This window comes from Salvia splendens, chromosome 1, assembly GCF_004379255.2.
Source record: "Salvia splendens isolate huo1 chromosome 1, SspV2, whole genome shotgun sequence".
In the NCBI taxonomy this organism is placed as follows: domain Eukaryota; kingdom Viridiplantae; phylum Streptophyta; class Magnoliopsida; order Lamiales; family Lamiaceae; genus Salvia; species Salvia splendens.
The window spans coordinates 20,726,326-20,796,066 of record NC_056032.1 but is presented as its reverse complement, the minus strand read 5'-3'; the positions used below and the strand labels follow the sequence as shown (position 1 = coordinate 20,796,066).

Below are 69,741 nucleotides of genomic sequence, written 5' to 3'. Positions count from 1 at the left end.
AAGAAATAGCAAAAGTTCCATGGTCCACCGGTAAACATTCTACTCTCGATCTCCTTGTCTCGTATCTAGATAATCTAGGAATTTCGCCCCACTTTCCCTTTCTCGTTCGTTTCCATCGCTCGGGAAAGCGATGAATAAATTGTCAACTTACAACTATGGTTCGCGCACGTTCCGTCTAGCTTAGTCATAGGCACTCTAAGTTCACAACACATTTCACCACCTCATAGACCAAAAAATATCACATTCATTCATACTTCAAATGAACAAGTACTATAACTCACAACATTTTCGCTTACCAAAACACAACGCTTTCACATTTCACATATACTTTCAAAACAAACATTTTCTTCAAAACTCACACTTTTCTCAAAAAAATCAACATCTCACTTTCAACTTTGACGTACAAGTTTTAACTCAAAACTCAAAACATACTTAAACATCAACTTTCATCTTTCATGTAAAAACAAACAATCCATCGTCCCTCATCAAAACTCGTTCTTTTCTCAAACATCAGCAAATACTCTTGCCAACTCGAAATCAATCCCTCACAGAAAGATTCTACTTCCTCCTTCTTATAAAAATTTTCTCCTCTTTCTTTGTCAAAAATTTTCTCGTCTTCCATTCTCCAAAACTTTCTCATGAAAATTTTCACATAAAAATATTTTACCTCTTTCTTGGTTGAGCGTGGCGAAGCGGGATGTTGAGCCTTCCAAATTTAACATTATTTTAGTCTAGGGAATCGAATCTAGACTAAGACTGAAAAAGACTCTCGGGCCCAGAGCGGAAAGAAAAATTACTCTGATACCACTTTGTCACGCCCGCATTTACAAAGGATAGAAAACACGGTGGATCACGATTAGGGGATGATTAAAGAAATGGGGAAGAAAGGGGAAAACAACACAACTCGACCATAGCTCGAAATGAGATAGAATAGCTTAATTAAAATCAGAGTATCATTTCAACAATCAGCAACTCGAAACAAATATTATCTTAACAATACTTGGCAAAAGAAATAATATTCAGCGGAAGCATTCGAGAGTAGAATACTATTATGTATGAAGACATAATATATTTAGAAAATTTTATTAACTATCTTCTTCGCTTTCATGCTCAACACCCACCGCGCTCGTCACCGCTCAACCTGCACATAGGGAGAACACATGCAGGGCTGAGTACTTGATGCACTCAGTGGACTCATGCCGAAAACATTTTCAATAAAAATATTTATCATGCCATTAACGAGTGACCTCGGGGTTTCAACTTTGAAAGAGCCCGAGTCACAAAAACATTTCACCAACATCATCATCGCCATCAACCTCAACATCATCAACATCAACATCACCATACCATATCTGAACATACATGACAAGGAATGTGGCCACATTCCAAGCCACTAGACCGGCCAACTCAAAGAGATAGTGCACAATCTACGGGGTGTACACTAGCCTGAGTAAGGATTCACTCCCTAGTCAGATCCGAATTCGATTAACCATACATGGCAAAAGCCACTTCAGATAGGTCCCATAGGAACACAAAAATATGGCATGACAAACATATTTCGCAAAAATAAATATACTTAGGACATAGTCCTTGTTTAAAAAGAAAGCCCACCTCGTTCGTTTAAAGTCTTAACTCGTCCTTCCATTCCGTGCGTGAAGAAATCCTTGATTTAAAATTCTCCAGCCCAATATTTCCTCTTCTTCACAACTGGCTCAACTAAATAAAAAAAACTCAACCCAACACTTCCATTTATGCTATTACTTGAACCAATAGTATAAAAAGTAGCAGCCCCCAAGATATACTTCCATTTCCATCGGCCACACTAGTCCCTGGTGGAATAAAATTTTAAATCTGCAATTAATTGGTCCAAAACCAAATAAATCAGCTCAAGACCCTTATTTTTTTCTTTACTGTCCTAGCCCAATCAAATAAAGAAAGAGGCCCAAGCATGACAAAAAGAACTCCTAACCTTAATTCCCATCAACTCTTTCTGTCTGTTATCTCTCGTCTCCCTCTCTATTCATTCTTTCTCTCTCTCTATTTATTTCTCAAAAATTTCCAATCAACACATTCCTCACTCTTTTCTCCTTCGCTGATTGTCGCTGGCAAAACACAGCACCACCGCCGCTGATGTCGCGACGCAGCTGGAGCTGCTGCAGTCACGGTGCAGTTGAAACCTCCGGCCTCCTTTGTCTTCCCTTCTCTTTTCTCGGAAACACCGAGCCGCCGCCAAATTCACGGTTTGCTGCTGCTGCTCGCTTCTCCACTGCGCCACCACCGGCTTGGTCTCTCCGTCGTTACTCCCTCTACACTCGTCTCTTTCTCTCTCTCGGTTTAAGGTAAGGCTGCACTTCCCTCGATCAAAACACAGCGCCACTGCTGTCACGGTGCAGTAGACGTCGCATCGCCGCTGATGCTCGGTGCAGCGCTGCAGTTCGCACCAGATGCTTGCACCGTCGTTCCCCTCATCTCCTCCTTCTGTCTCCGTCGAATTCACGGTGGCTTCAGTACCTGTCACGACCGCCCTTTAGGGTTAATAAATACGGGCGATCATGATTAAAAAGGATTTAATAAACAGACGAGAGAACTAGGGTTTGGGTAACGAGTTTGACCAACAATTGATATTCAAAGAAAATGACCAAGAGTTGACATTATCCAACAAAATCCCAAATATTCAATATCCAAACAATTTGAGTTGTAGGCCCAATAAATGGTAAGTAAAAGAAATGTCACAGCGGAAACGACCAAGAGAGAGTGACGTCATGTGTGAAGATACAACGACACTCATAATTCAAGGATAAACAATTCATTCTCCGATTTACTTGCTCAACACCACCATATAATCGTCGCTGCTCAATCTGCACATAGGGAAAACACATGCAGGGCTGAGTACTTAATATACTCAGTGGACACATGCCGAAAATAGTTGATAATAGTTATATCATCCATACCATATTGAACTCGAGTTTTACATTTAGAAAAGAATATCATCGAGTATCACAAAACAATTTCATAGACTGGCCAGTCAAAACAATCTCCCCACTTTCTCGATAATCGATCAATCACATCCTCTTACCATAGTGCGACGAAAGTGTGGCCATACTATTCGCCCACGAGACCGGCCGACTAGCAAGGACGGCTCATGATCCCACCTGTGTACACTAGCCTGATAGGGTTTGCGGCCATACTCAGACCCGAATTCGTTTAACATAGCCCTATAGCCTAATGGAGCGAACTCACAAACTAGGCATCAGGTAACAATCTCAACATAGCCTTATAGCCTAATGGAGCGATCTCACAAACTAGGCATCAAGCAACAATCTCAACATAGCCCTATAGCCTAATAGAGCGAACTCACAAACTAGGCATCAGGTGACAATCTCATCATCAAAATAAACATGGCACGACATAACAATTTAAACCACCCTTATTCCACCATAATCATACTTTTGAAAGCGTAAAAGAGTTTAGTAAAAGAAAGCCCACCTCGATTGCTTAATTCTCAAGTACTCTCTTACCTTTGGTATCACAATTCACTTGCAATGATTCACCTTTAACATTTAGATTATATATATATCAACACACTTTTCAAATAAATAAATAAAAATGCATGCATCCTAAGTAAAGTCTTTTATCTCGTTTCTCAATTTTCGCATATTTTCGATTATTCAGCGGCCGCTTGTGCCCATAATCCCTCCGTTGGCTCCTCGTACTTCCCTCCAAAATGTAGAAATTAATCCCAATATTTATTTAAGCGCGTAGTTGAATTCCCGCAATTATTTCTCTTCAAATTAATTATTTCCGACATAAGATAAAATTATTCACTCTTTAAATTATTCCGGAGATTAATTAAATATTTGTCACGATTAATTATCGGTCCAAAACTTAATTATTTCCCCACCTTATATCACCAATTTAATTAAGAGGTCCCAAATAAAAATAACAGAGGGCCCAAACTTTAAATAAATCCTCCCATTTAATTATAAGGCCCAAAGATTTTTTTTTAAAATACAAGGGCACAAATCTACCAAAAAAAAAAAAGCCCAAAATCAACTCCCACATCCCCCACGTCTCTCTCTCTCCCTTCTCTATCTCTTCGGCCAACTGATATCTCTCTCAATTTCCGTCATCTTCTCCAGTTCACCCCTAGTCGCCGGCCTCCACTCGACGGGAAGACAAAAGGCGGCCACCGCGGTGCTGTCGGTGCAGTCGCCGGTCAGCTTCGACAGCCTCCGTCGCACGACACCGCTGCTGCTGTCGAGATCACGATGCCTCTGCCGCCACTGTCGTCGTACGCCGTCGCTGCTGGTCGCCGTCCGTCGCACGCTGTCGCTGCCGCGTGAGTTGGAAGACTCCAGCGGCGCACGTCCCTCGACTTTCGTGTGGCGGTCTTTCGTCGACGATCTCTTCGCCGGCGGCTGCAAAACCACCAGCGGCTTCTCCTCCGCCGTATCCGGCACCTCCTCCTTCATGAGCGCCATGCGGAGCGGCTGCACCACCGTGAAAAAACCCGAAAGGGTGAGGACAGGATTGGGTTCAAGTCGCCATGTGCTAGACGTTCGGCAGCCACCGTTTCTCATCGTTTCGACCCCGAAACAACTCCGAACAGCCCCGCACAACCCCGAAGATAAGTTCCAGTTCAATTTCGTTTGTGTGTTCCATTAAAATTCAACTTTTCTTGCGTTTAAAGTTTGTAAGGTTAGAGGAGGGTTCGATTGGTATTAAATCCTTATGTTTTATTCACAACGTGGGGATTCGTCAAGAGTTGACAGATGGGAGTAACTAAGTCCATGAATTATATGAAAAGCTCACGAATTGAAGAATTGAAATTGTATACCATGCTCTTGTATGAAGTACAACATAAGGTTTTGAATTGGGAGGAAATATACCTTGAACAGGTTTCAGAAGAACAACTGATAGCTTCGTCTTTCAAGTCTTGTTTCACGGTTTCTGCCGGAAGAACATTGAACGAGTTGATTGAAAAAAAAAAACGTGTAAAATCGAGGGAAATTTCTACAGAATTACCTTGAATTAAGGTTGAGAGGAAAAGCCTTGTCTTCTTGATTGCAGAGATAGGAGAGAACGGTTTTTGGGAAGAAAATAATATAAAGGGAGGGGTGGTTTGGATGTGAGAGAGATTTAGGGAGTGATGGGGGAAGGGGCGGTTTTCTTTTAATCGCGGGATTAGGAAGATTTCCAATTTTTCCTTTTTTTTTTATTTTGAACTAAATTGAATTTATTTGATATTTATTTGCAGATCACGGAGGAGGAAAATCTCTACAGAATATTTAATTAAAATTTGAATTAATGCAGCCCATAATTTATTTATCACAGATTGAATTTCTATATTATTTATCCAATTTATTCGATCCAGCTCGCAAATCGAGTCTAATATATTTATTCCTTACGGAAAGGAATTATTTTAAATTCACGTTGTAATTTAATTCACAAAACCCTAGTCCAGCGACAAATTCCACTTAACAATTACTTCACGGACCTCGCAATATTAATAGCATTAAATACAAGTACTTTAGTGTTCAAAACTTAGGTTTAGAAAAACGGGGCGTTACATCCTACCAACCTTAACAGAAATTTCGTCCCGAAATTTGTTACCCTCAAGTAAAGAGTTCTGAGTACAATTCCATCATCTTGTCCTCATTCTCCCACGTGGCTTTTTCATGCCCATGATTTTCCCATAGTACTTTCACACAAGAAACATGTTTATTTCTCACATTGTGGATCTTTCGGTCCAAAATAGATTGGGGTCTCTCCTCGTAGCTCAAGTCTGGAATCAATGCGACTTCTTCGAAACGGATCACGTGCTTCGGGTCGAACACGTATTTTCGTAACTGTGACACATGAAAAACATTGTGCACATTTCCAAAGATTGATGGTAGCGCCAATCGATATGCAACGGGTCCCACTCCTTCAAGAATTTCATAAGGCCCAATAAATCGCGGCTTCAATTTGCCCTTGACGCCAAATCGTGCTATCCCTTTTGACGGGGATACCTTCAGGAAAACTTTGTCGCCAGCTTGGAATTGTAAGTCAGTTTGTCGGACATCCGCGTATGACTTCTGTCTGTCTTGAGCTTCTTTCACAAATTTGCCGAACGATTCCCACCATTTCTTCAACTTCATCGGGTCCAAGTATTCTTCTCTCGCCAACTTCATCCCAGTAGAGCGGCGATCTACACTTTCTTCCGTATAATGCCTCATAAGGCGCCATGTTTATTGTTGCATGAAAACTGTTGTTGTAAGCGAATCCAGTCAGTGGTAGTGCTGCCTCTCAGCTTCCTCCTCGTCGAGTACCACAGCTCTCAACATATCCTCGAAATTTTGGATTGTTCTCTCGGACTGTCCATCGGTTTGCGGGTGGAACGCTGTGCTGAAGTTCAATTTGGTTTCAAGCTCCTTCTGTACACTTATCCAAAATCTTGAGGTAAATTTTGGGTCACAATCGGACGTGATAGTCGCTGGGACTCCATGCAATCGAACTATCTCCTTTATGTAAATTTGAGCCAGTTTGTTGGATGTGCTGAATGTGCTTTCCATTGTTGTACCGCCTCAACCTTGGCGGGATCCACTCGAATTCCTTCTGCCGACACTATGTGACCAAGGAAGTTTACTTACTTAAGCCAGAACTCGCACTTGCTAAATTTGGCATACAATTTCTCACTTTTCAACGTCTCCAAAGTGATTCGCAGGTGTTCCTCGTGTTCCTTCTCATCCTTCGAGTAGACGAGTACATCATCTATGAAGACCAAGACGAATTTATCAAAGTATGGATGAAACACTCGATTCATCAAATCCATGAATACTGCAGGTGCATTCGTCAATCCAAACGGCATTACCACAAACTCATAGTGACCATATCATGTGCGAAAAGCAGTCTTCGGTATGTCCTCTCTTCGGACTGATGGTATCCGGACCTTAAGTCCATCTTTGAAAACACACCGGCTCCTCGAAGTCGATCGAATAGGCCATCTATCCTCGGCAGTGGATATTTGTTCTTGAGAGTCATCTTGTTCAACTCTCTATAATCGATACACATTCTCAGCGTTCCGTCATTCTTCTTCAAAAATAGTATTGGTGCACCCCAAGGTGGCACACTGAATTTGATGAAACCCAGGTTTTACAGTTCTTGAAGTTGCATCTTGAGTTCTTCCAACTCCTTAGTCATCATTTTGTATGTTGTCCTAGATATTTAGGGTTGATCATGGCTCCAAGTCAATTGTAAACTACGACTGTCTATTTGTCAGGAAAGGTAATCCAACATGACTTTTCTTAACGATCCTAATCTCAAGTCTATAATAAAGATAAACTTATTTCTCCATTTTCACTTTTGGTCTGCTTCATCAGAATGTGAACATATCACTGAAAACTTCTTCCAACATTCCCTCCATTTTCTTCCTATGCGAAAATTCTTATAATAATGTTCCTAATTCTCTACTTTGGTTAAGGAGGTGGTGGGGATACCACGCGTTCTTTCTTTCAATTCCTTTCCTACTCGACATATCTTGACTCGAACGTTTCTCTTTTTGTTGATGGTGTCACCTTGTTAACATACTCTTATTTTCTCGGCAATTGTCGTATTGTAGCAGTGATCTTTAAATACTCCATTCCTTGTTGCTCACTTAGTTTTATTCATCATCCTCGTATCGATCGATCAACTATTTTCACCTAGATCTCTACATCGTACAAGACAATCAGGCCCATGGGCCTAAAATTTTCTTAACACATTTTTTTTCTCCAATTTCATTATCTATGTACATAACACAACATTCAATTTCTAGCTCACTACAAGTGGTTCGTAAATGCGAAACATTCCTCGTCTTGTTCTATTGGTCATGTCTACACTTCTGGTTGGTATATCATTTCAGTGCGTGCCTATCTATAAAACTTATTTCCCATGTGTATCTCAAAAGATCAAGCTTTTGCCTTTTCCTACAATGTTACCTCAAGAACTCCAAATATGTATCAAGAACTCAAAATTTAATCAAACAGTCTTAACTTGGATATAGACCGATTTCAAATTATAACAACACTGCTAAAATGTCTTTAAATTGGAAGAGTTTAGAAATCACTCAAGGAAACAAGAATTACAATTTCAGTTCTTTTGCTTTGAATCTCCACACTAACTCGCAACAATAGGTTTGGATTATCCCTACAAAGCTTGATAGAACATAAGGTAGGTCATGAAAATAGGATGAGATTGAAATAGATCTCAATTCCCATAGTAGGCTACCAAAAAGATAATTCAGTTGTCCGATCAATTTTGAAAGGTACATACAGCAATGGATAATGTCCCAAACATGTCATGGCCAGAAATAATCAGTTGCATGAGGATTAAGAAATGTAGGCAGTTTCCACGAAGCAACACTAATCATGGTTCAATGAAGATCAAAATATGGAATAATGATATCACATCAATGGATTCACAGGTTTGCAACCAACGTGAAGTGGACTTTTAGGAAAATCAGCTAGATCAAACACGTTAAGGAAAATGAGAACACGATAGCCTTAACTTGGTATTGCAGAAAGAAAATCATTGAGCATGAAGCAATATATGTAGTGAAACTGAGCTAAAAAGAATTTCACTTCTGCAAGAAAGAACTTGTCGCATGCATAGTTACGAAATAAAAAGGTTTACAAAAGTTCCAAGAAGAATATTCCACCCTTTGAACATACATATATGGGAGATGTGATCATACTGAAGGTCATATCTGCAAACAACTTTAGGAATGAAGTTCAAAGACGGAAGCTCATAAGGTCAAAATATTCTCCTTACGAAAGATGAATCAAAGAAGACTACTAATCAAGATGTCCAAAGTTACAAAGGCAAGCACCAATTTTCAAGAACTGAAAGTGAGTCATGACTCGATATAGGGGAAAAAAATATAATGGGCATTACTTGCAAAGCATGAGTCAACCAAGGCATTCAAATGGATAAGGGCTCGGGTTATTCAATATATATCGAAAAGAATTTAGAATCTAAGTAAGTACTGTTGATTTAAAATCATTCATTCTAGCTACGAAGGACGCACTCCCTAGTCCATTTTTCGCGAGCCTGAACATGGTAATAACATTCTAAGAAACCTTGGACTCCAAGTTGAGATTCATCGTGTCATTACAACTAATAACAGTAGTCGAAAGCCATATCTTCATAATATTCTTTGCACGTAATAACAGTTATTCTCTTGAAACGTTGTAGTTATACTCGCGCTCCTCAACCTGCTATAACGGTCGTTTCATCGCATCGCCACTTTTGACATATGATTGGATTTATCTTATTAGATCGCAGGTATGATCTCTACCTCCGTTGTAGGATTACATCATTTGGCATCTCTTCTTGCCTCGATCATTTTCTCGTTTGGAACATCTCTTCAATTTGCACTTCTTCTTTTCTTACTCTTTATCATATACTACGTCTCTGAATTTGTAATCATTCAATAAAGTTTGAGTTCACACCACATATTTCCATTTGTCCTATCACTAGGAAAAGTGATATTGCAGTTGTCAATAACTAAATTTGATATCGTTCAATCTAACATACTTCTTAGGCGCTCTATTTTCGCATACAAAGTTCATATCATCATATTTCACTCTCACCAACAATTTCATAATATACTTCATACTTCAACTCCAATAGACCATCAATTAATACGTGTTTCAAACATCAGCAAATACTCAAAACTCAAAACTCAAAACATCATTGAACATCCACTTTCATCTTTCATGTAAAAATCCATCGTTCCTCTTCACAACTTGCTCTTTTTTCAAACATCAGCAAATACTCTTCTCAACTTGAAATCGATCCCTCATGGAAAGATTCTACTTCCACGTTCTTATTAAAATTTTCTCCTCTCTTTCTCAAATTTTTTTTTCTCATTTTCATTTCTCCAAAACTTTCTCATAAAAGTTTTCTCACAAAAATATATATTACCTCTTTCTTCGCGGGTGGGCGTGACGAGTTGTGGTGTTGAGCCTTCGATGTTTAACGCTTTAGCCAATTAATACAAGTATAGTTTTTTTTTACTCGAAAAGACTCTTGGGTCCAGAGCGAAAAGAAACTGAGGCTCTGATACCAAACTGTCACGACCGCCCTTTAGGGTTAATAAATACGGGCGATCGTGATTAAAAAGGATTTAGTAAACAGACGAAGAGAACAGAGGTTTCGATAACGAGTTTGACCAACAATTGATATTCAAAGAAAATGACCAAGCCAATAGATAGGTAATCATAAACAAAACATGGCATGACAACTCATTCAAAAATATTCACGTTTTTACATAAAATCACAGTTCGAAAGAAAGAAGAGCCCACCTCAATTGCTTAAACTCTTGCAAACGTGCTTCTTGTCCTGAGATTACTCGTCGTGCGACGGCGTCCTTTACAAAAATAATATACTAAAATTAGGCTTTAAGTAATTATTTATCTTGCATGAAAGCATGCCTAAGCGTGTGCTCTTTATTTTATTTCCTTCTTTCTAAAATCTATAGGTCTTAGATCTTTAATTAAATCGGCGATTTAATTTATTCGGGTTCTTGCCGAACTGCTTGGGTACAATAAATTCCCGGTTTATTTTCTTTAAGTATTTTGAAATACTTACTTGGCTAATAAAGTTCCCATCTGAGTATTTATTGAATACTATTTCAACATGGCTTAATAAATTTCTTTTCTTCCATGGCTTAGGGAAATTTCTCTTCTAAATTCCTGTATTCATTTAGGGTGATGGTCCATTAAATTAATTATAATGGCCCAGCATTTTAGCAACAGGCCAAGAACTTTTTTTTTGCGGTGGCCCAAAATTTAAATGGAGACAAATTTCTTTATTTTTCCTGGCCCAAATATACTCCCCAAACTGTCAGGGCCCTTTTGAAAAATGATCTCCCCAGGCCCAACTCAAAATTAAAGAGGGATGCCCAAGTCACATTATACTCCTTGTCTGTCACTCTCTTTCTCTCCATTTCCACATTTTTGAAGAAAAATCCCCAATTGAGAAGTCAAAACCCTAGCCTCTTCCCTCGGTGACCCCCACCGCCGCCCATTGTTCGCCGTCGTCCCGGCGCTTTCAGAACGGGAAAAGGGCATCGCCTCTCGGGAAACCACCGTCGCTTGACACAAGGCTGCTGTCTGGCGTAAATAGCGGTGCACGCTCCGGCAGCAGCTTCGCCACCATGCTCCTTTCCTCATGACGGAGAGTCATCGCCGGTTCAGCCCCCGGAGTTCAGCAGCGCCGCGCGACCGTCGCAGTTTAGCCCGCCACCATGGGGTTCTCAGTCTCTCGGCGAGCCCTCCGTCGACGTCGCCGGCTGGCCACCACCACCAACTGCCCCTGTGCCACTGCAATATCCGGCGCCTGCCTACGTCACGCCGTGACTAACAACGGTTGATCCCTACTTCGAAAACCAGCCACAACCCTACTTCCGCTACCAGTTGCCTTCGTTATATCAACCCGATCCGGAACCGGCATCAACATACAGCCATCCGCCGTTCATCAACACGGGATTTGTGAATTTGCAAGAGATTTCCATATGTGTGATTCATGAGCGTGACGACTACTGTAGTTCTCCTTTCGGCAAGAGGATAAAGACCGACGAATTTCACAAATTTGTTGATAAAATTATTAATGATTCAGATGATCGTGATGATGCGTCTTTCAATTTATTTTGTGATTTAGCGCTCGACGCCGATGCTAGGCTAATTCCTCCGCGCACCGACACACCGTCACCCCAGCTCTGTGCGTCATCTTTCTGGTTCGATATATCTATGGATTACCCCAAGGAATATTGGGACGCCGTTGATTCCCGATGCCTCTCGCACCCTTATCCATCTCGCAGCTCTCAACCTGCTACCCCTGTTGTTTCGCCGCCACCACCGCAATGCTCACCCTCTTGCTGGAGCTCGACGAGCCATTGCCGCTCAGCCGCACCGCTGCCCGCTACAGCTGCTACTCCGTCCTTGAATCTGCCTCCCCTAGCTCCTCCGTGCAGCTCCGATATCATTGGAGATGAGGGTGATTTGTTAGACGATGACCGACCTCCACCAACCATGATGACTCTGTCGTACAACCCCAATATTAGGTATGATTCAATGGAGTTAATTGTCGATGATAGTGATGAATTAGTAAAATCTTGTTCGAGTACTGCAATTGATCAATTGACTAACCGAGATCAAGTTGGAGTTGAAGAGGTTTTGTTAGACGATGAAGAGAGTGATGGATTTCTAAAAGCTTCATCACTGTATCCAATGTCTATGTGTATTCAGAACCTTTGTTTTCGAGCTCATCGTTAGATACTAGGGTGCATTCAAATTGGGCTAGATGTCTATGAAAAGATCTACTCTTTTGATGTAAGAACGGTTGTGATTTATTGTCGACGACTAATAAAGCTCGGGATCTCAAGCATACAGGAGGTAGATGCAGGTGCTATCAATGTTGTTTCGCTTTCGACTAGTTGGTTGTGTGCAAAACAACTATCTTGTACGTTCGATCCCGGAGGGTGTACCTCACCTAGCTTTCATCGTAATGGGATGAGGATCGAAGCTTTGATTAGATCGAATACATCGACAGTTCAGACACATAGTCATGAACAACAATGTAACGATTTTGCAGGTGCACATGAAACAGACGATCCAAATGCTAGGAGTGGTATTGTAATCATCATGAGTGCAAATGGAAAAATATATCAGCCAAGGGCTCATGGTGTTTCGATGGTTTCCTTCACATTTATCAGTGGTATAAGCAAGGATCTCAATACTAATCTTCGAAACACTCAATCAGTTACTTTTTGGGTATAAAGTGCATTGATGGATATATCATGGTTTACATATGTTACTTGCATTGGAGAAGACATTGATGAATGCTTTGTAATCCATGGTAATTTCCTAGTTGTGATGGTACATTTTGCCATAACTAATGCAGTTGAAGAGGTGGCTGATTCAGAAAGTCAGATTGTAGTAGCTTAAAAAATTTTGATTTCCGGTGGAAAAGTGGAGGCTCCTCTTGTTGACCCAGTGGAAAAATCAGAGTTTGGTGTCTTAGCCGAGGGACTTATGACCCATCGATCTAAGAATTGTCCAAGGATTTCCAAAGTTGATCTATTCCTCCAATGAAACTCGAGATCTAACTACAACATCTTAAAAGCGGTAAAGAAAGCAAGGATCCAACGCCGGAGTTGTCAATTCCCCAGCTGAAACTACGGAACTAAGCTGAAAAAAACAGTAACTATCTAATCTAAACTAAACTAAGCTACGAGAGCTGTGGCGTTAAGCGCCTATGAGAGCTTTCTACTTAAACTAAAATAGCGTTAAGCGCTGCTTCTTAATTGTAGAAAGCTTCTATTTATAGAGCAACTTCAACTTCATCCATAAGGTAACTTCTCGTCCGATTTGGCCATTTTACCCTTGCAGTAATTGAGGATTTTCATGTCAACATGCCATTCTGTCTCGTTGACCAGTTAGGCGACTTTTTCTAGACTTTTTCTCCATTCCGCCATTCTGTCTCCTTGACGAGTTAGGCAACTTTGTCTGCACTTTTGCTCCATTTCTGCTCAATCTGAATCTGCTCGGTCAGTTTGCACCATCTACTTGATCTAGTAGATATTTGCACACTTAATCTTAAATTTACACAGTATCTTCCCAAAAAGCATGTAATATCACCCAAAACCAATGCATGAAACGAGCCTTATCAGTATGTAATAATGTATATTGTATTATGCGCCTTTTATTTGATCTCTTACTGATCTCACTATTTTTTCAACATTTTTGTTTTTTACCTAAATGCTCCGAAGAATTAAAGCTCATTGGTCAAAGTTTTAAATCAAAGCATAAATTGATTATTATAAATATGAATTTAATGTATTTTCACGAAGCATTAAATGTAGCACATATTTAAATATCTTTAAAGCCAGTCGTTGTGATAATGTAATGGGCAACTCATCGGCAAAGTCGTCCTCGTAATCAATTGTTGCACCTATTCAGAAACACATACACGGTTTATTATTAAAGTGAAATTACTGTACTTTGATGAAGCATATAATGTATCTTAACAAGTGAACTCATCTCAAATATCATACAACCACACACAATAATGTTACATCAATAGTAAATAATGTAACAATTAACCCGAATAGGGTTACCTAATATATGTAAGAATAAAAACAGACTACTACACCAAGTAATAAATAATTGAACCCTACGGAAATGGCTATAACTTCTTAACCTTAGTGAACATTGCGCTACTAGGTTGGTACTACATCCTAGCCCCATTGACTGCAAAACCCTTGGGGAATGGATATAACTTCTGCCGCTTGGGGAATGGATTTAACATCATAGTGAATTAACGTACAAATAAATCGCTATAATGTAGCATTTTTTTATCAAAATAATGTACATAAAAAAATGTTCCATGAAAACACGGTCGATCGCGACTAGGGGAGTATTAAAGAAGCGGGGAAGAAAGGGGAAAACAACACAAATCGACCATAGCTCGAAACAAATGGGAATAGCTCGAATAAAATCAGAGTATTATTTCAACAATCAACAACTCCAAATGGAAATATCTCAACAATACCCGAACTCAAAAGAAACAATATTTAGCGGAAGCATTTCGAGAGTAGAATAATGCTATGTGTGAAGACACAACATATTCTAGACATTTGATAGATATTCTTCACTTTTATGCTCAACACCCACCGTGCTCGTCACCGCTCAACCTGCACATAGGGAAAACACATGCAGGGCTGAGTACTTGATGCACTCAGTGGACTCATGCCGAAAACATTTTTAATAAAAATATTTACCATGCCATTAACCAGTGACCTCGGGGTTTTAACTTTGAAAGGGCCCGAGTCACTAAAACATTTCATCAACATCATCATCACCATCAACCTCAACATCATCAACATCACCATACCATATCTGAACATACAAGACAAGGAATGTGGCCACATTCCAAGCCACTAGACCGGCCAACTCAAAAAGATAGCGCACGATCTGCGGGGTGTACACTAGCCTGAGTAGGGACTCACTCCCTAGTCAGACCCGAATTCGATTAATCATACATGGCAAAAGCCACTTCAGATAGGTCCCATAGCAACACAAAAATATGGCATGGCAAACATATTTCGCAAAAAAATAAATATACTTAGGACATAGTCCTTATTTAAAAAGAAAGCCCACCTCGTTCTCTTAAAATCCTCAACTTGTCTTTCCGTTCCATTCTCAAATAGCGTGCAAAAATTACACCTTTTTTTAAGGAACATAACATGCTAAAATTAGACATCAAAGATAAATAAATCAACTTAAATAATAAAAAAAAATATGATGCATGATCATGATATTCAATCTTACCGTCCTATCTTTCTTGCTCGCGGAGATATCACTTCTTTTGAGTCCATACATGAATAGTCCGTAGCATAATCTTCGACTCGGAAAATTAACATCCAGTCTGGAAAACTAATTATTTCTTCCAAAGTTTTTATTAACATGCCCAACACTCCGCTGACTTTGCTAAGATAATTAAATTAATCCTACTTCACATGATCTGGCCCCAAGAATAACTAGGCAGCCGGCCTAATCAAAACAAAATACTCTCTGGCCCAACAACTCTTTTCTCCATTTTCATCAAAAGCCCAAATCAATTGGGCGACCAATCGAGATCCTCTCATCACTCTCTACCTCTATCAAAATTTCGACATCCTCTTCTCTCTTCCTCTTCTATTCTCAATGTAAAATAACCAAGATCAGAACCTACTTCCCCATCTTCTTCTCGTCGCCTCGTCTCTCAGTGACTCATCTCCGTCTCCTGTCTGCCTCCGTCAAATTCATAGGCGATGAGCTCGACTAGCTCAGCTCCACCTCCACCAATCTTCTTTCTCGCTCTCAGTGATATGATCGTCGCAATGCACTCTCCAAAGTCGCCGCTGCTGCTCCTGACGTTGGCCGGGACAGCCACTCGTTGCTGTTCAAGCCTGCTCGATATCACGCCGCCATCACCAACTCTCCTCTGTTCTTGGCCAGCTCTTCCTGTCCCCACCTCTGCTCCGGCCGCTTCACGAGCAACCGCGACTGCTGCTGCTGTTGCTGTTCTCTTTCTCCGTGACAGTTCGCGCCGCCAAATCGATCTAATTCTCGGCCGGTCACTGCATAGTCGTCGCGTCGCCTCTGTCACAACTTCACTGTCGGCATCAGTCCGGAGTCATCCAGTTACGTTGTTGTTTCTGCCTTCAGTGTCGTCGCTGCCGAGCAGCCGCTGCTCTCCCCGCCGGCTCGTCGTCATTCGCAATCTTCCTCCTACCTCAGCGACAGTCGGCGCCGCCGCTATTCACCGTCTCTTTCTCAATTGATACTTGAAAACTTCTCGGATCTCTCTCTTTTAGATTTGGAATTCATTGAATTGAGTGTGTGTAGCTTGTGTTGAAACCGCGCTCCCTCTCTGTTCTCTCGCATCGCAGCGCCGCCGTGAGTCGCGGCAGCTGTTGCCGAACCGGACAGCCGTCGACTCCATATTCACCGGCTATTATCCGCCGTTGCCGAGCCCGTGGACCACTCCGTCGTCATCTCTTCTCCCTCCATCCAATCTCTCTCAAAACACAGCGCCTGTCATCTCTCTTTCTCTAATTTCTAACTCTCTGATTTTTATTTTCTAGAATTGATTGAATCTCATGTAACTTGAAGAAGACCGAAGGTATATAGATGGTCTCACGTTGCAAGTAAAACTGATTTGCTTCCTTTCTTCCGGTGGTTATAGATCATGGCCAAAAATTCCTCAACAGAAAGGGAGTGGCTGATTTTGTGCGATTGCGTAACAACGAAGCTCACTTGGGCTCTTAATAATTGGGCTCCCTCAAGAAAAGAATTGGCTTGATAAAAAGAATGGAAATGATCATGGCCTGATTTCTATTAACGGCTTTAGCCCATTCTATTAATCATCGAAAAGAATTGAAGGCAAAATTTTCAGCTACACAAACGACGTCCCTTCAAGATCAACTAAAAAGAAAAAAAAACGGGGTATTACAATCTACCCATCTTAAAAAAAATTTCGTCCCGAAATTTGCTTACATCATTCGAATAAATATTTCTCCCTTAACTTGTAATCCAATTCCAAGCAGCTTCCTCTTATCGCTTTAAAAAATTAATAACAATAGCTAAAAAATTTAACACCTCGTGTTCTTGGTTATATCGATGCCTCTAGTTGGTGTATCACTTTTACACATGTCTGATTATAGAAACTTATTCCCCGTGTGCATTCGAAAAGCTCAACCTCACCATTTCCTCCAAGTCTAGTATCAAGAACTCGAAAATTGATCAAGCAGTCTTACTTAGATATGAACTGATTTCAAAATTGTAGCAACACTACTGAAAGTTTCTTAATCAGAAAGGCTGCAGAATTGATCAAGAAAACAAGAACAACATTTCTAGCTCGACTCTTCTTAATCTCATCACCAACTTGAGAAAATTGGTTTGTAAACAAAGCAAGGACTAAACCCATTGAACTTAACACATCCATTCTGAGAATTAAATGGTTTAAAAGGTATCAAATAAAATCCATAGAGCTTGGGAATTTACTTCTGATGAGAGCTCGAAAGAATATGAGATAGCTCATGAAAACAGGATGAAACTGAATTAAGTCACAAATTCCATAGTAGGCTGCCAAATAAGATATTTCAATTGTCAAATCAAATGTGCAAAATTCTGGCATCAATGAATGAAGGCTCAAACATGTCATGACATGAGATGATCAATCGTGGGAGGGTTTAGAAGCATTGACAAATGTCATGATGTAGCACTGATCATGGTTCGACGACATCAGGTTATTGAATAATGAAATCACATCAATGGATTCACAGGTTTGTAACCAACGTGAAGTGAACTTTTTAGGAAAATCGGCTAGATCAAACACATTAAGGAAAAAGAGAACACGATAGTCTTCACTTGGTGTTGCAGAAAGAAAAATCATCGAGCATGAAACAATATATGTAGTGAAACTGAGCTAAAAAAAATTTCACTTCTGCAAGAAAGAACTTGTCGCATGCATAGTTACGAAATAAAAAGGTGTACCAAAGTTCCAAGAAGAATATTTCATCCTTTGAAGAAACATGTATGGGAGATGTGATCATACTGAAGGTCATAACTGCAAACAACTTTAGGAATGAAGTTCAATGACGGAAGCTCATGAGGTCAAAATATTGTCCTTCCAAAAGATGAATCAAAGAAAACTACTAATCAAGATGTCCAAAGTTACAAAGGCAAGCACCAATTTAGAACTGAAAGTGAGTCATGACTCGATATAGGAAAAGAAATCATGGGCACTACTTGCAAAGCATGAGTCAACCAAGGTGTTTAAATAGACAAGGGCTCACGGTTATTCAATACGTATCGAAAACAACTTAGAATCCAAGTAAGTACTGTTGATTTAAAATCGTTCATTCTAGCTACGAAGGTCGCACTCGTTCGCTCGTCTTTCTGAGGTCGAACATGGTAACATCGTTCTAAGAAACCGTGGTTACCAAGTTGATATTCATCACGTCATTACAACAAAATAATTGTAGTCAGTCAAAAGCCATATCTTCATAATATTCTTGCATATTATAACAATCATTCTCTTAAAACATTTAATCATCCGTGTGCTTCTCTGCCTCCAATAAAGGTCATCTCCATCGTGTTGCTACTTTTAGGAAATCACGCAAGATAGACTATACTAATTTAAATTGTGATTACGATCTCTCGTCATTGCATAGCTACATCACTTAGCATCAGCTCTTCTTGTTTCGTGCCTTTTTCGTGTTTGAAGCTTCATTTCGTCTTCTCTATCCTCATCTTCTTGAAATCTTCTTCGTATTCTTTTTGTCCTTATCGTTCATGAAAACCGATAGAAAATAGTAAAATGGTTCACACACTAAGCTTGCACTAACGTTTCGCGCCATTCCAAAGAAATAGCAAAAGTTCCATGGTCCACCGGCAAACATTCAACTCTCGATCTCCTTGTCTCGTATCTTGATAATCTAGGAATTTCGCCCCACTTTCCCTTTCTCGTTCGTTTTCATCGCTCGGGAAAGCGATGGATAAATTGTCAACTTACAACTATGGTTCGCGCGCGTTTCGTCTAGCTTAGTCTTAGGCACTCTAAGTTCACAACACATTTCACCACCTCATAGATCAACAAATATCACATTTAAAGTCATTCATACTTCAAATAACAAGTATAATACACAACATTTCGCTTCCCAAAATACAACGCTTTCACATTTCACATCTACCTTCAAAACAAACATTTTCTTCAAAACTCGCACTTTTCTCAAAAAAATTCAACATCTCACTTTCAACTTTGAAGTACAAGTTTTGACTCAAACTCAAAATATACTTGAACATCAACTTTCATCTTTCACGTAAAAACAAACAATCCATCATCCCTCATCAAAACTCGTTCCTTTCTCAAACATCAACAAATACTCTTCTCAACTCGAAATCAATCCCACACAGAAAGATTCTACTTCCATCTTATAAAAATTTTCTCATCTTTCTTTCTAAAAAATTTTCTCGTAAAAAATTTTCACATAAAAAACATATTACCTCTTTCTTGGTTGAGCGTGGCGAAGCTGGATGTTGAGCCTTCCAAATTTAACCTTATTTTAGTCTAGCGAAACAAGTCTAGACTCAGACTGAAAAAGACTCTCGGGTCCAGAGCGGAAAGAAAAATTGCTCTGATACCACTCTGTCACGCCCGCATTTTCTAAGGATAGAAAACACGGTCGATCGCGACTAGGGGAGTATTAAAGAAGCGGGGAAGAAAGGGGAAAACAACACAAATCGACCATAGCTCGAAACAAATGGGAATAGTTCGAATAAAATCAGAGTATTATTTCAACAATCAACAACTCCAAATGGAAATATCTCAACAATACCCGAACTCAAAAGAAACAATATTTAGCGGAAGCATTTCGAGAGTAGAATAATGCTATGTGTGAAGACACAACATATTCTAGACATTTGATAGATATTCTTCACTTTTATGCTCAACACCCACCGCGCTCGTCACCGCTCAACCTGCACATAGGGAAAACACATGCAGGGCTGAGTACTTGATGCACTCAGTGGACTCATGCCGAAAACATTTTTAATAAAAATATTTACCATGCCATTAACGAGTGACCTCGGGGTTTTAACTTTGAAAGGGCCCGAGTCACTAAAACATTTCATCAACATCATCATCACCATCAACCTCAACATCATCAACATCACCATACCATATCTGAACATACATGACAAGGAATGTGGCCACATTCCAAGCCACTAGACCGGCCAACTCAAAGAGATAGCGCACGATCTACGGGGTGTACACTAGCCTGAGTAGGGACTCACTCCCTAGTCAGACCCGAATTCGATTAACCATACATGGCAAAAGCCACTTCAGATAGGTCCCATAGCAACACAAAAATATGGCATGGCAAACATATTTCGCAAAAAAATAAATATATTTAGGACATAGTCCTTATTTAAAAAGAAAGCCCACCTCGTTCTCTTAAAATCCTCAACTTGTCTTTCCGTTCCATTCTCAAATAGCGTGCAAAAATTACACCTTTTTTTAAGGAACATAACATGCTAAAATTAGACATCAAAGATAAATAAATCAACTTAAATAATAAAAAAAAATATGATGCATGATCATGATATTCAATCTTACCGTCCTATCTTTCTTGCTCGCGGAGATATCACTTCTTTTGAGTCCATACTTGAATAGTCCGTAGCATAATCTTCGACTCGGAAAATTAACATCCAGTCTGGAAAACTAATTATTTCTTCCAAAGTTTTTATTAACATGCCCAACACTCCGCTGACTTTGCTAAGATAATTAAATTAATCCTACTTCACATGATCTGGCCCCAAGAATAACTAGGCAGCCGGCCTAATCAAAACAAAATACTCTCTGGCCCAACAACTCTTTTCTACATTTTCATCAAAAGCCCAAATCAATTGGGCGACCAATCGAGATCCTCTCATCACTCTCTACCTCTATCAAAATTTCGACATCCTCTTCTCTCTTCCTCTTCTATTCTCAATGTAAAATACCCAAGATCAGAACCTACTTCCCCATCTTCTTCTCGTTGCCTCCTCTCTCAGTGACTCATCTCCGTCTCCTGTCTGCCTCCGTCAAATTCATAGGCGATGAGCTCGACTAGCTCAGCTCCACCTCCACCAATCTTCTTTCTCGCTCTCAGTGATATGATCGTCGCAATGCACTCTCCAAAGTCGCCGCTGCTGCTCCTGACGTTGGCCGGGACAGCCACTCGTTGCTGTTCAAGCCTGCTCGATATCACGCCGCCGTCACCAACTCTCCTCTGTTCTTGGCCAGCTCTTCCTGTCCCCACCTCTGCTCCGGCCGCTTCACGAGCAACCACGACTGCTGCTGCTGTTGCTGTTCTTTTTCTCCGTGACAATTCGCGCTGCCAAATCGATCTAATTCTCGGCCGGTCACTGCATAGTCGTCGCGTCGCCTCTGTCACAACTTCACTGTCGGCATCAGTCCGGAGTCATCCAGTTACGTTGTTGTTTCTGCCTTCAGTGTCGTCGCTGCCGAGCAGCCGCTGCTGTCGCTGCTCTCCCCGCCGGCTCGTCGTCATTCGCAATCTTCCTCCTACCTCAGCGACAGTCGGCGCCGCCGCTATTCACCGTCGCTTTCTCAATTGATACTTGAAAACTTCTCGGATCTCTCTCTTTTAGATTTGGAATTCATTGAATTGAGTGTGTGTAGCTTGTGTTGAAACCGCGCTCCCTCTCTGTTCTCTCGCATCGCAGCGCCGCCGTGAGTCGCGGCAGCTGTTGCCGAACCGGACAGCCGTCGACTCCATATTCACCGGCTATTATCCGCCGTTGCCGAGCCCGTGGACCACTCCGTCGTCATCTCTTCTCCCTCCATCCAATCTCTCTCAAAACACAGCGCCTGTCATCTCTCTTTCTCTAATTTCTAACTCTCTGATTTTTATTTTCTGGAATTGATTGAATCTCATGTAACTTGAAGAAGACCGAAGGTATATAGATGGTCTCACGTTGCAAGTAAAACTGATTTGCTTCCTTTCTTCCGGTGGTTATAGATCATGGCCAAAAATTCCTCAACAGAAAGGGAGTGGCTGATTTTGTGCGATTGCGTAACAACGAAGCTCACTTGGGCTCTTAATAATTGGGCTCCCTCAAGAAAAGAATTGGCTTGATAAAAAGAATGGAAACGATCATGGCCCGATTTCTATTAACGGCTTTAGCCCATTCTATTAATCATCGAAAAGAATTGAAGGCAAAATTTTCAGCTACACAAACGACGTCCCTTCAAGATCAACTAAAAAGAAAAAAAAAACGGGGTATTACACATCAGTAGCAAATAATGTAACAATTAACCCGAATAGGGTTACCTAATATATGTAAGAATAAAAACAGACTACTACACCAAGTAATAAATAATTGAACCTTACGGAAATGGCTATAACTTCTTAACCTTAGTGAACATTGCGCTACTAGGTTGGTACTACATCCTAGCCCCATTGACTGCAAAACCCTTGGGGAATGGATATAACTTCTGTCGCTTGGGGAATGGATTTAACATCATAGTGAATTAACGTACAAATAAATCGCTATAATGTAGCATTTTTTTATCAAAATAATGTACATAAAAAAATGTTCCATGACAACAACATTTAATATACCACAACATTACCAATTAATGTACATCTTTGGCTAAATAATGTAATAGAACATGACGTAACAGAACATGATACTCCCCATCCCACAAAGTTTGTCTAGTTTGACCTGGTGCAGATCTGGTCTTATGAAATTGAACATGATGTACAAATAATGTAATAGAACATGATGTACAGATCTGGTCTTATGAAATTGTTTGACTTTGTATTTAGTGGAGGTGTGTAGTGGAGGGTCTCACATTCAGGAGATTGAGGGGTATATTTAATGTCTATTTTTGGAAAGATTCCAATTGGGACAAACTTTGTGGGACAGACAAAAGTGGTAAAATAAACAAACTTTGTGGGACGAAGGGAATACTTAAATGCAGAAAAAAATGTCCCATGACAAACTGTACCATAGCATTACCAAATAATGTACATCTTTGGCTAAATAATACTATAATAAAACATGGTGAACAAATCTAGCTACATGATGTAACAGAACATGATACATAACAACAAAATCAATTAACGTACTGACATGAATACAATTGACAACAACCGACAACAAGAACACACGATTTAATATGAAACACAATTGAGAAATTTGTAATGTAGATTTATCATAAAAACATTAAATCTTTTATTGAAAAAAATCAACAAATTCCCAATTAACAAAAATCAACAAAATCTGAAGCAATTAGAGCAAAAACCACATACAATTTCTGACGTCTAATTGTAAAATCCAGTTATTTTAGGGTCAAAATTTATCAAAAATGCGGCTCTTTTACACAATCCTCGAAAAAAGGTTCACGAAAACTGAAAACGTCCATCAACGCTCTCCATCGTGTTCAAAATGTCAATCGGCGAAAAAATAACCATATGTTGAATTGCAATCAACATACTTCGAAATAAAGAGAAATATATCGTGGATTGACGAGATTTGCGGTACCTTCTTTGGAGAGTGGCCGGCTACATAAAAATAAAGAGAATTTGTGATGACTAATAATGAACCGAGATACATATTGGGGATACTAGGGTTTTAAAGAGAGAAAAAGTAAGGGAGACGAAAGATTAATGGTGAGAGAGAGAGAGGGGGAGAATGCGGTTTTAATTAGAATTTCTGAAATCATAGAATTGCAGAAAATCTTAGTTTGTGTACGATTTTGCCCTTTAATGTACAAAAATGGTATAATGGTGTATCGCATGACTTTTAATAATAGCCATCAAATTAAGGGATCCAAGGGATTAAATTACTGTTACGTTTAATACTTAGGGGTCAAAAGGTGTTTAATGCACACCTTTTTATATTTATATGTAACAATGTGTTTATCGAATACTTATAAGTAGGAATGTTGGACGCCTACTGATAGGGCTCGTTCCAAGCATAATTTTATGGGGGGTTATTACACTAATCGGGTCATTAATGTTGGAAAAAGTGGTGAAATTAAGTGTGCGGGAGCTAAAAAGTATTAGAGCGGCTAAGCATTGGAGCAACTTGATCAGTTGGGAAAAGAAGCGGAAAATTGCCCAGAATTGAATCAAACTGATCAAGTGAAGGCAGACGGAGAGACTGGACCTGGCAGCTGCATGAATTGATCAAGACAAGATGAAATTAAGAAGCAGTGAAGGATGAGTCATAGGAGAGAGAAAGAAGAATGTCTTCTCATGCAAGGGCATTAATGCCAAATCATAAGGAGCTTACCCTAGGGATTTGTGCCCAAGCTGTTCTATAAATAGTGGAAGGAATGCACACACAAGGGAGATCGGCACACATCACAAATTCATACATTTCACACCACAAGCTAGCATGAAGCATGGAGGATAGCAACATCTGAAGGAGAAGTTCTACCACTACATCCCTATTTTCTTCCTCGCCAAGGAAGAAGGGAGCTTTAATTTTAGAAGAAACTTTTGCTCGCTTATGTTTTCCTACATCCCGAGGGGTTGATACATTGTTTACTTAGTTTTTTCAGCTTTAGTTCTCGTTTAAACTCTGAATCTACTGTTGTTTTTGAGTTTCGATCTTAGTTAATTCGTATGCAAGTAGTTTTATTCGTTTGATCTCTGAGTTTGTTGTTGAAATTTTGGTTTTGAGCTGGAATTGTTGAAGTTGTTTGTGAAATGGAGTTTTTAATGCACGTTGGTTTGGATCTGATGTTTTATGAGTTGGAGCTTGCTTTGCCTTGATTTAGATCTATTTGATTTTCGCTGATCGTTTAGATAGCTTTTCAATTTGTATTAAATGTTTAGATCTACCTGATTTAGTTAGCTTGCGTTTGGATCTGAATTGGAAATGTCAGTTTGCATGGTGCTGGAGCAGTTTATTGTTGATCTGTTTTTCTTTTGCTTGAATTGCAAGGATCTGATCTAGATTAGTCGTATTTCCTTTTTAAGCTAGGTGCTCTGTTAGATCTGTCGTCGTTGCTTAGTTAATTTACTTTTGGGTTGATTGTAGAAGAAGAAGGTCATAGTTCGTTAGCATAACCATCTCTGTCACCTTTTCCATTATTTCAGCTTTATTGCAGTGCGCATGTTTTGAGTCAGTGGTCCCGATTTACTTTTATAGAAATACCTTTAGTGTGTCAGTCCAGTTGATCAGTTTAATATGTCTTCGCTTTGTCCTAGTTTAGTTTAGTTTAGTTGATCTATTAGTTTCTGTGACTTGATCAGTTTAGTTCCATAGTTTTAAACTTAACCCACTGTGAAGTGTGGCAGCAGCCAATTTTTCCCAAATGTCCCAAACACAACTCGACGCGTCTCCGTCTCTGAAGGATTTGACCCTTACTCCCCTTTACGAGTTTATAGTATTGTGGCTTAAGGTCTTGAAAGCCCTAAGTCTCTCACTTTGCACACCCAACGACTAGTTAGTAGCCTATTTGATCCATTGATTGTTTCATCTTGATCAAATGCGTCAACCCTTATCTGTTTAATCTGCACGTGAGCTAGAGATACACTTAGAGTCTTAAGGAGCAGCTTTCACCTTCCCGAATAATCATATGGTGGAGGCAGAAATTTATAACAATTTCTGTGAGGGGATGACACCCGAACGCAAAGATTTGGTAAATTCCTCAAGTGTTGGGGATTTCTCTAAGCTGTGGGTAAGCGAGGCCAAGAGGATTGTAGACAGGTTAATCAATGCTCCATCTATCCCATCTCTTTAGGGAAATGATAATAAATAGTTAAAGTGGAGAGAAAGTAAATTAAGTAAGAGAATAATGTAGATATGACTCTCTTTAATATTATTTTCTGTCTTACTTCACTTTCTCTCCATTTTAACTATTTATTGTCATCTTTGCAAAACAACGGCCAAAAAGAAATCAATCACTTGAGCTGGGACGGAGGGAGTATCATTTTTCAAAAATGAGTGTAGAAAATGAAATTACTCTACTACTATGGAACGGATGGAAGTAGTAATTAAAAATCCTAGTAAAATGGCAATTGATGAGTGCATGGTTTTACTTAAGGGTAGAAGCCTAACTGCAACGTGAAGGGTTCAATATGCTATGACCCGCGCTTTGTGGGAGGGGACGACATGATGTTCTACTTTCACGGATCAAAGGGAAATGACTTCGCCATTCTCTCCAACCAAAACCTACACATCAATGCACACATCATTGGCAATAGGCTCAAGGGCAAGACTCGTTACTTTACATGGGTTCAAGCCCTCTCCCTCATCTTCGATACAAACACGCTACTCTTCGCCACCAACAGAGTTTCCCATTGGACGCCCTCGTCGTCAAGTGAAATCGCCACTCTGTATCGATCCCTACCGACCAATGGTCCACAACCTCCGCTGGAAGACAAGTCCTCATTGAGAGGACTATGGATGTCAACACGGTCAGAGACACCGTGTTCGGGTTAGTGCAGATGGACATAAGAATGGTCCCAATCGGTGACAACGAAAATAGGGTCCATCACTATCAGTTGCCCTCCGATGACATCTTCGCTCATCTTTAGGTCACCTTCAGATTCTTTTGCTTGTCGAAAGCCGTCTTCGCTCATCTTGACGTACAAAGAAGGGTATGTGAGCCCCGTTAAGAGAGGAGTTCCCATGCCAATACTGGGAGGTGAAGACAAGTACATGACTCCCTCACTCTACTCTCCTTTTTGCAAGATGTGTGTCTTCCAAAGGCTCTTTCTGGCTTCCTTCTAAATCTAACAATTACATAATATCAATATCTCTTTTCTTCTATAGTAAATGTTGCCTCGACACACAACCAACGTTCTCTTATTTACTTCGACTACAACCAATGTATTTCTAAATGGAAATTTTGATATTAAGGGTCATTGGAAAATGATAAGTTTGTAAAAATATATATATATATATATATATATATAGGGTTGTGATCAATTGAGATTTTTTAGCCTAATTGAGAATTGAGATGCATTATTAGCCACTCATTTTTATTAAATGAGTGGTCCAGAATTTACCACATGGAAAATATTTTTACATTAATTAATTGTGAAAGGGCAGAATGGTAATTTCATCATACATTTTATTTAATAAATATTTTTTTTATTTTTTAAAAAAAAATTAAATTTTTTTTTCATTTTTTTATTTTTTTTATTTTTATTTTTTTTGTCAACTACATATACAATTCATGTCAACTACACACATATAATGTCAACTACATATACAATTCATGTCAACTGCACATATATAATGTCAACTACATATATGATTCATATCACCTATACACATATAATGTCAACTATAAGCTGTTGACATTTGATGTGCAGGCTATTGACATTTGATGTGCAGGCTACACATCGTAGTTGACATCGCGTGAAAATTAAAAAAATTAAAAAAAATTAAAAATTTTTTTTAAAAAATTTTAAAAAAAATAAAAAAATAAAATTTTTTTAGTTGTTGACATTTTAATACGAGTTGTTGACATTTGATATTCTGGCTATTGAAATGAAATGACGATAATACCCTTAGTTGATATAATCTACTTGTAGTTGACATTTCAAAATGAGTGGCTGAAAATGCATCTCAATTCTCAATTAAGCTAAAAAATCTCAACCTAACAAGACCCTATATATATATATATATATATATATATAAGGGAGCATTAGGGTACTATTGCCTCTATAGTGTTAACTATCAACTTAATATTGACCATTAGATTATAATGTTGGATGGATTAGATTTGTAGGAGATGTGATGGTCCGTTTTACATTATTAGGTGGAATTGGTACATTAAAGGGGTAGAAATGTAAAAATTGTCATAATATCTTCCGTTTCTAAACTGCAAATCCTAATTAAGCGTGATTTTTTGAACAACAATTGGTATTCCAATTCCACTATCTCTCATTCATCACAAACGTCTCCCCCAATTCTTCTCTCTACCAAAACCCTAGTTGCCCCAAATTTGCTGAGAAAAACCAATTGCTCCATCGTTATCGCCCTAAAGTGGAAGTGAAATCTAGATTAGTTCGTCCTCTCTGCATATCATATTAGTCTGCGGTGTTTTTTGCGAGACCGAGCAAACAATTGACCGACGTTTTCTACAAAAGACAAACAATCGACCTGCGTTTTATACATTCTGGTATTTTTTCGACCGATAATGTTTTAAAAAGGTCTATTTTTTGAAAATTTGTGGTCGTTCTATTCGTTATTGAGGTTGGTCTGTTCATTATTGCTATACATTGTTCATTACGTACATTATCAGAGTCGATTTTCACTGTCAAAACATCCTAAAGTTGACGATTCGTAGTTGTCAGCGGTCGACGGTGGATCTTCCATCGTGAACAACCTAGGTTTCAAAAGTCCCGATTTTTGGTAAGAGATTTTCTGATTTTTTTCCTAAACAATGTCACTATTTCACAAACCAATGTTTGATTTTTCCGTAAATCTGCAAATTGTGTTCATTATTGTTAGCTTTCTGTTCATTATTGGCAAATTTGGTTTAAATGCTGATTTAGATTTGCGTATTGGTTAATTATGTTGAGGAATTAGTTGTATGACCTTATGGTGATTTTTCACAAACCAGTGTTCAATTTTTCCGTAAATCTGCAAATTGTGTTCCTTATTGTTCGATTTTTGTATACTGCTTATTTAACATCGTTACTGTATGATCCTGTGCTACATTATAAGCTCCTATTTTTACATGATTTAAGAATCTTTGTTTATGTTACATTATGTAGGCAGTTTAGTATATGAATAGCTTCAGATTATATGTATTTTTTCGTGCTACATCATGGTAGCTTATCTGTACATCATTGATTAATGCATTATTTTTTGATAAATGTACATTATTGTAAACCAAATCTGTTAATTTGATAAATGTACATTATCTGTACATTGTTTCTGTGCAGTATTTTGGTTAAAAAGCTACATTTAGTGGTTGTATTTGTACATTATTTCAGTAGGAAACAATGCTACATTAAATATGCATACTTGTACATGACTTTAAAACATCATTTAATGTTACATCATTTAAATAGATTAGTACATCATTTGATGCTAATTTTATGCATCATGTTCTGTTACATCATGCAGCTAGATTTGTACATCATGTTTTGTTACATTATTTAGCCATAAATGTACGTTAACTGATACAACATTGTACGTGTTTCTGAATAGGTGCAACGAGTGCAAGAATCGATTCGAGGATGACTTTGACGATGATATGGTCATTGCATTAACGCAACGACGAGCTTTAAAGATGTTCAAAGATGTGCTACATTTATTATCGTGTTGTAGATTATAATGTGCGAAAATTGTATTTTAATGTACACTATAATTTGTATTTTGAGGGGCATAAGTTATATCCATTCCCCAAGGGTTTAATAGTGCACGGGCTAGGGTGTAGTACCAATCCAGTAGTACAACGTTCACTAAGGGAAATAAGTTAGAGCCGTTCTTGTAGGATTCAATTATTTATTATTTTGTGTAGTAGCCTATGTGGTATTCTTACACTTATTAGGTTACATTATTCGTGTTAATTGTTACATTATTTGCTACTAATGTACTGTACATTGAAACCATAAATATGTACATAACCAAAATGACTGTAACCAAATTGACGGAAAAAAATATACATTAAATTTCTACTTTCGTACATTATTCACTGTAAAGCATATACATTATAAGAATATATCCGTACATTATTTCCTGTATAAAATCCAAAACACACATTAGAAAGCGAAATTTTATGCATGTTATGGTACTATACCCTAGCCCCATGGATTGCTAAACCCTAGGGAAATGATTCTAACTCCCTACCCATGGTGATGGTTTCATTTGTTGAATTGGTACTACAACCTAGCCATGTGGATTGTTAAACCCAAAGGGTATGGATTCAAATCCCACCAAACATTTAATCCTTACACGGGTAAATCATTTAGTATGATGCATGTACATTAAAGCCAATTTTCCTACATTATTTACTGTATGAAATCCTAAATACACATAAAAATCGAAATTTAATGCGTGTGGTGGTACTATAGCCTAGCCCTATAGAGTGCTAAACCCCTAGGGAAATGATTCAAACTCCCTACCCTTGGTGATGATTTCATTTTGTGTGTGGGTACTACAACCTAGCCTCATGGATCACTAAACCGAAATGGTGTGGATTCAACGTGTTGCATGACGTTAAACTACTTCTTACGTACATTATTATACCGTTTTCGTACATCATTATACCGTTTATGAACATCAGAAACAAACAATAAAAACAAAAAGTATAGGTACATTATTCACTGATACGAATGTACATTATTAGATACTATTGGTACATTAGTTACTGTACCAAATCTAAAACACACATTAAAAAACAAAATTTAATTCATGTGGTGGTTTTATACCATATCCTTATGGGTTGCTAACCCAAGGGGAATGATTCAAACTCTCTGCCCTTGGTGATGGTTTCGTTTGTTAGTAGTTACTACAACCTAGCCCTATGGATTGCTAAACCCAAAGGGCATGAATTCAAGTTCTTTTCGAAATTATTCTCTTTAATCTGTACATTATTCACTGCTACAAATGTACATTATTAGATACTATTGGAACATTTTTTACTGTACCAAATATAAAACACACATTAAAAAATAAAATTTAATTTATGTGGTGATACTATACTCTAGCCCATAGGTTGCTAAACCCAAGGGGAATGATTCAAACTCCCTGCCTTTGGTGATGGTTTCATTTGTGAGTGGGTACTACAACCTAGCCACATGGATTGCTAAACCCAAATGGTATGAATTCAACTCTCGACAAACATTAAATACATACACAAGTACATCATTAGGTATTAAGAATGTACATTAAAGGCCACTTGGCGTATATTATTTAGTTATACTTAGCCTAAACATTATTCCCTTAAACACGTACATTATTTAAATTCGGACTATACATTATTAGACATTAGGCGTACATTATTTCTTGTAAGAGACATATGCATTACTAAAAAACTGACGAGAATATTGAACTCCTATTTCTCCAACATTTTATGGCGAAAAATAGTTAGAATTGGAGTAAAATCGATGAATCATAAAAAGAAATAAGCATATTGTGATTTAATAAAGGAAAAGAAATAAAACATGAGTAAATATGCAGCAGAAGGCGTGAATCATGGAAATGCAATAACTGCTGATTTTTTACTACTCCCCTAAATGCCCTTTTCGATTTTTTTATTAATTTATTAAATTCATGTGGCATAAAAATAAGTCATTATATCTTTAAATTGTGGGGCTGAGATTTAGGGAAAAGGTTGAACAATAATTAGAAAAAGGATATGAATACATCCCTAGAGTTGTGATGAATGTCGAACCCTTCTTAAAGACCGAACTAGAGACCAAATTTGGGCCATCCATTTTTCTTAATCATGTGGTTAGGATTAATTTACAATTGATTTATTTTTTTTAAATTTTTTTTAATTTTTTTAAATTTTTAAAAAAATTTATTCTTTTTTTTTGTTTTATTTTATTTTATTTTATTCAATAAAAACTTGCTGGAGTAAATAATGAACTATATTCACTACATAATGAACTAAATAAACGTATGTTATGAAGTAATTTTTCGCATTAATTACATACCGAATTTACTTCAACTGAAAGATAATTATGTCATAACACATTCAACAAATAATAACATGACTGAATGAAGTAATAAACTAATAGAATGAAGTAATAAACTAATGGAATGAAATAATAGCATGACTGAATAAAGTAATAAGTTCATTACTACTGCTTGACGTTTAACACAATTAACATTGTATTTCAATAAAATGTCAAATTTACTTCATTACTAACGTTCTTTTGGTTCATTATTTATTGGATATAGTTCATTACTACCGCTTAACGTTTAACACTAAAATTTGTTGTATCATTAGAGTATTTCAATAACATGTAAAAATTACTTCATAACATACTTCATTTAGTTCATTATTTAGTGAATATAGTTCATTATTTACTCCGACAAGTTTTTATTGAATAAAAAAATTAAAAATTAAAAAAAAAATTAAAAGTTTAAAAAAAATTAAAAAAATAAAATTAAAAAGTTTTTATTGAATAAAATATTAAATTAAATGTAAATTAATCCTAACCACAAGATTACGAAAATGGATGGCCCTAATTTGGTCTCTAGTTCGGTCTTTAAAAGTGGATTTGTGGATAATGGGATTTATTTCCTTTTTGTATCTTTTGTTCTATTGTTCTTTTTAATCTTAGCCACACAATTTTGGCATCCGACGGTTAGATTGATGCCACGTGTCATTTAATAATGCAGATTTTGAGTTGAATAATGCACACCGACTAATAATGCACCATTATAGTGTACAGTTGAATAATGCACACCGACTAACAATGCAAATATTTCGTCAAATAATGCAATCATCACAACCATCCAATTCAAGGATCCAAGGGCTGTGATTAAAAAGAACATTAGACTGAAAAGCTGCGAAGGACCTTAACACACCCCTATATATATATATATATAGGGGAGTGTTATTTTGCTAACTCAATACTTAATTGTTAGCTACAATTAAATAATAGCCATTAGATATTCAAATCAAGGGCCTAGATCACCAGCCTTGAAATGTCAATACGATCAACAAAAAAGTCAATAAGGGTATTAAGGTCAATTTACAACAAATAGTTATAACTAACTTTTAAAAAATATCCCATAACTTTAAAACGCATATAACTTTTTCGATTTAAATTATGTTTTCGCACAACAAATATAAAATTAAAGATAATTTCATAGGGATTCTAATGAGACCTAACTTGCATATGTTCTGATGTCAAAATATGAAAAAAATTTCAAAAATTTTCAATTTTTGGTACAGCAAGAAATGTCAACATAGTATATAAAATATATCAATATAATACATGTAGAATGTCAATATAAGCAATGTGTTAACATTCTCAAAGTATTGTCTTAACATTCTTAAATCATTGATTGTGTTGATATTTTTGAAACAATATATTGACATTTTAATCCAAAACCCTAATTTGGTAGTTAATAAAAACGAAAGTTACACGTGGCAAATTTTAGACCACAAGATTTCTAAAATCCTATGGTCTTAAATTAGTTGTAGTTAGCAATTAAATGATGAGTTAGCAATTGATCACTCCACTATATATATATAGGGAGATGATCAAAATAAAAATGCATTTAAATCCAGAAATGCAGCCCAAATCTTGGCCCTATGATTAGATGATCTAATGGTCAATAATTAACCAAAAACACGGAAGGTCATAATTAAGCAATTTTAGGTCATATTATAATATTTGGGTTTAATGTCATGCTCAGATCATTTTAGGTCATGCTTTGTTAGCAAGACCTAAAAATTAACTAACTATGACCTAAAAGTGACATACGTATGATATTGTTCTGCGTTTCTATATTTAAATCTAGTTTTGCATAGATCAAAACCCTATATATATATATATATATATATATATATATATAGGGGAGCATTAAGGTTCTATTGCTCCCTTAGTATTAAGTTCCTACTTAAAATCAACCATTAGATTAGATGGATGGACGGACTAGATGAAACTTTGATAAATGAATATGTGTTGCATTATTAGGCATATATGTACATTATATGGGTATAATTCTAAAACAACATTGAATCATAGACGTTTCAAAACGGTAGGAGCGCGAATTAAGCGGATTTTTCAATAGACCTTCCATCTACTCACTCTCTCTCTCACTCCAACCGTCTCACCCCTCAATCCACGAATGAAATTCGTCCACTCTAATTCACCCTAATTTCCAAACCCTAGCCGCAACTACTAGCCACCAGAAATCAACAACACCGCCGATTTTCGCCCTAAATCAACCTCCAGCGCCGTTTCACAGTCGAAACCTCACTCCCTTCGCGCGCAACCATCCAATTGAAGGCCACAACAAGGTAGGGTTTAAATGGTTAATTATTTGGTAATACCCACTGTAAATCGCCGATTCTCACCGCCTACACATCACCTACTCGTCGATTCAATAATTTCTCCCAAAAAAATCACGATCTTCAAACTCATTTTGTTCGATATTTTCTTTAATCATATAATCGAGTTCATTTTTGTTAGGGTTCTATCTATTATTGAATTTTTAGTTATTTACTGGTTTACAATTGTACATTTAAAATTCCTGGAGTAGTGGCGTGCATGTGAGCAATCTATTGCATTTGCATTTAGAATTCCTGGAGTAGTGGCGTGCATTTTTGAATTATTGTAAGCACTGTCTTGCTGGTTTAATAGAGAGGTTGTAAATGGGTGAATGTAATATTCCGTTGTGCATTATTTGATTGTTTGTGTACATTATTTATCAAGTATTATGCATTATCTAATATAAATGCGATACAATATTGATACCTTCGATTATAATCATGTTCTGATGTCGTATGTTGGACAACAGTGAAGCAACATAGATTGGACATTGACGAAGCGGTCGATGATGTTATTCCAATTGCGATTGCGCACAAATTCCGGGAGAGATTGGCTGAGCAAAGGGCCGAGACGAGTACCGCTCATGAAGAGGCAGATCAAAGGAAACCGAGGGGGAAGAAAGTCGACCATCTCTATTGTCAACGGACCCCATCTGAGTTCCTTAATTGGTTAAAAAGCCTAACTCCACGGCAGAAGAAAGCCGTTCGAGAACTGGGTTTCGGAACTATCATGCATTTCAATATAAACGAAATTCTGGGATACCTAGCCTCCTGGGTTCTAAACACATTTAATCTGGCCGACTTGTGGCTTGGTATGTTTTGAACAATATGTAATGTGCTTCTTGCAAACAGAATCATATTTTGGTATTAGTGTATGATTTCATCAACGCAAAATCTCTAACTGATGTAAATTACCGAATAATGACACGTCACTCCTAATAATGTAAAATAGGTAGAAAATAATGTAGAACAAGTTAACTGGATTTCAATAATAAAGTACAACAAACTGAATAGATATTGTATATAGAGTTATGCGATCATAGACTCTCAAAAACATAATGGATGGTATTAACCGAATAATGTACAAAATGTGCTGATTAATGAATAGAACTGGAATAATAATATACAGTAAGTTAAGTGCTTGTGAATAATAATTAAATCGTCCATTACTGAGTAAAAAAAATATTACAAAGTAATATATGTACATTATGTTTATCAATTAAAACTACTCCCTAGCCGAGATGATATCTAAACCCTAGATGAATGACTGAAACTCGTGGACATTGGCGACGGTTTTGTTACTTACTCATACTACACCCTAACCCCAAGGATTGCTAAACCCTTGGGGAATACATGAAATGTGCGCCGAACAATCAAACACGGCCAAACACAAAAAAAATGGCTCAACAAACATATACATTACAGATCATAAACCGTCCATTACTGAGTAAAAAAAAAAACCATTACAGAGTAATATATATGTACATAATGTTTATCAATTAAAACTACTCCCTAGCTGAGATGATATCTAAACCCTAGATGAATGACTGAAACTTATGGACATTGGCGACGGTTTTGTTACTTACTACATACTACACCTTAGCTCCAAGGATTGCTAAACCCTTGGGGAATACATGAAACGTGCACGAACAATCAAACACGGCCAATCACAAAAAAAACGGCTCAGCAAACATATACATTACATATCATAAATCTTCCATTACTGAGTCAAAAGAAACCATTACAGAGTAATATATGTACATGATGTTTATCAGTTAAAACTACTCCCTCGCTGAGATGATATCTAAACGAATTTTGATGATGGATTGCTAAATTAAAGAAAGTATGTAGTATATCTCAAAAATTAATATTTGTTACGGTTTCAATTTCAGCGATTTACGTTTTATTTAACTATAATATGCTATAAAAATTTAATTGTAGAAAGATGTAGTTTAGATTAAGATAATTAATTAAGGAAATCAATCATGGGAGCCTTGAATTTAAGAACTATACATAACGTAAATTACAGAAGGAAACTGACTTAATTTCTTGTACCAAATCTGTCATTTTTTGAATTAAAATAATAATTTTAATAATAAAAGGAGCATGTATCTCGGCCATCAGATCAAAAAATGGTGGGGCTGAGATTTAAGAAGTAGGTTGAACAATAATTAGCCCTACAATTTGAAGATCTAATGGCAAAAAATAATGCCACTTGTATTTAATTAAATTAATAAAAAAAACTGAAAAGGGTGTTGTTGGTATACACAAATCAGTTGGTTATGGTAAGTTCCATGATATCTCTATCAAATATTACGACAGTTTCTCTACAGATTACACGATACAATATTTCCTCTCTCTAATCTTTCATCTTTTTTTCTGCGCTGAAGACATTCTTCGTTGAAGACAAGCGCTTCTGAATCCATTCTCTCTATACTTTTTTTCATTTTTTTATCCTCGTTAAAAATCGCAACTTGTTGGATCACTGGTTCATTATTTGCGTTTTCTTCAACAATGGAAGAAGGTAATTTTATTTGTTACTTTACTCAACATGAATCTGATTTGTTCACTTAAATACCTATTTGTTGGAGTAATCGCTAATTGCAGAAACTTACAGTATCTTTTGTTTGGTTGTGTTATACAATTTTGATGAGTGGTTTAACATTGGCAGAGTTTGGTTCTGTTATACAATTTTGATGAGTAGTTTATACAATTTTCATGTATTCCCCAAGGGTTTAGCAATCCTTGGGGTTAGGGTGTAGATATCATATCAGCTAGGGAGTAATTTTAACTGATAAACATAATGTACATATATTACTCTGTAATGGTTTTTTTTACTCAGTAATGGATGATTTATGATCTGTAATGTATATGTTTGCTGAGCCGTTTTTTTTGTGATTGGCCGTATTTGATTGTTCGGCGCACGTTTCATGTATTCCCCAAGGGTTTAGCAATCCTTGGGGCTAGGGTGTAGTATGTAGTAAGTAACAAAACCGTCGCCAAAGTCCACGAGTTTCAGTCATTCATCTAGGGTTTAGATATCATCTCGGCTAGGGAGTAATTTTAACTGATAAACATAATGTACATATATTACTGTGTAATAGTTTTTTTACTCAGTAATGGGCGATTTATGATTTGTAATGTATATGTTTGCTGAGCAGTTTTTCTTTTGTTTGGCCGTGTTTGATTGTTCGGCGCAAGTTTCATGTATTCCCCAAGGGTTTAGCAATCCTTGGGGCTAGGGTGTAGTATGCAGTAAGTAACAAAACCGTCGCCAAAGTCCACGAGTTTAAGTCATTCATCTAGGGTATAGATATCATCTCGGCTAGGGTTTGGTTCACTTAAATACCTATTTGTTGGAGTAATCGCTAATTGCAGAAACTTACAGTATCTTTTGTTTGGTTGTGTTATACAATTTTGATGAATGGTTTAACATTGGCAGAGTTTGGTTCTGTTATACAATTTTGATGAGTAGTTTATACAATTTTCATGTATTCCCCAAGGGTTTAGCAATCCTTGGGGTTAGGGTGTAGATATCATATCAGCTAGGGAGTAATTTTAACTGATAAACATAATGTACATATATTACTCTGTAATGGTTTTTTTTACTCAGTAATGGATGATTTATGATCTGTAATGTATATGTTTGCTGAGCCATTTTTTTTGTGATTGGCCGTATTTGATTGTTCGGCGCACGTTTCATGTATTCCCCAAGGGTTTAGCAATCCTTGGGGCTAGGGTGTAGTATGTAGTAAGTAACAAAACCGTCGCCAAAGTCCACGAGTTTCAGTCATTCATCTAGGGTTTAGATATCATCTCGGCTAGGGAGTAATTTTAACTGATAAACATAATGTACATATATTACTGTGTAAAAGTTTTTTTACTCAGTAATGGACGATTTATGATTTGTAATGTATATGTTTGCTGAGCAGTTTTTCTTTTGTTTGGCCGTGTTTGATTGTTCGGCGCAAGTTTCATGTATTCCCCAAGGGTTTAGCAATCCTTGGGGCTAGGGTGTAGTATGCAGTAAGTAACAAAACCGTCGCCAAAGTCCACGAGTTTAAGTCATTCATCTAGGGTATAGATATCATCTCGGCTAGGGAGTAATTTTAACTGATAAATATAATGTACATATATTACTCTGTAATGGTTTTTTTTACTCAGTAATGGATGATTTATGATCTGTAATGTATATGTTTGCTGAGCCATTTTTCTTGTGTTTGGCCTGTTTGATTGTTCGGCGCACGTTTCATGTATTCCCCAAGGGTTTAACAATCCTTAGGGCTAGGGTGTAGTATGTAGTAAGTAACAAAACCGTCGCCAAAGTCCACGAGTTTCAGTCATTCATCTAGGGTTTAGATATCATCTCAGCTAGGGAGTAGTTTTAACTGATAAACATAATGTACATATATTACTGTGTAATGTTTTTTTGACTCAGTAATGGACGATTTATTGTCTGTAATGTATATGTTGGTTGAGCCATTTTTCTTATGTTTGGCCGTGTTTGATTGTTCGGCGCTAGTTTCATTTATTCCCCAAGGGTTTAGCAATCCTTGGGGCTAGGGTGTAGTATGTAGTAAGTAACAAAACCATCGCCAAAGTCCACGAGTTTCAGTCATTCATCTAGGGTTTAGATATCATCTCAGCTAGGGAGTAGTTTTAACTGATAAACATAATGTACATATATTACTGTGTAATGGTTTTTTTGACTCAGTAATGGACGATTTATGGTCTGTAATGTATATGTTGGCTGAGCCATTTTTCTTATGTTTGGCCGTGTTTGATTGTTCGGCGCTAGTTTCATTTATTCCCCAAGGGTTTAGCAATCCTTGGGGCTAGGGTGTAGTATGTAGTAAGTAACAAAACCATCGCCAAAGTCCACGAGTTTCAGTCATTCATCTAGGGTATAGATATCATCTCGGCTAGGGTGTAATTTTAACTGATACATATAATGTACATATATTACTCTGTAATGGTTTTTTTTACTCAGTAATGGATGATTTATGATCTGTAATGTATATGTTTGCTGAGCCATTTTCCTTGTGTTTGGCCTGTTTGATTGTTCGGCGCACGTTTCATGTATTCCTGTGACGCCCCGACTTTTCCTATTTCTTTTAAGTTAGTTTTTGGATGACAGTCAAACTTTTAGTTGAATATCTTTTATTTATTTTGAAGAGTTTATGGTGTATTTTTTTAAGCACCCAGCCCAATTTTTCTTTTTTTTCTGTGAAACTACTTTTGGAGAACCCAATATTAGACCAACCGTGGATACGTACAAATCTGCTCAAATCTTCCATTCTAATGTTTCCCCTGAGAATTAGGAGACATTCAGTAACAACTTAACCATATATAAATATAACGAACCCCACACGTCTCCCACCTTTCTGAAACCTTGAAAAAAATATAGCGAAAGAACTGAGTCAGTGTAAGAGAGAGCCGAGAGTCCTTCAAATTGTTTTCCTGCAACTCTTTGCAACAAAGGTATATTTCTTTTCCTAAATTCCAATGCATATCACCACAGTAGTACATCCATGGGAATTTTGTTCATCCTTAAATATTCTTGAAACTGTTGAATGATGTGTTTCGATAAAGATTTGATCTTTAATACTTGTAGTAGACTTCTATTTACCTTCGAGCTTAATCCTTAAAATTTCAGTGTCTGCCCAAAAAATGTTTGAATCAAACATATTAGAAAAACTTAATAGAAGATTTAGATTGGGGGAAATGGAAAGAGAGATCTCACCTGTCGTGAACGGAGATTGGCCGCGGCGAAGGAGGCCGAGCGTGACAGGGGCAGCGGCGGCGAGGTCCAGTCGCACGCCGGCTAGCTGGGACGGCTGGAGCAGCGGAAACGGTGCGAAGGAGAGTCAGCGGCAGCGGTTGGTCTTCGACAGAGGGGCGTGAGACGGCTCCAAATTCGTGAAATGAGGGAGATGGGTGTCGTTTTGTGTTGTTTCTGTTTGTGAGGGGTGGAAGAATGGTGGAGAGTGAGAGAGCGTAAGTTTTAGAGAGTCAAAGAGTGTGAAGATTTGAGAAAAATGGCGAGGGAGAGAGACGGACTTTGCTATATTCCCAATTTGGGATAGTTGAGAGAGAGATACAGTGGTGGCGGCTGGGAGTATATTTTAGTTCTCTTACAAGTTTTGGGCTTTAACTAGTTTTGGGCCTTTAGTTAAATAAATACGTGTATGGCAGGGAGTATAGCTTTAGCCTTTTTAATTGCTTGGCCTTCTTTTTCTTTTGTTAAGTTTCATTTATGTTTTAAGCCACTTAAATTTCATGAGTTGGGCCTCTTAGATTAAATCAATGGTTTGGAGGGTCCTGTTTAATTGCTTTGTAGCTAGCTTGCGTTTAGTAACTTCTGCTTGGCTAATTAAATAATCTTGAGTAGGCGTTGGACTAATTGTGCGTGAATATGTATGTTCATCTCCGTAAAAGAACGAGGAATAATTTGAGCACATGCACGTAGGATGCAAGCATCGTTTTGAATTAAGTTATTTTGCAAAGTCTAATTTTAGCATATCATATTATTTTTAAAAAAAGGGTGAACTTTGCACGTCATTTGTGGTTGAAGCAAAAATAGATTGAGGAGTTAAGCATTTGAGGTGGTCTTTCTTTTTAAATAAGGGCAATGCCCAAAGTATATTTTTTATGTGAAATATATTGTGTCATGTCGTAGTTTGTTTTGAGGATGTGCCTATCTGATCGCCTAGCGGGGAGCGAGTCCCTACTAGAAGTTATGAGTTTAATCGAATTCGGATTTGTCTAGGGAGCGAGTCTCTATTCAAGCAAGTGTACACAGAGGGGATCGTGCGCTAGCTTTCTAGTTGGCCGGTCCAGTGATCGAAAATGTGGTACTACAACCTAGCCATGTGGATTGTTAACCCCAAAGGGTATGGATTCAAATCCCACCAAACATTTAATCCTTACACGGGTACATCATTTAGTATGATGCATGTACATTAAAGCCAATTTTCCTACATTATTTACTGTACGAAATCCTAAATACACATAAAAATCGAAATTTAATGCGTGTGGTGGTACTATACCCTAGCCCTATAGAGTGCTAAACCCCTAGGGAAATGATTCAAACTCCCTACCCTTGGTGATGATTTCATTTTGTGTGTGGGTACTACAACCTAGCCTCATGGATCACTAAACCCAAATGGTGTGGATTCAACGTGTTGCATGACGTTAAACTACTTCTTACGTACATTACTATACCGTTTTCGTACATCATTATACCGTTTATGAACATCAGAAACAAACAATAAAAACAAAAAGTATAGGTACATTATTCACTGATACGAATGTACATTATTAGATACTATTGGTACATTAGTTACTGTACCAAATCTAAAACACACATTAAAAAACAAAATTTAATTCATGTGGTGGTTTTATACCATATCCTTATGGGTTGCTAACCCAAGGGGAATGATTCAAACTCTCTGCCCTTGGTGATGGTTTCGTTTGTTAGTAGTTACTACAACCTAGCCCTATGGATTGCTAAACCCAAAGGGCATGAATTCAAGTTCTTTTCGAAATTATTCTCTTTAATCTGTACATTATTCACTGCTACAAATGTACATTATTAGATACTATTGGAACATTTTTTACTGTACCAAATATAAAACACACATTAAAAAATAAAATTTAATTTATGTGGTGATACTATACTCTAGCCCATAGGTTGCTAAACCCAAGGGGAATGATTCAAACTCCCTACCTTTGGTGATGGTTTCATTTGTGAGTGGGTACTACAACCTAGCCACATGGATTGCTAAACCCAAATGGTATGAATTCAACTCTCGCCAAACATTAAATACATACACAAGTACATCATTAGGTATTAAGAATGTACATTAAAGGCCACTTGGCGTATATTATTTAGTTATACTTAGCCTAAACATTATTCCCTTAAACACGTACATTATTTAAATTCGGACTATACTTTATTAGACATTAGGCGTACATTATTTCTTGTAAGAGACATATGCATTACTAAAAAACTGACGAGAATATTGAACTCCTATTTCTCCAACATTTTATGGCGAAAAATAGTTAGAATTGGAGTAAAATCGATGAATCATAAAAAGAAATAAGCATATTGTGATTTAATAAAGGAAAAGAAATAAAACATGAGTAAATATGCAGCAGAAGGCGTGAATCATGGAAATGCAATAACTGCTGATTTTTTACTACTCCCCTAAATGCCCTTTTCGATTTTTTTATTAATTTATTAAATTCATGTGGCATAAAAATAAGTCATTATATCTTTAAATTGTGGGGCTGAGATTTAGGGAAAAGGTTGAACAATAATTAGAAAAAGGATATGAATACATCCCTAGAGTTGTGATGAATGTCGAACCCTTCTTAAAGACCGAACTAGAGACCAAATTTGGGCCATCCATTTTTCTTAATCATGTGGTTAGGATTAATTTACAATTGATTTATTTTTTTTAAATTTTTTTAAATTTTTTTAAATTTTTAAAAAAATTTATTCTTTTTTTTTGTTTTATTTTATTTTATTTTATTCAATAAAAACTTGCTGGAGTAAATAATGAACTATATTCACTACATAATGAACTAAATAAACGTATGTTATGAAGTAATTTTTCGCATTAATTACATACCGAATTTACTTCAACTGAAAGATAATTATGTCATAACACATTCAACAAATAATAACATGACTGAATGAAGTAATAAACTAATAGAATGAAGTAATAAACTAATGGAATGAAATAATAGCATGACTGAATAAAGTAATAAGTTCATTACTACTGCTTGACGTTTAACACAATTAACATTGTATTTCAATAAAATGTCAAATTTACTTCATTACTAACGTTCTTTTGGTTCATTATTTATTGGATATAGTTCATTACTACCGCTTAACGTTTAACACTAAAATTTGTTGTATCATTAGAGTATTTCAATAACATGTAAAAATTACTTCATAACATACTTCATTTAGTTCATTATTTAGTGAATATAGTTCATTATTTACTCCGACAAGTTTTTATTGAATAAAAAAATTAAAAATTTAAAAAAAAATTAAAAGTTTAAAAAAAATAAAATTAAAAAGTTTTTATTGAATAAAATATTAAATTAAATGTAAATTAATCCTAACCACAAGATTACGAAAATGGATGGCCATAATTTGGTCTCTAGTTCGGTCTTTAAAAGTGGATTTGTGGATAATGGGATTTATTTCCTTTTTGTATCTTTTGTTCTATTGTTCTTTTTAATCTCAGCCACACGATTTTGGCATCCGACGGTTAGATTGATGCCACGTGTCATTTAATAATGCAGATTTTGAGTTGAATAATGCACACCGACTAATAATGCACCATTACAGTGTACAGTTGAATAATGCACACCGACTAACAATGCAAATATTTCGTCAAATAATGCAGATCATCACAACCATCCAATTCAAGGATCCAAGGGCTGTGATTAAAAGTAACATTAGACTGAAAAGCTGCGAAGGACCTTAACACACCCCTATATATATATATATATATATATATATATATATATAGGGGAGTGTTATTTTGCTAACTCAATACTTAATTGTTAGCTACAATTAAATAATAGCCATTAGATATTCAAATCAAGGGCCTAGATCACCAGCCCTGAAATGTCAATACGATCAACAAAAAAGTCAATAAGGGTATTAAGGTCAATTTACAACAAATAGTTATAACTAACTTTTAAAAAATATCCCATAACTTTAAAACGCATATAACTTTTTCGATTTAAATTATGTTTTCGCACAACAAATATAAAATTAAAGATAATTTCATAGGGATTCTAATGAGATCTAACTTGCATATGTTCTGATGTCAAAATATGAAAAAAATTTCGAAAATTTTCAATTTTTTGGTACAGCAATAAATGTCTACATAGTATATAAAATATATCAATATAATACATGTAGAATGTCAATATAAGCAATGTGTTAACATTCTCAAAGTATTGTCTTAACATTCTTAAATCATTGTGTTGATATTTTCGAAACAATATATTGACATTTTCTTCCAAAACCCTAATTTGGTAGTTAAAAAAAACGAAAGTTACACGTGGCAAATTTTAGACCACAAGATTTCTAAAATCCTATGGTCTTAAATTAGTTGTAGTTAGCAATTAAATGATGAGTTAGCAATTGATCACTCCACTATATATATATAGGGAGATGATCAAAATAAAAATGCATTTAAATCCAGAAATGTAGCCCAAATCTTGGCCCTATGATTAGAGGATCTAATGGTCAATAATTAACCAAAAACACGGAAGGTCATAATTAAGCAATTTTAGGTCATATTATAATATTTGGGTTTAATGTCATGCTCAGATCATTTTAGGTCATGCTTTTTTAGCAAGACCTAAAAATTAACTAACTATGACCTAAAAGTGCCATACGTATGATATTGTTCTGCGTTTCTATATATAAATCTAGTTTTGCATAGATCAAAACCCTATATTTATATATATATATATATATATATATAGGGGAGCATTAAGGTCCTATTGCTCCCTTAGTATTAAGTTCCTACTTAAAATCAACCATTAGATTAGATGGATGGACGGACTAGATGAAACTTTGATAAATGAATATGTGTTGCATTATTAGGCATATATGTACATTATATGGGTATAATTCTAAAACAACATTGAATCATAGACGTTTCAAAACGGTAGGAGCGCGAATTAAGCGGAATTTTCAATAGACCTTCCATCTACTCACTCTCTCTCTCACTCCAACCGTCTCACCCCTCAATCCACGACTGAAATTCGTCTACTCTAATTCACCCTAATTTCCAAACCCTAGCTGCAACTACTAGCCACCAGAAATCAACAACACCGCCGATTTTCACCCTAAATCAACCTCCAGCGCCGTTTCACAGTCGAAACCTCACTCCCTTCGCGCGCAACCATCCAATTGAAGGCCACAACAAGGTAGGGTTTAAATGGTTAATTATTTGGTAATACCCATTGTAAATCGCCGATTCTCACCGCCTACACATCACCTACTCGTCGATTCAATAATTTCTCCCAAAAAAATCACGGTCTTCAAACTCATTTTGTTCGATATTTTCTTTAATCATATAATCGAGTTCATTTTTGTTAGGGTTCAGTCTATTATTGAATTTTTAGTTATTTACTGGTTTACAATTGTACATTTAAAATTCCTGGAGTAGTGGCGTGCAGGTGAGCAATCTATTGCATTTGCATTTAGAATTCCTGGAGTAGTGGCGTGCATTTTTGAATTATTGTAAGCACTGTCTTGCTGGTTTAATAGAGAGGTTGTAAATGGGTGAATGTAATATTCCGTTGTGCATTATTTGATTGCTTGTGTACATTATTTATCAAGTATTATGCATTATCTAATATAAATGCGATACAATATTGATACCTTCGATTATAATCATGTTCTGATGTCGTATGTTGGACAACAGTGAAGCAGCATAGATTGGACATTGACGAAGCGGTCGATGATGTTATTCCAATTGCGATTGCGCACAAATTCCGGGAGAGATTGGCTGAGCAAAGGGCCAAGACGAGTACCGCTCATGAAGAGGCAGATCAAAGGAAACCGAGGGGGAAGAAAGTCGACCATCTCTATTGTCAACGGACCCCATCTGAGTTCCTTAATTGGTTAAAAAGCCTAACTCCACGGCAGAAGAAAGCCGTTCGAGAACTGGGTTTCGGAACTATCATGCATTTCAATATAAATGAAATTCTGGGATACCTAGCCTCCTGGGTTCTAAACACATTTAATCTGGCCGACTTGTGGCTTGGTATGTTTTGAACAATATGTAATGTGCTTCTTGCAAACAGAATCATATTTTGGTATTAGTGTATGATTTCATCAACGCAAAATCTCTAACTGATGTAAATTACCGAATAATGACACGTCACTCCTAATAATGTAAAATAGGTAGAAAATAATGTAGAACAAGTTAACTGGATTTCAATAATAATGTACAACAAACTGAATAGATATTGTATATAGAGTTATGCGATCATAGACTCTCAAAAACATAATGGATGGTATTAACCGAATAATGTACAAAATGTGCTGATTAATGAATAGAACTGGAATAATAATATACAGTAAGTTAAGTGCTTGTGAATAATAATTAAATCGTCCATTACTGAGTAAAAAAAAATATTACAAAGTAATATATGTACATTATGTTTATCAATTAAAACTACTCCCTAGCCGAGATGATATCTAAACCCTAGATGAATGACTGAAACTCGTGGACATTGGCGACGGTTTTGTTACTTACTCATACTACACCCTAACCCCAAGGATTGCTAAACCCTTGGGGAATACATGAAATGTGCGTCGAACAATCAAACACGGCCAAACACAAAAAAAATGGCTCAACAAACATATACATTACAGATCATAAACCGTCCATTACTGAGTAAAAAAAAACCATTACAGAGTAATATATGTACATAATGTTTATCAATTAAAACTACTCCCTAGCTGAGATGATATCTAAACCCTAGATGAATGACTGAAACCTATGGACATTGGCGACGGTTTTGTTACTTACTACATACTACACCTTAGCTCCAAGGATTGCTAAACCCTTGGGGAATACATGAAACGTGCACGAACAATCAAACACGGCCGATCACAAAAAAAACGGCTCAGCAAACATATACATTACATATCATAAATCTTCCATTACTGAGTCAAAAGAAACCATTACAGAGTAATATATGTACATGATGTTTATCAGTTAAAACTACTCCCTCGCTGAGATGTTATCTAAACGAATTTTGAAGATGGATTACTAAATTAAAGAAAGTATGTAGTATATCTCAAAAATTAATATTTGTTACGGTTTCAATTTCAGCGATTTACGTGCTATTTAATTATAATATGCTATAAAAATTTAATTGTAGAAAGATGTAGTTTAGATTAAGATAATTAATTAAGGAAATCAAATCATGGGAGCCTTGAATTTAAGAACTATACATAACGTAAATTACGGAAGGAAACTGACTTAATTTCTCATACCAAATCTGTCATTTTTTGAATTAAAATAATAATTTTAATAATAAAAGGAGCATGTATCTCGGCCATCAGATCAAAAAATGGTGGGGCTGAGATTTAAGAAGAAGGTTGAACAATAATTAGCCCTACAATTTGAAGATCTAATGGCAAAAAATAATGCCACTTGTATTTAATTAAATTAATAAAAAAAACTGAAAAGGGTGTTGTTGGTATACACAAATCAGTTGGTTATGGTAAGTTCCATGATATCTCTATCAAATATTACGACAGTTTCTCTACAGATTACACGATACAATATTTCATCTCTCTAATCTTTCATCTTTTTTTCTGCACTGAAGACATTCTTCGTTGAAGACAAGCGCTTCTGAATCCATTCTCTCTATACTTTTTTTCATTTTTTTATCCTCGTTAAAAATCGCAACTTGTTGGATCACTGGTTCATTATTTGCGTTTTCTTCAACAATGGAAGAAGGTAATTTTATTTGTTACTTTACTCAACATGAATCTGATTTGTTCACTTAAATACCTATTTGTTGGAGTAATCGCTAATTGCAGAAACTTACAGTATCTTTTGTTTGGTTGTGTTATACAATTTTGATGAGTGGTTTAACATTGGCAGAGTTTGGTTCTGTTATACAATTTTGATGAGTAGTTTATAAAATTTTCATGTATTCCCCAAGGGTTTAGCAATCCTTGGGGTTAGGGTGTAGATATCATATCAGCTAGGGAGTAATTTTAACTGATAAACATAATGTACATATATTACTCTGTAATGGTTTTTTTTACTCAGTAATGGATGATTTATGATCTGTAATGTATATGTTTGCTGAGCCGTTTTTTTTGTGATTGGCCGTATTTGATTGTTCGGCGCACGTTTCATGTATTCCCCAAGGGTTTAGCAATCCTTGGGGCTAGGGTGTAGTATGTAGTAAGTAACAAAACCGTCGCCAAAGTCCACGAGTTTCAGTCATTCATCTAGGGTTTAGATATCATCTCGGCTAGGGAGTAATTTTAACTGATAAACATAATGTACATATATTACTGTGTAATAGTTTTTTTACTCAGTAATGGACGATTTATGATTTGTAATGTATATGTTTGCTGAGCAGTTTTTCTTTTGTTTGGCCGTGTTTGATTGTTCGGCGCAAGTTTCATGTATTCCCCAAGGGTTTAGCAATCCTTAGGGCTAGGGTGTAGTTTGTAGTAAGTAACAAAACCGTCGCCAAAGTCCACGAGTTTCAGTCATTCATCTAGGGTTTAGATATCATCTCAGCTAGGGAGTAGTTTTAACTGATAAACATAATGTACATATATTACTGTGTAATGGTTTTTTTGACTCAGTAATGGACGATTTATGGTCTGTAATGTATATGTTGGCTGAGCCATTTTTCTTATGTTTGGCCGTGTTTGATTGTTCGGAGCTAGTTTCATTTATTCCCCAAGGGTTTAGCAATCCTTGGGGCTAGGGTGTAGTATGTAGTAAGTAACAAAACCATCGCCAAAGTCCACGAGTTTCAGTCATTCATCTAGGGTATAGATATCATCTCGGCTAGGGTGTAATTTTAACTGATACATATAATGTACATATATTACTCTGTAATGGTTTTTTTTACTCAGTAATGGATGATTTATGATCTGTAATGTATATGTTTGCTGAGCCATTTTCCTTGTGTTTGGCCTGTTTGATTGTTCGGCGCACGTTTCATGTATTCCTGTGACGCCCCGACTTTTCCTATTTCTTTTAAGTTAGTTTTTGGATGACAGTCAAACTTTTAGTTGAATATCTTTTATTTATTTTGGAGAGTTTATGGTGTATTTTTTTAAGCACCCAGCCCAATTTTTCTTTTTTTTTCTGTGAAACTACTTTTGGAGAACCCAATATTAGACCAACCGTGGATAAGTACAAATCTGCTCAAATCTTCCATTCTAATGTTTCCCCTGAGAATTAGGAGACATTCAGTAACAACTTAACCATATATAAATATAACGAACCCCACACGTCTCCCACCTTTCTGAAACCTTGAAAAAAATATCGCGAAAGAACTGAGTCAGTGTAAGAGAGAGCCGAGAGTCCTTCAAATTGTTTTCCTGCAACTCTTTGCAACAAAGGTATATTTCTTTTCCTAAATTCCAATGCATATCACCACAGTAGTACATCCATGGGAATTTTGTTCATCCTTAAATATTCTTGAAACTGTTGAATGATGTGTTTCGATAAAGATTTGATCTTTAATACTTGTAGTAGACTTCTATTTACCTTCGAGCTTAATCCTTAAAATTTCAGTGTCTGCCCAAAAAATGTTTGAATCAAACATATTAGAAAAACTTAATAGAAGATTTAGATTGGGGGAAATGGAAAGAGAGATCTCACCTGTCGTGAACGGAGATTGGCCGCGGCAAAGGAGGCCGAGCGTGACAGGGGCAGCGGCGGCGAGGTCCAGTCGCACGCCGGCGAGCTGGGACGGCTGGAGCAGCGGAAACGGTGCGAAGGAGAGTCAGCGGCAGCTGTTGGTCTTCGACAGAGGGGCGTGAGACGGCTCCAAATTCGTGAAATGAGGGAGATGGGTGTCGTTTTGTGTTGTTTCTGTTTGTGAGGGGTGGAAGAATGGTGGAGAGTGAGAGAGCGTAAGTTTTAGAGAGTCAAAGAGTGTGAAGATTTGAGAAAAATGGCGAGGGAGAGAGACGGACTTTGCTATATTCCCAATTTGGGATAGTTGAGAGAGAGATACAGTGGTGGCGGCTGGGAGTATATTTTAGTTCTCTTACAAGTTTTGGGCTTTAACTAGTTTTGGGCCTTTAGTTAAATAAATACGTGTATGGCAGGGAGTATAGCTTTAGCCTTTTTAATTGCTTGGCCTTCTTTTTCTTTTGTTAAGTTTCATTTATGTTTTAAGCCACTTAAATTTCATGAGTTGGGCCTCTTAGATTAAATCAATGGTTTGGAGGGTCCTGTTTAATTGCTTTGTAGCTAGCTTGCATTTAGTAACTTCTGCTTGGCTAATTAAATAATCTTGAGTAGGCGTTGGACTAATTGTGCGAGAATATGTATGTTCATCTCCGTAAAAGAACGAGGAATAATTTGAGCACACGCACGTAGGATGCAAGCATCGTTTTAAATTAAGTTATTTTGCAAAGTCTAATTTTAGCATATCATATTATTTTTAAAAAAAGGGTGAACTTTGCACGTCATTTGTGGTTGAAGCAAAAATAGATTGAGGAGTTAAGCATTTGAGGTGGTCTTTCTTTTTAAATAAGGGCAATGCCCAAAGTATATTTTTTATGTGAAATATATTGTGTCATGCCGTAGTTTGTTTTGAGGATATGCCTATCTGATCGCCTAGGGGGGAGCGAGTCCCTACTAGAAGTTATGAGTTTAATCGAATTCGGGTTTGTCTAGGGAGCGAGTCCCTATTCAAGCAAGTGTACACAGAGGGGATCGTGCGCTAGCTTTCTAGTTGGCCGGTCCGGTGATCGAGAATGTGGCCACGTTCTCGTTTCACATATGAGGTTCAGATATGGTACGAGGAGAGAGAAAAATGGGCTGCGCGGCCATACTTTTTAGCGAGAAAATGTTTTGGGTGACTTGGTCTTTTATACAACCCCGAGTTCACTTTTAAATGCTGACACAATATTTTAATAAAATGTTTTTGGCATGAGTCCACTAAGGGCATCAAGTACTCAGCCCTACATTTCTTTAAACAAATGTGTAGGTTGAGCGTGACGGGCGCGGTAGGTGTTGAGCATACCGTTGAAGAAATTTAAGTGTCTAAAATGTGTCATGTCTTCACACATGTCATATTCCTTCTCTCAAATGCTTCCGCTAAGTAGTTGTCCTTCTTTTGAGTTAATGTATTGTTGAGATACTCTGATTTTATTCGAGATATTCCCATTTGTTTCGAGCTATGGTCGAGTTGTGTTGTTTTCCCCTTTCTTCCCCACTTCTTTAATCCTCCCCTAGTCGCGATCAACCGTGTTTTCTATCCTTAGAAAATGCGGGCGTGACAATTCCCCAATGGTTTAGTAATCCTTGGGGCTAAGGTGTAGTATGTAGTAAGTAACAAAACCGTCGCCAAAGTCCACGAGTTTCAGTCATTCATCTAGGGTTTAGATATCATCTCGGCTAAGGAGTAGTTTTAACTGATAAACATAATGTACATATATTACTGTGTAATGGTTTTTTTGACTCAGTAATGGATGATTTATGATCTGTAATATATATGTTTGCTGAGCCATTTTTCTTGTGTTTGGCCTGTTTGATTGTTCGGCGCACGTTTCATGTATTCCCCAAGGGTTTAGCAATCCTTAGGGCTAGGGTGTAGTATGTAGTAAGTAACAACACCGTCGCCAAAGTCCACGAGTTTTAGTCATTCATCTAGGGTTTAGATATCATCTCTACTAGGGAGTAGTTTTAACTGATAAACATAATGTACATATATTACTGTGTAATGGTTTTTTTGAATCAGTAATGGACGATTTATGATTTGTAATGTATATGTTTGCTGAGCCGTTTTTCTTATGTTTGGCCGTGTTTGATTGTTCGGCGCAAGTTTCATGTATTCCCCAAGGGTTTAGCAATTCTTGGGGCTAGGGTGTAGTATGTAGTAAGTAACAAAACCATCGCCAAAGTCCACGAGTTTCAGTCATTCATCTACGGTTTAGATATCAACTCGGCTAGGGTGTAATTTTAACTGATAAATATAATGTACATATATTACTCTGTAATGGTTTTTTTTACTCAGTAATGGATGATTTATGATCTGTAATGTATATGTTTGCTGAGCCATTTTTCTTGTGTTTTGCCTGTTTGATTGTTCGGCGCACGTTTCATGTATTCCTGTGACGCCCCGACTTTTCCTATTTCTTTTAAGTTAGTTTTTGGTTGACAGTCAAACTTTTAGTTGAATATCTTTTATTTGTTTTGGAGAGTTTATGAAATTATTATCATTTTTAAAGCCTATCATGTATTTTTTAAGCACCCATCCCAATTTTTCTTTTATTTTTTCTGTGAAACTACTTTTGGAGAACCCAATATTGGACCAACCGTGGATATGTACAAATATGCTCAAACCTTCCATTCAAATCTTTCCCCTGAGAATTAGGAGACATTCAGTAACAACTTCAACCATATATAAATATAATGAACTCCACACGTCTCCCACCTTTCTGAAACCTTGAAAAAAATATAGAGAAAGAACAGAGTCAGAGTAAGAGAGAGCCGAGAGTCCTTCAAATTGTTTTCCTGCAACTCTTTGCAACAAAGGTATATTTCATTTCCTAAATTCCACTGCATATCACCACGGTAGTACATCCAAGGGAATTTAGTTCATCCTTAAATATTCTTGAAACAGTTGAATGATGTGTTTCGATAAAGATTTAATCTTTAATACTTGTAGTAGCCTTCTATTTACCTTCGAGCTTAATCCTTAAAATTTCAGTGTCTGCCCAAAAAATGTTTGAATCAAACATATTAGAAAAACTTAATAGAAGATTTAGATTGAGGGAAAGGGAGAGAGAGATCTCACCTGTCGTGAACGGAGAGTGGCCGAGGCGAAGGAGGCCGAGCGTGACAGGGGCAGCGGCGGCGAGGTCCAGTCGCACGCCAGCGAGCTGGGGCGGCTGGAGCAGCGGAAACGGTGCGAAGGAGAGTCAGTAGCAGCGGTTGGTCTTCGACAGAGGGGCGTGAGACGGCTCCAAATTCTTGAAATGAGGGAGATGGGTGTCGTTTTTTTGTGTTGTTTCTGTTTGTGAGGGGTAGAAGAATGGTGGAGAGTGAGAGAGCGTAAGTTTTAGAGAGTCAAAGAGTGTGAAGATTTGAGAAAAATGGCGAGGGAGAGAGACTGACTTTGCTATATTCCCAATTTGGGATAGTTGAGAGAGAGATACAGTGGTGGCGGCTGGGAGTATATTTTAGTTCTCTTACAAGTTTTGGGCTTTAACTAGTTTTGGGCCTTTAGTTAAATAAATACGTGTATGGCAGGGAGTATTGCTTTAGTCTTTTTAATTGCTTGGCCTTATTTTTCTTTTGTTAAGTTTCATTTATGTTTTAAGCCACTTAAATTTCATGAGTTGGGCCTCTTAGATTAAATCAATGGTTTGGAGGGTCCTGTTTAATTGCTTTGTAGCTAGCTTGTGTTTAGTAACTTCTGCTTGGCTAATTAAATAATCTTGAGTAGGCGTTGGACTGATCGTGTGAGAATATGTATGTTCATCTCCGTAAAAGAATGAGGACTAATTTGAGCACACGCACGTAGGATGCAAGCATCGTTTTAAATTAAGTTATTTTGCAAAGTCTAATTTTAGCATATCATATTATTTTTAAAAAAAGGGTGAACTTTGCACGTCATTTGTGGTTGAAGCAAAAATAGATTGAGGAGTTAAGCATTTGAGGTGGTCTTTCTTTTTAAATAAGGGCAATGCCCAAAGTATATTTTTTATGTGAAATATATTGTGTCATGCCGTAGTTTGTTTTGAGGATGTGCCTATCTGATCGCCTAGCGGGGAACGAGTCCCTACTAGAAGTTATGAGTTTAATCGAATTCGGGTTTGTCTAGGGAGCGAGTCCCTATTCAAGCAAGTGTACACAGAGGGGATCGTGCTCTAGCTTTCTAGTTGGCCGGTCCGGTGATCGAGAATGTGGCCACGTTCTCGTTTCACATATGAGGTTCAGATATGGTACGAGGAGAGAGAAAAATGGGCTGCGCGGCCATACTTTTGAGCGAGAAAATGTTTTGGGTGACTTGGTCTTTTATAAAACCCCGAGTTCACTTTTAAATGCTGACACAATATGTAACATCCCAAACTTTTGTGACTTCTTTTCATGTAATTGGAATTTTGGGGAATTCTGAAACGTTTGATTCTATGTGATTAAGTGTTTTGTGTGAAAAAAATTGACGTGGTTATTATGGAATGATGAGCTTGAGATTTATGTTATTCCAATGTGGGGAAATAATTAATAGGATCATGCATTTATTCTTTCTAAAGTCAATTCATTGAAAAATTCTTCCCTCCCAAATTATTGAAATAGTACTTCTTTTTGTGGATTTAATTAATTATTTTGGGACATTATTCCAAATTAAATCCAAACCAATGGACCTTAAATTACACTACATGAAATTCGAACTCCATCCTTTTATCCTTGGGAGTTTCGAAAATCTCCAATAGGAGATTGGATTATTTTTCATTTGATTTAATTGGTGCTTTATTGACTCTCTTCTTTTAAATTAAATCCAATTAAATCATGCCACATATTATTTCTTCACCCAAAATAAATAGAGAGTTGGAACATTTCCTTGGCTATTTTAGCCTAATAATTTTCGGCCCCTCCAATAAAATATGGGGGATATTTTATTTGTTCCTATTTTGTGGAATCCCCTTTTATTCAAATAAATTCCCATGTCTAATTAATTGAGGATGTGAATATTTTCCTTCTATTTTTCCTCCATATCACACGCCCCTTTGCATTATTTTTCCTTGTGGGAATTTAATTAATTGTTGCCTATTTTATGGGAGCCTTTTTCCTATAAAGAAATTACTTAATTTAAATCCTATTTTGTTTAATTGGGGATTTAAATAATTTCCTTGTACAATTTCTCCTTAAATTTTCGGCCCCCTCCTATTATTTCCTACTTGGAGATTTAATTTAATTGTTCCCTTGTATTCATTATTTTTATTTCCTAAATTATGAATATATTCTCTCCAAGTAAATATTGCTATATTTCCTTGTAATTAAATCAGCAAATTTTGGAATTAATCCCCTCAACGTGTGCTTTGATTGACTCACGTTCCGAGCGACCACCGTCGACACAAGAAGGAAAAGATGAAACGCTATGGGAAGACAAAGACGTGATCGAGGTTAAACCCACGGCAGAAAGAGAAGCCGTACCACAAGAAGGCATGGTTCCGGGTTTTGAGGATGATTATGTGGAAGATAGCATGGATATCGAAGAAGCCCTCCGCATGGTCGACGAGTATCACGTAGAAGAGGAAGAGGACCCGGAAGAGGATCTAAACACTAGATAGATGAGTGATGTTGTTTCTTTTTTCTCCTTAAGTTGTTAAGACGATGGAAGTAGTACCTTTTTGTTTTCCGATCAAATGCTATGTCTTTCTTTTCCCACGTTGTTTATGGAAGCTTCCCTTTTCACGTGCTTTTAAGTACTTGTGTTTTTATCGTATCGTACGCGTGCATGAAAGCGATGATGTTTTATTAACGATGTACTCACAACGGTGCTAACCTGTGTTTTAGATCAACATGCCCCCAAGACGTAGACGTGGTCAGCATGTGGGGAACAATGTGGAGGAACAGACGGAAGGAAGTGTCGGGAATCCGCCCCCGCCTCCACCACCACCTCTACCCCAACCAAACAAAAGGGAGTACATCAAAGCCTTTCGGAAAGAGAACCCACCCAAGTTCGATGGATTGGGAGAGCCCCCGAAGGCGGAGGCATGGGTACGCGACATTGAGCGTGTCTTTGAGTTTATGGGATGCATGGACAGAGAACGCCTGGCCTGCGTGACGTATCAGCTGACAGGACCCGCTGACTTTTGGTGGGAAACGAAGAAGAGAACTATGGACCCCGCTCGCCGTGAGGCACTTACTTGGGAGGAGTTTAAGGAAGAAGTTTACAATAAGTATGTTCCCATGAGTTATCGACAGGCGAAGGTAGTGGAGTTCCACACTTTAAAACAAGGAAGTATGACGGTCACGGAGTACGACCGCGCCCTATGTGAGATGACTCGTTATGCGCCAGAATTGGTGGATACAGACGAGAAGATGGCCGCAAAGTTCCGTTCCGGCCTTAGGCCAGAGATAAGGGTAGCGGTGGCTAGTCGCAGGGGAATTCCTTATTCCGAGGTATTGGGCTGTGCCTTAGATGTGGAGGAAGCACTGCCCAAGAATGAGAGGACAACAAACCCTACCCCATCTGCACCCCAAGCGAACTTTAGAGACAAGAGGAAATGGGAGGGAAACCGAGCTCCTTTTGACAACAAGAGGCGTTTCTCCACTTTTCGGCAACCACAGAATCATGGGCGCCAAATTGTGCCACATCAGAGGGGAAACCCGCAGAGAACACCCTACTGTAATCGGTGCTCCAAGCATCATGTTGGGGAGTGCCGAGTTGGAGGCATTCGATGTTATGCCTGCGGTGGAAACGGGCACGTGTCTCGAGAGTGCCCAAACAACAACAAAGGTGGAGTGAAGAATGGGCAAGGACAGAGACCACCACAGCAGCCTCAACCAATCCGACAAGTGGCCCCACAGCAAGCAAGGGCATATGCGCTCAAAGGGAATCAAGGGCAGGAACCCCAAGCCAGCAAGGGCAAAGAGAATTTGACAGGTATGGGAAAGCTCCAACAACTGCCTATTATTGTGCTGTTTGATACGGGTGCTTCGCATTCTTTTATTTCCATGTCATGTGTGAATGCCTTAGAACTCCCTACTGCTATGCTTGAATCGAATTTGAATGTATCCTCACCGGTTGGAGGATTGATTGACATTGTAAGAACTTGCTCGAACCTAGAGTTTGTGATAGGAGAACTAGGGGTAGTGGCCCAACTTTTGCACGTTATGCCCTTGGAGAATGGAGATATAATCTTGGGAATGGATTGGCTTACCGAGAACCACGCAATGATTCACTGTAAAGAGAGACAGATTTCTTTTCAAGCCCCGGGCGAAGAGCCGGCTATCTTGTATGGGATCTCCATGAACAGACGAACCTCCATAATCTCTGCTTTGCAAGCAACTACGATGATAAGAAAAGGGCGTCCGGCATATCTGGTGTACTTGAATGGGGAGGAAAAGAAGGAGTTGAAAGTGGAAGACGTAGCAGTAGTGCGAGATTTTTCCGATGTGTTTCCAGAAGCTTTGCCAGGACCGCCACCCGACAGACAAGTGGAGTTCACTATTGATTTGGAACCAGGGTCGGCGCCAGTATCAAAGGCGCCATACCGAATGGCCCCTAAGGAGTTGGCCGAGTTGAAGGTTTAGTTGCAGGAACTGTTAGACTTGGGTTTCATTCGACCCAGTGTGTCACCATGGGGAGCACCAGTTTTGTTCGTTAAGAAGAAGGATGGAACGATGAGGATGTGCATCGACTATCGTGAGCTTAACAAGATGACTTTAAAGAATAAGTACCCACTGCCAAGAATTGACGACTTGTTTGACCAACTTCGAGGAGCGGGCGTATTCTCGAAAATGGATTTGAGATCAGGGTATCATCAACTAAAGGTCCGACGAGAGGATGTGCCTAAGACTGCTTTTCGCACTCGTTATGGCCATTATGAATTCGTCGTGATGCCATTTGGGCTGACCAACGCCCCAGCCGTTTTCATGGACTTGATGAACCGAGTTTTCCACGAGTATCTTGACAAGTTTGTGTTAGTCTTCATCGACGACGTGTTGGTATACTCGAAGAACGAGGAGGAGCATGGACAACACCTACGAACAGTGTTGGAAACGTTGCAAAGGGAGAAACTTTATGCCAAGTTTAGTTAGTGTGAGTTTTGGTTGACTCGAGTGAACTTCCTTGGTCATATTGTGACGGCAAATGGGATTCAAGTAGACCCAGCAAAGGTCGAGGCCGTACAGAATTGGAAATCGCCGAAAACGCCAAGTGAAATCCACAGTTTCTTGGGATTGGCAGGATATTATCGACGATTCATTGAAGGATTCTCCAAGATTGCGAGACCGATGACGCAACTACTAAAAAAGGAATCAAGGTGGTTTGGACGCCAGAGTGCGAGGCGAGTTTCCATCTATTGAAGGAGAAATTGACTACAGCACCAGTCCTAGCGGTACCAGAACCCGACAAGGACTTCGCCGTCTATACGGACGCGTCGAAAGTAGGACTAGGATGTGTGTTAATGCAGGATGGGAAGGTGATAGCATATGCTTCCCGACAGTTGAGACCGAATGAGTTGAATTTTCCGACGCATGATTTGGAGTTAGCAGCAGTGGTGCATGCACTGAAAATTTGGAGACATCATCTCTATGGAGTGAGATGCGAAATCTACACCGATCACAAGAGTCTCAAGTACTTCTTCGAGCAGAAGGATCTAAACATGCGACAACGACGTTGGTTAGAGGTCGTGAAAGACTATGACTGCGGTATTAATTACCATCCGGGCAAGGCGAACGTGGTCGCCGATGCTTTGAGTAGGAAGAACCAACCTCAACTGGCTTATTTCCTAACGCAAGAGGAAGCGTTGATTCACGAGTTCGACAAGATGAGTTTGGAGATAGTGAAAGCGCCCGAGACAGTGGGTGCAAGATTGGCGACGCTAGTGATTGAGTCAGACTTGAGGACCAAGCTCATAGAAGCCTAGCGACGTGATGGAAGGTTGGAGGAGTTACGTGCGAAGGTGAGAGCGAGAAGCTTGATCATTACCGTGAGGAAGCGGATAATGCTTTGACGTATGATGGACGATTGTGTGTGCCAAGCGATGAGGTGCTAAAAGAGGAGATTTTGAGTGAAGCGCACGACACGCCTTACACCGCACACCCCGGAAGCACGAAGATGTATCGGGATTTGAAACAACGGTTTTGGTGGAATGGAATGAAAGGAGACGTAGCGTCATTTGTGGAACGATGTCTAGCATGCCAATAAGTGAAGGCCTTACACCAACGGCCATATGGGAAGTTACAACCGCTCGAAATTCCTGAATGGAAGTGGGAGCATCTAGCTATGGATTTCGTGATGGGTTTGCCAAGGTCACACAAGGGCAACACTGCGATCTGGGTGATCATTAATCGACTTACTAAAAGCGCGCACTTCTTACCGATTAAGATTACTTATGGCGCGGACAAACTAGCAAAGCTCTACGTGAAAGAGATTGTGCGATTGCACGGAGTGCCAAAGACCATTGTATCTGACCGCGATACGAAGTTCACATCAAAGTTTTGGATGAGTATGCAACGCGAATTGGGCACACAGCTGAACTTCAGCACTGCATATCACCCGCAATCGGATGGGCAGTCCGAGAGGACGATTCAGACACTTGAAGATATGTTGCGAGCAGTTGTCTTAGATCGAGAGGAAAGTTAGGAAACGGTTCTACCATTGGTTGAATTTGCCTACAACAATAGCTATCAAGCGACGATCGATATGGCTCCGTATGAAGCTTTGTACGGCAGGAAGTGTCAATCCCCACTTTATTGGGATGAAGTTGGCGAGAGAAAGATGTTAGGACCCGACGCCATAAAGGAGATGACCGAAATTGTGCATCGAATCCGTGCAAGGATCAAGGAAGCTCAAGATAGGCAGAAATCAGATGCTGACGTGCGTCGAACGGAAATCAAATTCGACGTTGGTGAAAAAGTGTTCCTGAAGGTGTCCCCGACGAGAGGAGTTGTGAGATTTGGAGTGAAAGGCAAGCTGAAACCGCGTTTTGTGGGACCGTACGAGATCATCGACGAAGTAGGTCCTGTAGCGTATCGATTGGCATTACCTCCCAGCTTTGGGAACGTGCACAACGTGTTCCACGTGTCGCAGTTGCAGAAGTACGTGTTCGACCCCAAACATGTGATTCATCAAGAGGAAGTGATCCTAACCCCCGACATGAGCTACGAGGAAAGGCCCGAAGCAATACTTGATCAGAAGGTACAAGAGCATCGAAACAAGTTGATAGCGTCCGTGAAGGTGTTGTGGAAGCACCATGGTCCCGAGGAAGCTACGTGGGAGTTAGAAGATAAGATGAAAGAAAAGTTTCTCGAGCTGTTTGTGTGAGACGTTTAAATTTCCCGAGGAAAGGCCCAAACTTTTGTGACTTCTTTTCATGTAATTGGAATTTTGGGGAATTCTGAAACGTTTGAATCTATGTGATTAAGTGCTTTGTGTGAAAAAAATTGACGTGGTTATTATGGAATGACGAGCTTGAGATTTATGTTATTCCAATGTGGGGAAATAATTAATAGGATCATGCATTTATTCTTTCTCAAGTCAATTCATTGAAAAATTCGGCCCTCCCAAATTATTGAAATAGTACTTCTTTTTGTGGATTTAATTAATTGTTTTGGGACATTATTCCAAATTAAATCCAAACCAATGGACCTTAAATTACACTACATGAAATTCGAACTCCATCCTTTTATCCTTGGGAGTTTCGAAAATCTCCAATAGGAGATTGGATTATTTTTCATTTGATTTAATTGGTGCTTTATTGACTCTCTTCTTTTAAATTAAATCCAATTAAATCATGCCACATATTATTTCTTCACCCAAAATAAATAGAGAGTTGGAACATTTCCTTGGCTATTTTAGCCTAATAATTTTCGGCCCCTCCAATAAAATATGGAGGATATTTTATTTGTTCCTATTTTGTGGAACCCCCTTTTATTCAAATAAATTCCCATGTCTAATTAATTGGGGATGTGAATATTTTCCTTCTATTTTTCCTCCATATCACACGCCCCTTTGCATTATTTTTCCTTGTGGGAATTTAATTAATTGTTGCCTATTTTATGGGAGCCTTTTTCCTATAAAGAAATTACTTAATTTAAATCCTATTTTGTTTAATTGGGGATTTAAATAATTTCCTTGTACAATTTCTCCTTAAATTTTCGGCCCCCTCCTATTATTTCCTACTTGGAGATTTAATTTAATTGTTCCCTTGTATTCATTATTATGAATATATTTTCTCTAAGTAAATATTGCTATATTTCCTTGTAATTAAATCAGCAAATTTTGGAATTAATCCCCTCAAAATACACGCCTACTTTGTGATCTAATTGTGGGATTTTTATTTAATTTATTCCTCCCACAATTTAATTATTACTTGGGTGTGAATTAAACCTAGTACATAAAATAGAATAAATCCTAACCCTAGCCACTATTTTCACACGCCTCCCTCTCCCTCATTCTCTCCTCACACGTTTTCCCTCTCCTCTCCACTCTCCCATCTCCAAAAATCTTCCATTCAAGCTTATTCTTGCATCCATTGGAAGTACCTTCGAGAGTTTCCGACGGATCGCTTCGTTCTTCTCTTCTACCGATTGGTTTTTGTAAAGGAAGGTATAATTGCACAATTTTTCTTCTCCTTCTCTTTTGAACCATGTTTTGAGTCCTACATGCATGTAGAGAGTGTAGGTTTGATAGATCGCAAGTTTTAACGGGAGGGAAATTGTGTGTTCGTAAGAACTTGTTTGATTTTTACGTTGTTGATTGGAATCATGTGTATTGGATCGAAATATTTGTGAATAATATGAGGTTGTATGCAAATATGTGTATGAAGAACGTGTAAGCATAATTATGTGTTTTCGAGCATGAAAAATCGGTGGTTGTGTTGTGGAAGTTTAAAAACCCTAATCCCGAATTTGAACCAGAAATCTGTGATGCACGACCAGTGACTTATGATCTGTATTCCACCCATCAAACGAACGAATTTTGCTACGGAATTTTTACTGAGTAAACTTCAAGGTGTTTTCTGTGTCTCATGTAAATTTCAGCCTTTTTAATCGAAAAATGAATTTTTAATAAATTTTTGAAGTTGACTGCGCAAATCTGCCAGAAACGTGAGTTCTCGCCATGAATGTTTCGTTTTCTGTTTGACTGACCAAATGACCTCCTATTGATGTGATTCTTGAACTATATGAAAATTTGAAGTGTCGTCTGAGTCGTGTTAAATTTTCAGCCTTTTTGGGCATCGGATGAATTTATGGTGAATTTTTCAAATGAACTGCGCAATACTGTCGGAAATTGTATGCTACGACCAGAGAGTTTAATATGTGATATGACTGAATAAATGAAGTGATTTCGGTGTGAAAATTTTCATGTATGAACTTGAATGTGTATTCTGTATTGTGACCAAAATTTAGCTTCTTTTGAGGTCGGGTGAATTTATGGTGATTTTTACAAAACGGTCGCGCAGTTCTGCCATATTTCTGCCTTGTTAAAATATCTCTTATTTTCAAGTTTAAAAGTATTGTATGATGCATGTATGTCCAAGGAGCGTGTCTTAATGATGTGATCACGTGTGATAAATCGAAATGTGTTACGATGTGTTCTCCCATCTTTGTGACGTATGTTGGGTCGGGGATTTGAGAAAAACGACGAGAGAATCGATAGGACATGCAAAGTAATATGTTGTTGGGGGAAACTAATTGTGTTGTCTTTGACGAGGGTATTGTGTAGTCGTGAACTCAAGGATCGAGAGTTGCTAAGTGGGTTGTGAATTGCTAAGAGAACGAGGTGGGCTTTCTTTTCAAACCTCTTTACTTTTCCGAAAAATATTATGTGGAGATATAAGGGTGGTTTAACTGTTATGTCATGTCATGTTGTTTTTGTATGAGATTGTGTGCATGATGCCTAGTTCGTATGTGTTTACTCCGTTAGGCTATATGGCTGTGTTGTGAAATGAATTCGGGTCCAAGTAGGGGCGTAAACCCTATCGGGCTGTGTACACTGGTGGGATCGTGAGCCGTCCTTGCAAGTCGGCCGGTCTCGTGGGCAAATAGTGTGGCCACACTTTCGTCGCACTGCGATTGTGATTGTTGGATTGATGTGAAAAGTGGGGAGATAAATTGTCTGTCCAGACTTGAATATTTTTGTGTTTCTCGTGATATTTTCCTACTACATAAAACTCGAGATCACTGGTATGGATGACATAACTATTATTAAAATATTTTCAGCATGAGCCCATTGAGTACAACAAGTACTCAGCCCTGCATATTATTTTCTTATGTGCAGGTTGAGCGGGATGTTGCGGTGGATGTTGAGCTGGCTTAAGTACTTAGGATGCGTTGTGTCGTCATACATAGGCGTTGTCCTTGACTCTCCTTAAACCGTATTTTTCCGCTGCTATAATTTGAACCATGACTCAAGACTTAATCTTTCCTTTACGTTTTGTGTGTGAACATGTATGGTGGTGATGAGTTTTAAACAAGTGTTTACGTTGTCTTTTTAAAATTTATTCTTCGCGATTTAAGTTAAGTATTTGTTCAACTTTAGTTAGTTGATGTATTCCTTAAGTCAAATTTTTCCCGTTGTCCTTTTAAAAGTATTTTATCTTATGCCTTTTAAAAAAAAAATTTTAACTTTAAACTCTTTAAACTAAGTTGTTTTTCTTTTCTTTAAGTTAATCAAGATGTTCTTTTTTTTAAATTGTTATCCATGCATGTCGGTCACGATCGCCGCGTTGTGGTACCCTTGTATGGGCGGTCGTGACACAATATTTTAATAAAATATTTTCGGTATGATTCCACTGAGTGCATCAAGTACTCAGCCCTGCATTTCTTTAAACAAATATGCAGGTTGAGCGTGACGGGCGCGGTGGGTGTTGAGCAAGACCGTTGAAGAAATTTAAGTGTCTAAAATGTGTCATGTCTTCACACATGGCATATTCCTTCTCTCAAATGCTTCGGCTAAGTTGTTGTCCTTCTTTTGAGTTAATGTATTGTTGAGATACTCTGATTTTATTCGAGGTATTCCCATTTGTTTCGAGCTTTGGTCGAGTTGTGTTGTTTTCCCCTTTCTTCCCCGCTTCTTTAATCCTCCCCTAGTCGCGATCAACCGTGTTTTCTATCCTTAGAAAATGCGGGCGTGACAATTCCCCAAGGGTTTAGCAATCCTTGGGGCTAGGGTCTAGTATGTAGTAAGTAACAAAACCGTCGCCAAAGTCCACGAGTTTCAGTCATTCATCTAGGGTTTAGATATCATCTCGGCTGGGGAGTAGTTTTAACTATAAACATAATGTACATATATTACTGTGTAATGGTTTTTTTGACTCAGTAATGGACGATTTATGATTTGTAATGTATATGTTTGCTGAGCCGTTTTTCTTATGTTTGGCTGTGTTTGATTGTTCGGCGCAAGTTTCATGTATTCCCCAAGGGTTTAGCAATCCTTGGGGCTAGGGTGTAGTATGTAGTAAGTAACAAAACCGTCGCAAAAGTCCACTAGTTTTAGTCATTCATCTAGGGTATAGATATCATCTCGGCTAGGGAGTAATTTTAACTGATAAATATAATGTACATATATTACTCTGTAATGGTTTTTTTTACTCAGTAATGGATGATTTATGATCTGTAATGTATATGTTTGCTGAGCCATTTTTCTTGTGTTTGGCCTGTTTGATTGTTCGGCGCACTTTCATGTATTCCCCAAGGGTTTAGCAATCCTTGGGGCTAAGGTGTAGTATGTAGTAAGTAAACAAAACCGTCGCCAAATTCCACGAGTTTCAGTCATTCATGTAGGGTTTAGATATCATCTCGGCTAGGGAGTAGTTTTAACTGATAAACATAATGTACATATATTACTGTGTAATGGTTTTTTTGACTCAGTAATGGATGATTTATGATCTGTAATGTATATGTTGGCTGAGCCATTTTTTTGCGATTTTATACAGTGGTGGTTGTACCTGAATGTTCTCCAGAATTGAAGCCTGTCGTTGGTCAGAAGTTCTTATCACTAGATTTCGCTTTTGCATTTTCCGATGTATATGACCGCGTTGTTGGTTTTGATACGTGCAAACAAGGAACGAGGAAGACGGACGATGTTACAACTTGGTATTATGTTGTATGCAATAGGGAAGGCGAGAAGAAGTCGAACGAGGATGACCAATTGAATGCACGTTCTGGTTATCTATGAAACGCAGACGGTTATCCAAATTGTTTCAAATCAAGGGATTTCGATATTCTACGGTTTTCTTCGACGATTTGAGATGGACATTGATGTGCTTCGTGCATTCGTAGGTGGTGTGGAAGAACTTGGTAATTCTCTTCAAGTTGGAACTCCTACACCGTCCGCATCGGAAATGAGGCGAAGGATGGAAGATTTTTATGGAATGGTAAGGCCTGATGTAGTTGAGGGCCATCCTCCGGATGTTGTCAAGACCAAGGGCCACGCAAGCTGCTCAGCGAGCCGTCTGATTTCCAAGAGAGAAATTGCTATAAAGGAGGCTACTAGGCCTCTTAGACGGTGTAAGGCGTGCGATGAGATGGGCCATCACGACTCTAGAAATTGTCCAATGCTTAAAGAGATGGCGAAGGAGAAAGAGCTTCGTAAGGGAAAGAGGAAATGTTTAAGTATTTTTTACCTTACAACATTATTGGTTATGTTTTCGGTTTAGTCTTATTATCCATTTAGTTGTCTTCGTCTTATTAGTCTTACCACTGTCAACATTTTATGCATAATAATTTTACGTTTTTAATATATTTATGTACATTATTATTAATGAAGTTATAAATTATTATTTACATGCACTTAACTTACTGTATACAGTTATTCGAGTACAGTTCATTATTAGACACATTCTATACATTATACATTGCATTATTAAACTGTTAATGTACATTATTATTCATGAAGTTGTACATTATTATTCACAAGCACTTAACTTAATGTACAATATTATTCCATTTCCATTCATTAATCAACACATTCTGTACATTATTCGGTTAATTACATCCATTATGTTTTTGAGAGTCTATGATCGCATAACTCTATATACAATATCTATTCAGTTTGTTGTACATTATTAGTAAAATCCAACTAACTTTTTCTACATTATTTTATACCTATTTTACATTATTAAGGAGTGACGTGTCTTTATTCTGTAATTTACATCTATTATAGATTTTGCGTTGATGACATCATACACTAATACCGAAATATGATTTTGTTTGCAAGAAGCACACTACACATTGTACAAAACATACCAAGCCACAAGTCGGCTATTTTCCCTTCCAACATGAGTTATAAAAAAAACATAGAGTTCAAACACATAATACCAAACGTATCCAATCATCATCGATACCATCACTCCAACCCTTTGGTTTCCTCTGCTCTGCCTCTTCATGAGCGGTACTCGTCTAGGCCCTTTGCTCAGCCAATCTCTCCCGGAATTTGTGCGCAATCGCAATTGGAATAACATCGACCACTTCGTCAATGTCCAATCTAGGCTGCTTCGCTGCTGTCCAACATACAACATCAGAACATGATTATAATCGAAGGTATCAATATTGTATCGCATTTATATTAGATAATGCATAACACTTGATAAATAATGTACACAAGCAATCAAATAATGCACAAATGAGTATAACATTCACCCATTTACAACCATTCTATTAAACCAGCAAGCCACTGCTTACAATAATTCAGAAATGCACGCCACTACTCCAGGAATTCTAAATGCAAATGCAATAGATTGCTCACCTGCAGCTTGGGTTGGTTGGCTTTTTAAAGGTTGGCCTCTCTTCGTCATACTGGATCCGTGAGACGAACCAAAAATCAAAACACGATAATATTTCCTCTACATAATCGCCCAATACAAAATTGTAAACCAGCAAATAACTATAAATTCAATAATAGATAGAACCCTAACAAAAATGAACTCGATTTTATGATTGAAGAAAATATCGAACAAAACGAGTTTGAAGACCATAATTTTTTTGGGAGAAATTATTGAATCGATGAGTAGGTGATGTGTAGGCGGTGAAAATCAGCGATTAACAATGGGTATAACCAAAAAATTTACCATTTCAACCCTACCTTGTCTTCACCTTCAACTAGATGGTCGCGTGCAAAGGGAGTGAGGTTTCGACTGTGAAACATCGCTAAAGGTTGATTTAGGGTAAAAATCGACGGTGTTGTTGATATCCGGTGGCTTGTAGTTGCGACTAGGGTTTGGAAACTAGGGTTTGGAAACATCGCTGGAGGTTGATTTATCCCTCAATCCACGTCCCTGCAAATCGTCTCCCCATATTCCACACACTCTTCGAACCCTAGCCGCCACTATTTTCGTCAGATATCTCTAGAAATTGGTCTTTTTTCATCGGTTTCACGGTCCACATCTCACTCCGGTAGCACGCGACCATATTATTGAAGGCGTCTTCAAGGTAGGGTTGGAAAAAGTTATTTTTTTAGTAATAGCAACTATTAGACGCCGACATTCACCGTCTACTAGTCGATTCCCGAATTTTTCATCCAAAAAATCAATGTTTTTAACCTCGCCTTGGTCGTGATTTTATGTAATCACATATGAGTTTTCGTTTTGGTTAGAGTTTTGTCTTATATAGAATGTGTAATTATTAACTGGTTTACAAGTGTGTATTCGGCGATTATTTAGATGAAATGTTTCTGGGATTTGATTTGTGGTTCGTCTCACAGATTTAACATAACGAAAAGAGGTCGACCGTCAAGATCTCAACCTACCCAGACTGCAGTATTTCAGTTGTATGTAGAATTCCTTGAGTAGTTGTACATCAATTAGTCTTCCTTTGTGCATTAATCGACAGATATTGTAAATGGGTGGATGGGTAATTGTAAAACTCTTCTGTGCATTATTTGTCTGCTTTGATACATGATTAATTAATGGTTACACATTATTTATCATGCACTATCCATTATTTGACTGCTTGTGTACATGAGAGATTTAGTCAATGCAGTATTCATGTGCGCATTATTTGATTGAAAATGTACACTATTTATCTGGTGGTATACATTATTTGTCAAGTATTTGGAATTATTTGACTACTTGCTGGGTGATGTGGGTGAAATGGTGAATGCAATATACCTATGTGCATTATTTGATTGAATCTGTACATTATGTAGCTAGTAGTTTATATTATTTACCAGGTATTAGGCATTATGGGACTCATTGTGTACATGGGTGAATGGGTGAACGCATTATTTGATTGTTTGTGTACATTATTTATCAAGGATTATACATTATTTATCATGTATTAAGCATTATTTGTATGTTTGTGTACATAGGTGAATGGGTGAATGTAATATTCCTTTGTGCATTATTTGATTGATTGTGTACATAATTTATCTAGTATTATACATTATTTATCAACTATTATTCATTATTTGACTCCTTGTGTATATGAACCTAATGGGTGAATGTAATATTCCGTTGTGCATTATTTGATTGCTTCTGTATATTATTTAGCAACTTTTATACATTATTTATCAAATGTTATGCATTCATTGACTGCTTGTTTACATGGGTGAATGATGCATTATCTAATGTAATTGCGACACAATATTGATAGCTTCGGTTATAATCATGTTATGATGTTGTATGTTGGACAGCAGCGATGCAACTTAGATTGGACATTGGCGAAGCGGTCGATGATGTAATTCCAGTTGCGATTGCCCAGAAATTTTGGGAGAGATTGGCCGAGCCCGAGACAAGTACCGCTCAGGAAGAGGCTGGGGATAGGAAACCGAAGGGGAAGAAGGTCGACCATCTATACTGTCGACGGACTCCATCAGAGCATAGGAAACCGAGGGGGAAGAAGGTCGAACATCTATAATAATGTACATTGACAGATTCGTAATACAATGTATAATGTATAGAATGTGTTTAATAATGATTTGTACATGGAAAAATTGTGTGCACTAAGTTAAGTGCTAGTAACCAATAATGTACAAATTCAGTAATGATAATGTACGTTAACAGATTAATGATGTAATAATATTATATATAAAATATTGACAGTGATAATACTAATAAGACTAAGACAACGAATTGAATCATAAGACTATTCCGGAAAAACAAAACCAAAAATGTTGTGAGTTGCAAAATACATCAAATTTTCCTCTTGCCCTTCACCAGCTCTTTCTCCATCGCCATCTCTTTAAGCATTGGACAATCTGACCGACAATAGGCTTCAATTCTGGAGAACATTCAGGTACAACCACCACTGTATAAAATCGCAAAAAAATGGCTCAGCAAACATTTACATTACAGATCATAAATCGTCAATTACTGAACATAAAAAAACCATTACAGAGTAATATATGTACATTATGTGTATCAGTAAAAACTACTCCCTAGCCGAGATGATATCTAAACCATAGGTGAATGACTGAAACACGTGGACTTTGGCGACAGTTTTGTTACTGAATACATACTACACCCTAGCCCCAAGGATTGCTAAACCCTTGGGGAAAACATGAAACGTGCGCCGAATAATCAAACACGGCCAACCTTAAACATAATGTACATATTGTGTTTTGTCTTCATACATAGACGTCATCCTTGACTCTCTTTAAACCTTATTTCCGCTGCTATATTTTTGAACTATGCCTCAAGACTTTATTCTGTTTCATACTGTGTTTGAGCATGTTGGATTCTGTTAGGCGTTAATCTGATGTTTACCCTGTTACTCTGAAATGGTTTTTCGTGAACTAAACCAAATGTTTTCTTTTGGAAGTTAATTGGATTTTAATATTTATTTTCTCCGCTGTTTCTTTTGAAAAATCCTTTGCCATAAGTCGTTGCTAATTAATAATAAATTTATAACATTAAGTTTCTTTAAACTAAAAATTTGTTGTCTAAACTTTTAATGAACTAAAATATTATTCCTTTAAGCTAATTAAGTTTTCATATAAAATGTTATCCTTAAATGTTGTCTTTAATGTTATCCCGTGGTCACGATCACCTCGTTTGTAGTACCCCTAGTTTGGGCGGTCGTGACAGAGTGGTATCAGAGCTTTGTTCTTTCGCTCTGGTCCGAGAGTCTTCTTTCACTTTAAGTCTAGATTAGTGAACCTTTATTGACTAGAAGTGTCACGAAGGCTCAACATCCAAGCATCACGCTCAACCAAGGAAAGTGAGGTATGTTTTAAGTTGTTGATGAAATATGAGAACGATGTATAAGATTGATGATATGATGAGGA

General features: G+C 37.6%; 1 protein-coding gene, 2 long non-coding RNA genes and 1 pseudogene across 4 annotated transcripts; all 4 read left to right on the top strand.

Moving 5' to 3' along the window:
* Nucleotides 1-25,668: 25,668 nt before the first annotated feature.
* LOC121746895 lies at nt 25,669-26,825 on the top strand (annotated as a pseudogene).
* Nucleotides 26,826-39,113: 12,288 nt separating this feature from the next.
* LOC121803619 lies at nt 39,114-40,397 on the top strand. The gene is made up of 2 exons (XR_006051086.1): nt 39,114-39,549; nt 39,725-40,397. It is a non-coding gene; the product is annotated as an uncharacterized LOC121803619 (long non-coding RNA).
* Nucleotides 40,398-40,835: 438 nt separating this feature from the next.
* LOC121803627 lies at nt 40,836-45,957 on the top strand. Its single transcript, XR_006051087.1, has 2 exons — nt 40,836-40,961; nt 45,534-45,957. It is a non-coding gene; the product is annotated as an uncharacterized LOC121803627 (long non-coding RNA).
* A 2,819-nt stretch (nt 45,958-48,776) lies between these two features.
* Nucleotides 48,777-62,837, top strand: LOC121745074. 2 transcript variants are annotated; one of them, XM_042138855.1, is made up of 3 exons: nt 48,777-49,222; nt 55,359-56,451; nt 62,797-62,837. In XM_042138855.1, exons 2-3 carry the CDS (start codon nt 55,365-55,367, stop codon nt 62,799-62,801), a joined length of 1,092 nt encoding a protein of 363 aa, XP_041994789.1. In that variant the 5' UTR covers nt 48,777-49,222; nt 55,359-55,364; the 3' UTR covers nt 62,802-62,837. The 2 variants fall into 2 exon arrangements, with proteins under 2 accessions (XP_041994789.1, XP_041994780.1); XM_042138846.1 differs by lacking the exon at nt 48,777-49,222 and adding an exon at nt 51,679-52,373.
* Nucleotides 62,838-69,741: the final 6,904 nt, after the last annotated feature.

Excerpts from the sequence above, each read along its gene's own strand:
- LOC121745074 (XM_042138855.1), top strand. The coding sequence starts at position 55,365 with ATGCCCCCAAGACGTAGACGTGGTCAGCATGTGGGGAACAATGTGGAG.